Below are 72,089 nucleotides of genomic sequence, written 5' to 3'. Positions count from 1 at the left end.
GCTAATCTATCTCTGTGAAAAGTGCCACCTATCGTGTCATCAAATATAAGTGAAAAGAGTCATGCAAAGTGTATCTGGAACCCTAAAAATATGTCAATGGCGGTAACTTCAGATCCAAGCTTGTTTAACATCAAGATCCTAATTTTTACATTGAAAATGCATTAGAATCAACCCACAACATCATTTCAAGCTTCAAACATCAATAACAAGCTAACTTTTGCATTATCATTGCCTCTTTTTTCAGTGAAACCCTAGCCTGAGTTTGAAACCTTCAAAGTTTCGATTATAAAAACGCTTTACCTCACCGCAAAAGCTTGGAGATGGTGAAATGTTGATCTTGTGCTTGTTCTCTTCAAACTCGTGATAGAAAACAATGCTAAACACCCTGGTTTACACTATCTCCCATTTTCTCTAAGCTTAGAGATGGAACTTGTTGAAAATTAGAGAAGGAAGGGCTCATCTAGTCTTGTACCATGTTAGGGTTTCCTATACGATTTACCATCATGCCCTTCTTGGGCCTTTAATCCACGTTTCTTAAGGTCCTTGTTACATTTATTAGTAAAAACTTAGGGTGTTACAATCATCAAGCAATATACATTTTTTTAAAGGTATACTTCATTCCACCAAAAAGCAATAACAGAACAAAGCAGCCCTCCAAATAGGTGGTCTACCAAAAAAACAAAGCAGAAAACTTACATATCAAATTTACACCATTCTACCCTCTCTACCTTTCTATACTTTGATCTATTTTTAAAACACAAGAATCCTAAACTCTTCACATCTTATATAATCTCTTCTATCCTAACTAATTTACCTGAAAAAAATGCTTCTCATTTCTTGCTTTCCAGGTCCTCTAAGCAAGCTACCATCACTGTCCTTTGAAATGCTAGTCTCTTTTTATCTCCCATTTTCCCAACTTCTGCAGCTCCAGCAGGTTTCTTAAAGATAATTGGAAATCTGAGGAAACTTACACCAACTACTATCGCTGCTACCATACATCACGTAAACAAATGACCAACCATTTTCTCCACTTCGTCGCACAACACATGTATGATATAATTAAATATACAATTATAATTATTTTAGACTCGACTTTATTCGAGCTTTTTTAACGACAAATTTGGATCACTGATGGACCACTAGAGTATTATCGTGCCACCAGCGGAACCACCCGATCATATCCATCTCCACTAGGCAATAGTGTTTATACACAAATTCAGGAGAACACCCAATAAATTTAGGAAAACCCCCTTTATGGGAGTCGAACCTAGGACCTAATGGTGCCTAAGTGTAACACCTCAGAATTTTATATCTAATTATATGGCAACATGTGTCCAATCAACTCTCAAATATGCCAAGTTATTTGGACGAGAGGGACTATACGTGTAAAATTGTGGAAGATTGGATGTGGAGGGATCAAATGTGTCAACATGCCAAATTTTGTTACGGACCGCAAGGCTTATGCCTTACGGACCGTAAGGCATTGATTATATTTTATTCTGATAGTCCTTACGGACCGCAAGGATTATGCCTTACGGACCATAAGGAATTAAAACTATGGGCGGCTAGGTCTTTACGGACCATAAGCCACCACCCCTTACGGTTCTTAAGGGGTGCAGCTGGCAGTTTTGGCAGGCTGCCATGGGAGCCTGCATCTTTTGCCACCTAATTCGCGACTTTCCACCCTTCTCCTGGTCCAAACACCTCATTTGGCACTTGGAATCATCTGAGAATCAATGCCAACACTTGGCATGATCCTATGATCAATTTGCAACTATAAATAGCACCTCATTTCACCCATTTTTCCTTGCTTATTCACACTTTCTTCTCTCTAATCACTCTTACTAGAGTTTGCTTTTGCTTAAAGGCCTCCTACTGAGTTCAATCTTCTCCTAGAACACTTGTAAGTATTCTTTCAAAGTTCTTTTCATTTCTAGGCTAAGTTACTAGCCGAAAGTCAAGCAAATTGACTTTTTCTTTGACTTTCGGTTATGACCATTACGGTCAAGCCAATGTTCGAATCGAACATGGCTACGTGATCGTAATAAGATAGGTGATTATCCCCTATGGGGGCTCCTCCTGAAGATCACGTTAAGTTGGTCAAATGACGAGTCAAAGTTATATCAAAATAAAAGTCAAAATGCATATTTTTCAGAAAATGTAGAAAACGAACTTCTAAACATCTAAAAACCAATTTTCGACATTATATCAGTTGGTAAAACGTATTAGGACATGTTAGATCATGTCCAACCCGTCATTTCCTGCTTATAGCTCGGTTTGCAACCGAAAGTCAAGCAGTTTGGCTTCTGCTATGACTTTCGATTTTGACCCATTTAAGCTAAGTTAGTTACTGAATTGAAGTTGTATTATGATCATATTTATGTATGGAATAACCCTCTGAGGTTATACCATTTGATCATAATCAGTTGTCGGGTTTTATGCAAGTTCATGTATTATGCCTAAATATTGACCAAAATGCCCTTTTGAGCATAAAATGTTTTTTAAACCATAATGAACTTATAATTCGGAATACCTACGAATATGGTAACATATTAAACTTGTTTTGGCATAATGAACTTGACATTGACTCATCCGATCACCTGATGCCGCCTATGCGCGTACGGTTGACCTATATAGCTTAGTTTATATAAGTTAAACGAATTCGATCAAATTCCTTCAAATTGATTTATAATCAGAATGTATTATTGTTTGATCCATATTATACAAGTCATAGTACTTGTGAGGGTACAAATCACATTTTATCCAGTCTCTGTTTAATCTAGCGAACCGTATCGATTTATTTATTAGTTAACCGGTCCAAGTCATATGACTTGAATAAAGACCCGTTAACATTCTAATGGATCATTATTCCATTCATTCCAGATTAAGGACGTTCAGTAAATTGCAACCTTGTTAGTTGTTTTGTTTAAACGGTTATGCTTATAAATATCTTTGGTTTGTGAAGATTTAAGCTCAGGTAAATACTCTTAACCTATTTTCTCCATACGGGCTTGTGATACGATAAACTATTACCGCTTGGTCGGGTATGGGATCAATGACCTATGTGTCCAAAATCCAAATAACCCGTTTTAATTCGTATTGCTTGATAACTTAAACATTAGGGGTTAATGCGACCGTGTCCTGGATATCCTCGGCTCATTTAATTGCAAATGGCCACGACCTAAGCACGGGGTGTATGCATACACCTTTTAGATGCTAATCCTATGATAAAATATTTTCTTACCCAATATGGGGATTAAAGTGGTGTGTCGGTTAATCATGTCTCGGAGTTTAGTTTCGGGCCCCATATGTATTGACAAGCATGTAATACCGATAATAAGAGATATAGTTTGTCCCAAGTTATTTATGAAAATTGATATACCAAATGGTATATAAAATAATTTTTAAATATTTTCAAAATGTGTCAGTTATTTGTATTTACCAGTGGAAACTGACGTATTTTCAAAAGACTAAGCGCAGGTTTGCAAAGTACGTAATAGGCTGGAAACTACCCGGTAATTGCTTAGTGGAATTTGCAACTACATGCAAGAAGCCTAGTAGTCTCTTATGTAATCATTTGTTATTCGATCCGCCTATGGATCTTTTAGTACACTTTGTCTGTATATTATTTTTGAACTTTCGGACATTGTACTTTGTAATAATTATTTTACGCATAAACTCTAAGTCAATTTGTCACGCATATTATAGTTTGTCCCAAGACTTCCGCTGTGTTAATTGTGAATATCTATATCAATTTGTCACGCATAAACTCTAAGTCCGGGCTCACTGGAAAATCAGGGTGTGACACTAACACTCTGTTCTCGAGTCTCATTTAACAGGGGGAGGGGAGGGAAAAGAGATGAAAATATGAAAAACCATGTTCCCGAGTTTCATTTAACAGGGGGAGGGGAGGAAAAAGGAGGGAAAAGAGAAGAAAATATGACCATATATTCATCCTCCCAAATTGGAGAGATTAGGAGAGAAAAGTTTCCTTCCCCTCTCTCTGTTAAATGAGACTCGGGAACATAGTGTAAGCCTTATCCCACCCTCACTATGCTACTCGACAATAATGCCATGGACCTTTGTTCAAGCTTTTAACAAGCTGATTTTGAGTAGTTTATGCACAACTTGAAAATGACTTGGAAATCAAACCTTAAATCGGGTCATCTACATCTAAGTTTTACTTTTTTTTTTTGTTCCAGATTGTGATGGATTGATTAATGACCATGGGATCGATTTTGGTGTTTGATGTTTAATTTAATATAAAAATAGATTGTAATAATCTTTTTATACTAATAAATAAAAATCTTTTTTGAATACGTGCCACTTCATCATACTTTCTCAACTTATTTTCCTATTTATCTCTCATATTAAATAATAATAATAATTTTAAACAAAAATATTAGATAACAACAAAAATTTAGATAAGAATAAACATTTGTTTTTATTATTATCATATTAAATAATAATAATAATTTTAAACAAAAAATTAGATAAGAATATAAACACTTATTTTTATTATGATCATATTATTTAATAATAATAATTTTAAGCAAAAAATTAGTTAAGAATCCGAAAACATGTTATAATAAATAAATAGTACATTAAAGTTCATTTTTAAAACATAAATACAAACAAAGTAAAATGTTATAATAAGTAAATAGTACATCAATGTTTATTTTTAAAAGATAAATCTTGATAACTGTTTGTATTAACATATGACATTATGTTTTATTCAATAAATGCAATATACGAGTTTTTTTTAAATATATCTTTTATTATATATTATATAAAATTATATTTATACAACCCGTGTAATACACGAGGTTTTAATCTACTTTTTTACATATGAAATCAAAAATAATTTATTGTTAAAAAGTAGATTAAATTTTAAGCTATGAAAATTTATGTAAATTAGCTGTTTGTCACGATATTTATTGAACCAAAATTATGTGAATTTGATTTGTTGAAGCAAATGTGTTTTGAACGCCAATGACCCTTTGGTGGAGTGGTGGAAAGGACTTGTGCCATGTGTGTGGTCTCAGGTTCGATCTCTACCTCTATCAAAAGTGAGGCATTGGGGTTATTCCCAACCCAAGGATGGCTAGAACTTCGGTTCAAGCCTGAGGGAACCCGAGTTTTCTATTACGACGCATTGTTTTCTATTACGACGCATTTACTCTAGCGGGTCGCTCTTTCACAACAGGCGGTCGATTCGTGTGGAGGGTGCAACTTCTGTCAAGTGGCAGGGGGTCGGAAATTTTCTCAGGGAAAGCTGTGTCCCATTTCTACCGAGACGTGGGCCCCGTTAAGACAACATAGTCCTTGGGACAGAAATGGGGCGGGCCTGCGTCTTGCAGGTGTGTATTAACCGTATGTTGTGAAGTGCACCTTTCAAAAAAAAAGGAACATTTATTGATCTCTTGCCTTGTAAGTAAATGTATCTAAAATAATTTTTTTTGTTGAAAATATATCTAAAATAATTAAATGTTATATGTTTGTTTGGTATTACATTAAATGTATGCCATATGACCTATAACAGATTTTATTGTTTTAACTTGTGAAAATGATTTAAAAAAATGTTAATCCATATAGACTATGTTAACTGTCTCTCATTTTTAATTTTTCACTTAGTAAGTTCTATTATTAATTATTAATTATTAATTACAAACAAAGCTCATGAATAGTAACCTGTCTAATTACATTTTATTAATAATTTCATTTGTTATTTTATTTGATTCGAAACGAAATTGTATTCACAATAAAGTATTTTTTAGCATCTAAATGCACTGATATGTTGAATTTTATTCAAAACTTCTATTCATAATATAGTACTTTTTTGACATTGTAAACTATATCGAGTGGTAGCATACCGAAACCATAATAGGTTAGATTGCAGGTTGCATTTTGTGATCAATCAAATTATAGGTTGCATTTTTTTTGTTAAAGGATGAGATTGCAGCTTACATTTTTGTTGCTAACGGATCACATTATTTACAGTAAGTTAACGGGTCATATTTTCTCCCTCCTTCCATCACAAACATTTTCAAAAATATTAAAAATATTATAAGGGTGAACAATGTTTTCCATATTTCTACATATTAACATTAACATTTTTTCTTTCTATAGCTCACAAGTCACAACCACTTACAACTATTCCTTATGATATATGTAACTCACTCATAAATATACATGAGATCTATTGTGAATTTTCTAAGAACAGTCACCTAAAAAACTTATAATAAATTCTTTGAGGGGCCCACATGAATTTATTCATGGGCCTCCATGCCAACGAACGAAGCTCTCATAAACAATTGCATACATGATTGTGCAACGCATCGTCCAACGTCCTATGGCTATGTGGCGTTAGTGAACATTCGTCACTCTCAAAAGTGCATGGTTAGCTGCTACATCAACAATATTTCCATCTTTTAGAAAACACCAATTTCCTCTTAGTTATATTTGGAAATCATCACCACCTTTTACTTTTATTTATTATAACCAAGCTATATATTATAATAAACCAAATTATTTAATAATTATAGTTAACTTATTATAACAAACAAACACTTTTTTAGTAAGATAATTTACATATAGTTAAAGTATTATATAAGAAGAATCAAAATAGTGTAAAAAGTTATATATGTTGGTCTTTAAAAAGTTAAAACCTTGTATATTTTTACAAGGCCCATTCTATACACACCCCCCTCCTTCCTGATTACACCCCCCCTTGTGAGAGGAAAACTGTCGGTCCCACGCAGGCCCCACCTGTAAGTATGTGAGAGGAGGGGGGTGAAAAAAGTAACTAGAGGGGGTGTAGTTATAAATGCACATTGTACCTAGTTATAAATGCACGTTGTACAAATCATGTACCCAACGTGCATTCATTGTACCTAGTTATGAATGCACGTTGTACAAATCATGTACCCAATCAAAAGTGTCTACATAAAATTGAACTAAAACAAGAAAAAAAAAAATCCCAACACTATCCGCCCAGTCCATCTGAGCTCGTCCATGAGCATGAACATCAGCCCAAGGATGTCTCAAGGATGCTTCACCCCAATCACAATGGTGTCTTTCATGGTGATATTAGGTAGCGTTCGTTTCACATAATAAAATAGAATTTTGAGAGAATTAGAATGTTGATTTCATTCCTTATTTTGTTGGTTTCAATAAGAAAATGAATTGGAATTGAACAACAACAAAGAGAAGGGAATCTACATTCTAATTCAATCCAAATTTCATTCAATTTTGCAAAACAAACACACCTAAATTACAAATCAAATTTCAATTTCTGCACGAATTCCTATTCTAATTCTATTATAATCCATAAAACGAACACTACCTTAATGTTTCACCTTTCTCCAATATTAGTTTCATTGACTTATAGTGGAACCCATTTGAATTCTCTTTAAAATACTAATTTTTATATGACTTTTTCATATCTTAATATTTGTTTAACTTGGTTAATACATGGTCATATCCGGGTTAGGTTACAAGTAAACGAGTTCAAAAGTAGAACTAAAAGAATTATACCTTATAAATTTAATCCATTTCAATTTTATCGCAATCCATATTCAATCCGTCAATCATATTAACCTATCTATAACCGAGGTTATCCAGATCATATACATTGAGGAAATGTTTAAATACATAGTCTCCTAATAATAGAAAGTCGTAAAAAGGGTATTAAACGGACTCGGATTGAACTATTCTAGCGGTATTGGAACCGTCTCGTTGAACTCTACGATCTTAGATTTTCGTTTTAGATTTTTAGCTTGTAGATTCTAGAATTTTTGTTTAGATCATTGTGTCTTTTTATTTGGTATTGTGCTTTTTCGTCATTGTGTCTTTTTTGTAATTCATTGTTTTTTTTCCCTAGGCATTGTATTATATTTCTTGGCATTGTGTTATTTTTACGATTCATTGTGTTATATTCTACGATCCATTGTATCTTTATACAATTTCTGGATTTATAAGACTTTGTATGATAGCTTTATCCTTGTTGATGCAACAAATACAAGACCAAGGACGGTAGCTGAGTTGGTTAGGCAAAAGGGCTGAAGGGTTCAGTTTTGCCTAACGCAGGTCGCGGGGTCCCTCCACGTTTGCAAAACGTGGAAGGAGGTTCACTAGTATGTATTTGTTATTTGCTTTGAAGTTCCTTCTTCGAGGCAAGCTCGAATCCAGAAAAGAAAGCAAATAGAATGAGTGTGTGTTGAATGTGATGAAGAGTAACTTGGAAGTGATCAAGTACTCTTTGAATGACTCGAGATTAAGGAATCTCTGTGTTTCGGAATGTCCCAGAAGTGAACATGAGCTGTCTTCTTATAGGGGAAGACATCTCCTGAAATGGCATATACAAGACTAGCGAAACCTGTTTGCAATGGAGGGTTTCCCCTTTTGGGGTTGAAGGCTTTGGACCCCTGGTTAATAGAGTGTACTTGTGCAGACCTGCTCTGAGTTTGTGGGCGTGAGTTGGTGAGATGAGTCCTCAGATGTGACTGATTACTGTTCCTCACTTTTCTCACTTTACAGCTTTTCATCCGATGAACCTTTCAACCTTTTAAGCTCTTGCATATTAGTCATTTTATTTGACCTTGGGCTACCCCCGTCGTCAGCCCCCCAAGTCAGAGGTTTTTGGGGTAGTATGCTCAAAGACTTCTGACTTTTATGCATATGTTTTAAAGGTTTCAAGGGTTCGTTGCTTGGAGGCTTGAAAGGCCTGAGGCAGTTACTTTTTGAATTTTGAATTTTAAACGATTTGACAGTTAATTTGATTGACATGTGTCAGGCGGCGGTTTTGCAGGAACCATTTATTTACCTTTATTACCCCTGCTTTAATATCATATTTATTTTATACTTGTAGAACTTCTTCATTTTACTCACAATCATTCGCAGTTTCCTCCCTCAGGTTAGTTTTTCTTCTCCATTTTCGTTTTTACTTTCTTCAAAAATGGGTGCTCTTAAAGATTTAGCAAAGTCATTCTCTCGAATGACACAAGAGGAAGTAGACTTGTTTTGTTTGGAGTATGGTATTGATAAAAAATTTAACCCAACTGCCCCTGCTTGCGATGTTCCTGTTGACAAACCAAACCCTGGTTCGATTGCCTTGTATTGTCGTCATTTTCAGTGGTCTAATCTTCGTTACCCTTTTTCATTTTTCGTTTTGAACTTGCTTGAGTATTATCGTGTTTCTTTTGGGCAAGTTCATCCGAAGGGGATGGCTAGGGTTTTGCACTTTGAAATGTTGTGTCGTGCTCTTGGGTATGATCCCTCTTTGTTGCTTTTTCGGAGATTTTTTCGTTTAGCCAAAAATGGTGACTGGTTCACCTTTGAGACATCAAAGGTTGATACTTGTCTTATTTCATCCATGGTTACAACGCTTGGGTCCTGGAAGGATCGGTTTTTCTGGGTTTCTGAATCTATCGTTCCTTTCAAAATGGTGTGGAGGCATCCGGATGCTGTTCTTAATGATCCGGAGCCTTCTGAATCAGAGTTGAACGATGCTTTTCTTTCAGCCATTCGAGGGTGCCCTTCGAGGGTTCGTCCCTTTCCCGAACATTTGTTAGTGCTTTTAGGGGTTAGTAATATTTGGGGAAAAGCCGATCGGGATCCGGTGTTAATGAGAAATGGCATTGGTATGCATTTTCCCCCTTATGCCTCTTTTTATTTTACTTTGCTTATGACTTATTTTCTTTTGTTTGTTTTTGCCAGTTATGTCTGCTTTGGACTTTATCAAGAGTGACGACACGTCCGATGTTGTGTTTGGGGATGCCCCGTCTGTTCCGGGTGAGAATGTTGTGGTTAGGACTTCCGAGCAAAGGTTTGAGGGTACGGGTTATGCTAGTGTTGCCAACGTTAAGGGTTTTACCAGGTCTAATGCTCCCAAGTCTTCAACTCGCCGATCTTCTCGTCGTTTGTTGAAAGCTGGTCCTCAATCCACTTCTACTGAGCCAGTGGATTTGACTGATGATATTGAAGTTTCGGAGGATCAAGTTGAAGCAGGTGTTGAGAAGGACAAGGAGTTGGTTGTTCATAGTAAGAAGGTTCGAGGCAAGAAGGCTGTCCCTGTTCATGAATCTTCAAGCAGGGACGTTGAAGGGTTGAACCCTGAAGGTACTTATGTGCCTGCTTGGCTAGTGAAGAATGATGACACCTTCAAGGATGCTGCTGTTTGTGAGGATGCTCTTAGTCATCTTGCTCCTCCTTCTGTGCGTGAAACCATTGCTGAGATGGATGATGACTTTATGTTGTCTCGCATGGTTTTAACCACCTGTAACCTTGCTGCTATGCTTACTCAAGGGATTACTCGTTTTCGCCAAAGGATGCAGGAATATGAGGACTTCTCCAAGAAGAAGGATAAGATGAAATCCTCCCTAACATCAATGAAGAAGGAAATAGCTGGGTTTGCAGAGAAGGAAGCAGCGTGGAAGAAGGAGGTTAATGATTTGAAAAAGATGCATGACATTGAGATGGGTGATCTGAGGAAGAGCTTCGAGGCTAACTTGCTGAAGCTAAAGGCTGACCGAGAGGCCTTGGCTGTCCAGCAGCAGGCTTTTCGTGAAGAAAAGGAAGGGTTGAAAGCTTCGGTTGGCCAAGTGACTGCGGACAATCAGTGGTTGATTGAGCATGGTTTCCAGCAGGTTGTCACTTATCTTTTACATTCCAAGGAGTTTAACTCTGCCCTTGGTGATGTTTACACTAAGCTTTTGAACCTGGGGAAACATCAAGGCCTTACTGCTGGCTACAAGCTTCATGAGTCCGGACAACCCTTGGAGAAGTCACCCATGTTTCGCCCCGAGGCTTCTGATATCTTCAAGGCTTCTGTTGAGCAGATGGAGAGGCTAACCTACCCTTACATTCATGAAGTATCATCTTGCTTTGGTAAGCCTTTATCTGTTTTACAGGAATTGAAGCCTGAGGGGTTGAATGAGAAAGTTTGTGCTGAGGTTTTGGGTTCCCTGTCAAGGAAGAGGTCTTATTCTGGGGATAGCGATGATACCCTCTCAAGTTTGCCTGATGCTTCAAAAGATGCTGGTTTAGAGACTTCTGCGGTTGGTGTTGATGAAGGTGCTAAGGCGAAGAAGGCTAAGAAAGCCAAGAAGTCTAAGGTTGAAGGTTCCAAGCCTTCTGATAACTGATATTTATTCGTAGCTTTCTTAGCAAACACTTAATGTCTGTAATGTTTTAAACAATGTTAGGTTTTTAGGAACCCTTAAGGTTCCTGTGGTTGGTTAGGCCTGTATGGCCATTGAACACTAGTTTTATTTGCAAGTCACTAGGACTTGCTTTGACTTCCTTCTGAAGGTCTTTTATGGCCTTCCTAACTATGGTATGATGGTTGCTATGTTGTTGGTGTTATGTTTGTTTACTCATTTTGCTTGGTTTGCCTTGTGGGGTTTCAACCCTTCAAGCCTTTTTGTGTAGTTGTTAATGGGTTGAAGCCTTTAACCTTTCAAGCTTATTTTCTGTAAGCTTGAAACCTTGGTAGCTTCTGGTTTGGTTTGTATGTTTAGTTGATAAGTTTGTTTATTTTTGTCAGTTATTTTTATTTTCTTGCCTTGTCTTTGTTTACTTTGTCTTTATGTTTTTTACACTTTAAAGGGTTCCGTGCTGCAGACACTTTACCTTAGTGTTTATTAACATCAAGACGTAGTATCTATCCTTTTCCTTATTTCTTTGTAGTTTAGTTGATTTCGTAAGTCTATTTGTTGATTGTGTTTCTAAGACTTAAGGAACGATTGGTGTAGGCTGTTCAAACCTGTCTATGAGACATTATTGTTTTTTCTTAACAAATCTCATGGAGTTTTATTGATCTAGGAACTCACCCCTTATATAGGTCCATTCAACCCTTGAACCTATTGAGCGATATGGCCTGGGAGCTCATCCCCTTACATGGCCCTTGCCATGGAGTTTTTTGCTAGGTTCTCAACCTGATATTAGGATAGAAAGACAAGTTTGATAAAATGACTTCATTTATTCAAGCAATATCTGCTTTTACAAAAGGTTTTTGTTTTGATACAAACCAAACTTTCTAAACATAGAACTTTCTCAGGGTTTTTCCGTTCCAGTGCCTTGGGAGCCTTTTGCCTTCTAGATCTCCCAGCTTGTAGGACCCTCCCTTGTGTGCTTCGAGGATGGTGTATGGACCTTCCCATTTTGGGCCTAGTTTCCCTTGATTTTCTTTTTTGCTAACTTCGTTGTTTCTGAGGACTAGATCCCCTGGCCTGAATCGTTCGTACTTGACCTTCTTGTTGTAATAGGCTTCCATCTTTTGCTTGTATTTGGCTTCTTGTATTGCTGCTTGATCCCGGGCCTCCTCTAGGAGTTGTAAGTTCAACATGGTCTCTTGCTTGTTTACTTCGGGATTCATGTTGACAATTCGTTGGGTTACAACTCCTATTTCAGCGGGGATTACGGCCTCGGATCCAAATACCAAGCTGTAAGGTGTCTTCTTGTGACTTGCTTTTTCTGTTGTTCTAATTGCCCATAAAACGCTAGGCAATTCTTCCAGCCAATTACTTTCATATCTCCCCAATCTTGTTTTGATGCCTTCCACTATGCTTCTGTTGGTCCTTTCAACCTGGCCGTTTGACTGCGGGTAAGCCACTGAGCTGAAGCTTTGGTTGATCCTGTATTCCTTGCACCAAAGGCTGAAGGGTTTCTCAGCGAATTGTTTCCCATTATCGGTGACAATTACCCCTGGCAGCCCATAGCGGCAGATGATATTTTCCCAAACAAAGTCTATGACTTGCTTTCCTGTGATCTTGGCAAGGGGTTTAACCTCTGGCCATTTGCTGAAGTAGTCGATTGCTACCAATAGGAATTTTACTCCCCCTTTGCTTGGAGGGAATGGCCCAACAATGTCCATTCCCCATTTATGGAATGGCCATGCCGAGGTTATGGGAACCAGGTCATGTTTGGGACTTTTTGGTATTGGGGAATGGATTTGACAGGCATCACATTTCTTCAATTGCTCAATGGTGTCACGATGCATTGATGGCCAGAAGTATCCAAGGTTCATGAGCTTTGCAACCACCGACCTAGCTCCAAAATGAGCTCCGCATATTCCTTCATGCACTTCCTTAACCAAATACTTGCTTTGTTCAGGGCCCACACATCTTAGCAATGGTGCAAGGTAACCTTTTTTATAGAGAGTTTCTCCTTGCAACACATATTGTCTTGCTTTGATCTTTACCCTTTCGGCTTCCGTTTGATCATTAGGCAGTTCATTGTCTTGAAGGAATTTTTTGATAGGAGTCATCCAATTTGGATCTTCCTCGGTGACCACATCTTGCACTTCCAATTCATCAATCGACCGGGCCTTTAACACTTCAACCAACACCTTTTTCGTGAGGTGGGCGAACGTGAGAGATGCCAATTTGCTCAAGGCATCAGCATTTTTGTTTTGGGATCTTGGAATCTGTTTGATGTTGCATGCCTGGAAGGTGTTCATTAACTCCTTAGATTTTTCTTTGTACCTTCTCATGTTGGGCTCCTTGGCGACATAGCTGTCGTTAACTTGGCTTGATACTAGTAGTGAATCAGTGAACACTTCAAGCTTTTTGACTTTCATTTCTTTGGCCAGCCGTAGACCAGCGATCAGTGCTTCATATTCAGCCTCGTTATTGGTGGTCTGAAAATTAAAACGGAGAGCATACGTGAATTCTAGCCCCTCAGGGTTGATTAGGACTAAACCAGCTCCTGACCCTTCAACGCTTGAAGCCTCGTCAGTGAATAATTTCCAGGCTTCAGGGTTGGAGGGTTCAGCGGTTGTGGTGTTTACTTCTTCAATTGTTTGGCTTGGGACTTCGACTAGGAAGTCAGCTAGGACTTGAGCTTTAATGGCTTTTCGTGGGACGTAGGTGATGTTATGTTCACCTAGTTCCACTGCCCATTTTGCCAACCTTCCTGAGTTCTCAGGTTTTTCAAGCACATTCTTGACAGGTTGGTCAGTGACCACTTGTATAGGATGTGCTTGGAAGTATCTTCTAAGCCTTCTGGCTGTTTGAACCAGGGCTAGAGCGAGTTTTTCGAGGGGAGGGTATTTGGTTTCAGCTAGTTTTAGAGTTTTGCTGAAAAAATAAACAGGTACCTGAGCCTTGTCTCTTTCAATAGTGAGAACTGCACTGATGGCTTCGTCGGCAACTGAAAGGTACACCGATATGAGCTCCCCAGTTTCTGGTGCTGCGATATCAGGTAGGGAAGCTAAGTGCTGCTTCATTTGATTGAAAGCTTCTTCAGCTTCATCGGTCCATCTGAAATCTTTTTTATCTGAGCAGTTCTTGAGCGTTTTGTAGAATGGTAGAGACCTTTCGGCCAGTTTTGAGGTAAAACGCTTCAAGGCTGCGAGCTTCCCGTTTAAGCTTTCAACCTCTTTCTTGGTTCTCGGTGGTTTAGCTTCAAGGACAGCTTTTACCTTGTTAGGGTTGGCTTTGATACTTTGCTTTCCAACGATGTGCCCCAGGAATTTTCCTTCATCGAATCCAAACGAGCATTTTTCCGGGTTGAGCTTCATGTTGATCTTTCTAAGGTTTTTGAAAGTCTCTTGGATATCATTAAGCATTTGGTACTCCGTTTTGCTCTTAATCACCAAGTCATCGACATATGCCTCCATGTTTCTACCAATTTGGTCTTCAAAGGCTTTATCAACGAGTCGCTGATAGGTGGCACCTGCATTTTTGAGGCCAAAAGGCATCTTTTGGTAACAAAAAATGCCCTTGTCTGTGTGGAAAGCTGTCTTTTCTTCATCCTCCTTCTTCATGAGGATTTGGTGATAACCTTTGTATGCATCGAGAAAACATTTAAACGGATACCCTGTGAGAGAATCAACCTTGAGATCAATTTCCGGGAGCGGGTAGCAATCTTTGGGACAAGCCTTGTTAAGATCTTTAAAATCTATACACATCCTCCAAGAGTTGTCGGGCTTTCTGACCATAACAGGATTTGCAATCCATGATTGGTACTTGACCTCTCGGAGAATGCCAGCTGATACAAGCTTTTCAACCTCTTGGCAAGCTGCCAGGCTTCTCTCGGGTGCCAGGCTTCTTTTCTTTTGAACCACCGGCTTGACATTGGGTGGTATCCTTAACTCGTGTTCAGCAATGTTTCGAGGGATCCCAGTCATATCTTCAGGAGACCAGGCGAACACATCACTGTGATGCTTCAGCAGCTTTTCAAGGTATGAAAGAGTCTCTTGGGAAAGGTTGGGGTTGACCCTTATTCGTTGCTCAGGGTATTTAGGGTTGATGACTAACCCTTGCTTGTCTTTCTCACCATTTGAACTTTCACCCTCGATCAGGTAAGCTTCCTGAGAGGGTTGAAGGGTTGCAATCCCTCTTTCAGTAGGAAATTTGACTGTGCCATGGCCGATAGACACCGCCATGTAGAATGCACATTGTCCGGGCCTCCCTATGATTACGTCATAGTTGGAAGGGATGTTGATAACCACAAAAGTCAGTGATCGGGTTCTTTCTTTTGATCCCTCCTTAAAACAGACATCAAGGGTTATCTGCCCCAAAGGCTTCAAGGTTATATCGGCGATACCTTTTATGGAGGTTCCAGAGGGTTGAAGCCTTGAATGTTCCTCATCGCTTAATTGGTTGAAAAACTTCTCAAACATGATTTCAGTGGCTGCTCCCGTGTCTATGTATGCTTTACACGTTTGTAATGTGCCCACGGTGGCTTCAACCACAAGGGGACCAGGAAGTGGGTCCTTCCTCGTTGGGGGGAAGCAGACACACTGAAGCTCCCAATCTTCCAACCGTCACTTCTTGTAAGGAACCTTTTCATCAGAATACACCATGTTTACTTCCTTCCCTTTGCCTTCAGTCATTTTGTCTCGAACCGCTTTTACCAAATGAGCGAGCTCCCCTGACTTAACAGCCTCTTCAATCCTCTTTTTCAGTTGGAAGCAATCATTGGTGTGATGTCCCTTTTCTTCATGGAATTCACAGAACTGAGTGGAGTTCTCATTTTTTCGACTCTTGGGGAGAGGCCTGGGAGGTCTAAAGTTTTGCTTGACTTCTTCCGTTGCCAGGATTTCTTGAGGGGTTTTGGTGAGGGGAGTGAAACTCATGCCTTTATCTCTGCCTGAAGGGTTTCGCCCTTCAACCCTTCGAGGGTCTGAACCCTTTGGGCGTCTGTCGTAAGAGTTAAAGTTTCCTCTCTTTCTGGCTGGGCTACTGCTTCGCCAACCAGAACCCCTTTTCCTTTGTTCTTTGATATCCACAGCTTCCTCTCCCCGAATGTGAGCTTCGGCTCTTTCAAGGGCTTCTTCCAAGGTTTTGGGTAGAGATTTGTTGAAATCTCGTGTGAGATATTTGGAGGTTATGGCGTTCATAAAACCGGCCACTCTCATTTTCTCATCAGCCCCTACATAGGTTAGCCCTTCTTTCTTGTACCGTTCAATGAATGCCCGGAGGCTTTCATCATCGCGTTGTTTTATCTGGAAGATTACTGTTGCGTCTTTAACGTATCGCCTTTGTTAGGAGAAGTTTGCCAGAAAACCTCTGCTGAGATCATCAAAGCTTCGAATGCTTTGAGCAGGTAGGTCGTTGAACCAGATTCTAGCGGATCCAACAAGAGTCTGCATGAACATTAGGCAACATTCAGCATTTGACCATTTTTCTATTCGGGCGGCACCAGTGAAGATCTGGAGATGATCTTCGGGATCTTCGGTCCCATCATACGTTCTGATGTGGGCTGGCATTTTGATCTTTGACTGAAAATCATAATCAGCTATCTGCCTTGAAAAGCATGAAAGGTTACTTGGCTTGTAAGGTTTAGCCAAGTCTTCTTCAGGTCTTGTACCTACATTGTTGCTATTGCCATGGTTCCCCTGGGTGGCAAGCACCTGATTGATGAAGTGTTGCCATGGGAAGTTGGCCATCAACTGCGACATCATGTTAGGTATAAGATTGAAACCCTGAAGGCTTCCTGGACCCACTGAGCAGTTTACCCCGAGAGGGGTGCTAGTAACAGCACTTCGTGCTAAAGGGAGCACGGACAGAGCTTGTTCCCACGTGGTAGTTAAAGAAGCAGGACAGCTAGTCACCGGGGACTGTAGGAGTTGATCAAGTGTTAACTCGTGTCCCAGAGGAGTGCCACTAGCAATTGGTTGGGAAGAGAGAATAGGATGAACAGTTGGGTTTGTCATGGTGGATAGATAAGGATGAGGGTTTGAAGGGTTGCTGGGACCAGCCTCACCTCTTGTAACAAAGGGTGGTAGGGGTGGCCCAGGAGACAATGTTGGCTCAGGTTCGTCGTAATCTAGACGAATCCTTACCCCCTTTTCCCTTTCTCTATTCACATGTTGGTTAAGAAGTGACCTTAACTCGAGGAAGTTATTAGCGACCCCCTCGGGGGTAAGTTCAACACGTGCCGGAGTGTCCGACACACCAACGTTGGGAGACGGAGCCCCAGATCGGGATGGGGTTGGTGTGTTGAAGGTAAGGAACTCGGGTGTACTCCCCGGAGTTGAAAACGGTGTTGTTATAGTTGTGTGAGCTAGGCCACTACCCGGGGTGGAGGTGTTAGGGATCTGGTTCACCTCTCCCGGGGATCCACTTTCTGACATGGTAGTTTTGAGCGAAAGGAGCTACACTACTAGGTCTTTTTTGAGAAGAAACAGCGGCGTAGCCCCACGGTGGGCGCCAACTTGTTGATGCAACAAATACAAGACCAAGGACGGTAGCTGAGTTGGTTAGGCAAAAGGGCTGAAGGGTTCAGTTTTGCCTAACGCAGGTCGCGGGGTCCCTCCACGTTTGCAAAACGTGGAAGGAGGTTCACTAGTATGTATTTGTTATTTGCTTTGAAGTTCCTTCTTCGAGGCAAGCTCGAATCCAGAAAAGAAAGCAAATAGAATGAGTGTGTGTTGAATGTGATGAAGAGTAACTTGGAAGTGATCAAGTACTCTTTGAATGACCCGAGATTAAGGAATCTCTGTGTTTCGGAATGTCCCAGAAGTGAACATGAGCTGTCTTCTTATAGGGGAAGACATCTCCTGAAATGGCATATACAAGACTAGCGAAACCTGTTTGCAATGGAGGGTTTCCCCTTTTGGGGTTGAAGGCTTTGGACCCCTGGTTAATAGAGTGTACTTGTGCAGACCTGCTCTGAGTTTATGGGCGTGAGTTGGTGAGATGAGTCCTCAGATGTGACTGATTACTGTTCCTCACTTTTCTCACTTTACAGCTTTTCATCCGATGAACCTTTCAACCTTTTAAGCTCTTGCATATTAGTCATTTTATTTGACCTTGGGCTACCCCCGTCGTCAATCCTATACATTGGTTACATGGTTTCCCAAGTGTGCTTATGTTATATCAGTGTAAACAAATATCGTATGATATTCTACTTTAATAAATTCAAACCACCAATCCATCTTGTAATCTTAAAAAGTAAACAATCAAAATTTATATGTGAAAACTTTCGGTTGAATATCTTTATATATTATATAGTGATGCTTTATATAAATGGACCCAACAAATTGCACACCAAGGAATATTAGAGTTGAAATAAAGTGTTATTCGAAGAGTCAATGAGGTGCACATGGAGGCAACAAGGTTGAAGCGTAAAAAAGGATTTATATTGATTGAGTGCAAGGTTAGATGTATTAGAGCTAAAGTGATATTTTCTATATAATACATTGTACTATGAGATGTATTAGAGCCAGGGGCGGATCTACCCTTTGATCAGGGTGGGCGACTGCACCCTTTAAAAAAATTTAGTGTATATTTTTGGCAAAGAAAACCTGACCACACCCTTTGAAAATATGGTTGAACAGATCTAGAAAATCCTTATAGGGGTAACGTTTCAAAAAAATGGGTTAACGAAATCGAAAAAACATCAAAACAACGTCAATTTTTTTCTAAAATTTACACTACTGCCGGAGCGTCAAGGGGTACCGGGGACTTCCCCGTATTATAAGATAGGTCCGCCCCTAGTTGAACACCTCATCCGCACCCCAACAAATAATTTCTGAGTAATATTTTCCATATAATACATAGTATTATGAGATAAATAAATAAATAATGCTTAGTAACATTTTATTTCAAAAACTATTATTCCGTAACGAATATTTTTACTAAAAAATTATGCTAAATATAATATAATAATGAACCTAAACAACAAATTAAGCATTGACGTAAGGTGAGTGCGTTGAATTAAAAGGTTGCCAGATGTGTGAGGAGTGTTGTTAAACTTGGTTATAACAATTAGGAAATGTTAAATGTTAGTATTTAATTAAAAGAATGTCAAATGTTTAGTATATTATCAAAAGAATGTCAAATGATGGTTTGGTTTCGGTGTTTCACATGAGTCGAACTAACACTGGTTATATTTGTTGACATGAATGGCGGTTAAACTGGTTATCCGGTTAAGTGGTTGGACCAGCCAATCAGGTAGTGGTGGAATAGTTGGGGAAAGACTTGGTGTTCCTTGTGACTCAGGTTCGACTCTCATTTTCCGCATTATTTTATACGGCATCCAGATGAAGGCCGAATACGGGTGGCGTCGGTTTGTCTTGGATGGGAGGCGAGGTTTTACCGATTATTCTACTGTCGTGCATTCGGGCGGGGGGAGGTCGGGTTTCCGCGCGTCTGGGAGAGCCCAAAGGGATGGCGACGGTCGAGCAGTCGACCTTGACCACAACGCCCGGTGTCACAATGGTTGACACATCGTTCCCTGCCGTTCAAAAAACGGTTGTACCAATTTCGAATAAGTTTCTTTTAAAACTTTTTTCGAAGCTTATTAGTATACTATAAATATGCTATGTCGGTGGTGGGGTCTTTTTTTTTTAATTTTTTTTTTGTCTTTTCCTAGGAACATTCGCCATTTCTTTTTGTTTTTCTTTTTTCTTTAATTTACGTTTTCTGCCCTTATGCTTTGTGTGTTGTTTCTTAAATACCAACTTCTTTTGCAAGTTACAGTTTTCATCAACTTTTTAACTTTACATTTTTACCCCTTGTATTGATTTTTTTTTTTCTGTTTTTTTACCCATCTCTTGTAATGTACGTTTTAAGCTCTTATGCTTTGTTTGTTGTTTCTTAAATACCAAGTTCTTTTGTAATTTACAGTTTTCATCAACGTTTAAAGTTTACGCTTTTACCCCTTGCATAATTTTTTTTCTTTCTTTTTTGTGGTTTTGTTTTTTTTACTTATAACCTTTAATTTTCAGTATTGACTCTTACAAACTCCTAACTTTCTAAATGCTTTTTAATCAACTTTTACGTCATTATTTTTTTTGCATGTGGCTATAAACTTAAGTTGATTAGCATTCACACTGACAACATTTTTACTTTGTAAATACTTTTCTAATCGAGTTTCCCACTTGATGTAAGATATGTGTCGACATACTTTTGTATCGGATCAAAAATTGGGTCGCCCCGCCGCGAAGCGCGGGTGTAACACCCTAGTTTGTTTAAAAAGTGTTTGCCAACTAAGCAAAGACGTCACGTGTATTGTCTTGGAATCTCCAAGTTGATTATGGAAGGTTTTAGTTGAATTTTCATGTGTAACATTTAATAAAGATTAAAAATATATCTTTTTGTAGCATGCAAGCATAGCTAAAAGAGTTTTGTCAATGTCGGAATCAACCATTCCTTATGGCTATAGTTTACCCCACAATTTATTAAACATCGAATTGGGTGTATGTTTTTTTTACGTATACGATGTTTTCATGAGATGTAAAATATTATTGTTTCCAATACTATCTCAATCATCACACAAATTGGTTATTAAAGGTTTTATAAACTTAGGGGATCACACAAACGGTTATAGGTTTTATAAACTTACTTGTTTAAGGGGCGAAGGTAATTTCTATTTAGGGTTACCTATCACGTGATGGGTGTATTTCAAGAATGGATGATGACGTGCAAAAACTGTTGAATATACCGAAACAGAAACAATACGGGTTTGGTACTGGTAATGCAAAATACCGAAAGCAACTTGTATTGAAACCAAAAACAATAAAAATGAATATAAGTAATGGTAATGATGTTCGGTCGGTATTTGGTCGGTATGACACCAGTACTCGGTAAAAGATGCTAATCCTTATATATAATACTAAAAAATACTTTATGTTGAATACAACTACATTTTCAATAAATATTATATCAAAATGTTGAAAAAACATTCAACATAATTGTGTATTTAGAGTTTTTTAAAGTGTACTATTAAATGCACCCCTTTTCTTACAAACACATTGTGGTGAGACCGACCACTAAAAAAATAATTTTCGTGTCTCATAATATGTTTAGTAAGAAAGAGGGTGCATTTAACACATTTTTTAATTGCCACATGAAAAGTATATTATTGGAATTACTATTAGACCATGTGTAGTGGTTAAACAAAATAATGCCCCCCACTATGGGGCATTATTCGACACGTGGCAGTCCAGTCAGCATAGGGTGTTATTGCAAAACTGGCGTAGTGGGAATAATGCCTGATAATGCCCCTTACAATCATTAAACAAAAAAAAAAAAAAACAAACTATTTTCTCATTGGTGGGTCAAACTCAGTCAACCATTTCACAAACCATGTTAGGCGTTTTATATATAATGCCCCACCAATTTTTTTTTTTCAAAAATAATGCCCTATAATGCCCTATGTAATGGGGAAGGGGGCGTTTTTTTTTGCCCTATAATGCCCTATAATGTCCCACTACACATGATCTTAGTCCTACTTGATCTTTAAGACAACTCGTTGTGGCCATGGGATTGGGCCTTTTTTTGCCCTAATCCACCCCCAAACACGCTTGACCATAAAAAAGCTCCAGGCATTTAATTTAAAACGCCAAAATTTTGAAAGTTTTCGTGTTTTGACCGTTGTGAACGGTCGTTTAACGGTAATAAAAAATAATTCTTTTATTTTTAATTCATTTTTTACCTATAATAAAAACCACACTTTCAACTCCATTTTTATAAACTTTCCCCTCTTCTCTTCACTACTTCTTCACATTTTATAAAAAAAATTATTGTGAACCATTTTCTTTAAACCATAAACTACAATAACAATTCCAAACTACACACCATTTTCTATAAAAAAAGATGGATTCCCCCACGTCCTCGTCGTCCGTTACCAATTTTTATTACAAAGAGTTTTTAGCCGATGAGGGTGAGTCGACCGACGAGGAGGTCGAGCAAGAGGGAGTTACGAGTGCGTGCGAACTCGCGGCGCGGTATATGAAACATGTTAGTCGACCTCAACGTGAAATTTTGCCAAGAGAATATATGGAACGAGACCGACGTTCGGCAAACAATCGATTGATGAAACATTACTTTGATGAAGTGCCTACTTACCCAAACCCAAACGTTTTTAGGCGTCGTTTCCAGATGAGTAAACGTTTATTTCTACGCATTGTTGGAAACATGGAAAACAAGTCTGATTATTTTAAACAAAAAGCGTATGCGAGAGGGACGCTTGGATTTACTGCTATTCAAAAGTGTACTTCAGCGCTACGAGTCCTTTTGTACGGAAACACGACCGACATCAACGACGAGTATTTAAAGATGGCTGAGAAAACAACGCGCGATACCTTGGAGCATTTTTGTCACGATACACTACAATACTATAAATATTACATGCATTAATATTTTTTAGTTAGCTTAAAATTATATATGTTTGTTTTTTAAAGGTATAATAAATTTGTACCGTGCCCGTTATCTGATAAGGCTTACATGGTACGATCTTCAACAAATTTAAGAGGTCCATTCTAATCAACATGGTTTACCGGGCATGATCGGGAGCTTAGATTGTCGCCATTGGCGGTGGTATAATTGTCCGACCACATGGGCAGGTCAACACACACGAGGTGACTAAGACGGACCATCTGTTATTCTTCAGGCGGTTGCTTCACACGACCTTTGGGTTTGGTCGGCTTACTTTTGTGTCGCGGGGTCATGCAATGATATAAACGTTTTCGAACAATCTCCATTGTAGTGGATTTCATTTTTGATGGAACTGCAAAAACATCTTTTTATGCAAACAGAAACTACTACCTGCACGTATACTAGTTGTGTGATGGAATATATCATAAGTATTCGATTGTCGTGAAGACGTTAGGGACGCATACGATGAAAAAAGAGCTCATTTTAAAAAAAGTTCAAGAGTCTTCGCGGAAAGACATTGAGAGATGCTTTGGGGTTCTTCAACAACGATGGCATTATTTGAGAAATCCTTATTGTGCATGGACCAAAGAAAAAATAAGAGATGTTATGTACGCTTGTATAATCATGCATAATATGATACTGGAAGATGAAGGAAAAGCAATATGCCAAAGCTATATACTAGAAGCTGTTCAGGAATATCCGCAAGCAACAATGGAAGAAAGAGTGAACAATGCATATGAAATCGGTCTGAAGCCGCACATTATGCGGTAGCGGTTGACTTGGTCCAACACGCATGGTCGGTTCGGTATATTCCAAACGAGGGTGAAGAAGAAGACGATGGCGAGAAAGACGAAGATGATGAGTACGGCGAAAGCGAAGATGAAAATTAAAACTAGTATTATTTGTGTGTGTTTTATTATTTATGTAATTATTATCTATTTAGTGAAATATTATTAGTTTTAATTTTAAAAGAATAACAAAAAATAATAATTGGGTAATTATTGGACATTATACCACTACACCATTTTAAACTAACGTCCCAATGCTGACTGAACTGCCACATGTCACTTCGTATCCAAAGAAGGAGCATTAGTTTCAAGCCTCACTACACATGGTGTAATACTAAAACAAAATTGAAACTACACTTGGTTATGTAGAGTACTCTTGTGTAAAAGTCTGATTTTTATGCCAAAAGTTGATTCTTTCTAATATAAATTTTTTGTTGAACTTTTAGATATTAATAAATATGGTCATAATTAGTTTAAAATTTATTATTTAGAACTAATTAACTTCTTATGAACATATAAATACTCTATATTTTAATCAAAACTTTAGAAACCATCTATAAAGCTAGTGGGTGTGGAGGACGTTCTTGGCTCGTCGAGACTCGTCGGAACGTCCACACCGTCCCAGGCCTGACTCGTCCCTTTATTGCCGCATCTGATGAGCCCATTTCAAAATTATAGCCATTATTTAATGGCTACTTTTATAAAAAATTAAATTAAATATTTACACTATAAATACCACAAACAATCTCAACCATTTTTTACACAATATCAATCAAACTCTCTCTTACTTTTATACAATCTCAACCATGTTGAATTTTATGTTATGTAATGTCTTTTTTAAATATGTTAAAAAATATGTTGAAACTTAATTAACAAAAAGGATAAAAAAATGGGGGAGGCTCATCATCTCCACCCCAAGCCCATCACTTGGGTAAGATGACCCCCACCCCCACCCCCCGGCCGCGGATGACGTGGCCGCCTACGTGGAGTTCCATCACCAAGTGATGGTCCTCCTCCACACCATTAGCCTAATATGATTTTCATCACAAATATAGTAGGGTTTACGGGTGTTCAAGATCGGATTATCCGGTTTTCGGATATCCGAAACTTTCTAATAGTGAATATTGATATCTGAATTTATAAAAAGATCAAAAAAATACGTTTCGTGCATAGCTTAAAACTAAACCTATATTCGTTTTTTCCAAATTTTCAACATTCAAAACTAAAAATATTCATAAATTCACATGCGAATCAGATTATTTACTATTTTTACTATCTTTCAAACTAAATACAATGCTCATATACTATATATATTTATAAAAAAAATAAGTTTCGGATATCGGATAATCAGGTTATCCGAAATTTTTGAAATTCATATCCGAATCCAAAAATTCGGATTATCTGGTTTTTGGATATCCGAAATTTCGGATATTTCGAATACGGATTTTCGGATATTTCGGTTTCGGATCCGGATTTTTTTGAATACCCCTAGCAGGGTTAGGGGCTGTTTGGCAACATCTGAATGGTTAAGTGCTGAACCAGTAAGAGGTCTGGACCATTAAGTGCTGAAACCGTAAGATGTCTGAACCATTAAGAGCCTATATAATGGTTAATCATTCAGAGGAAATTGTCTAACCAATACGTTTTCGCCCCCCCCCCCCGTATCTATAGAAATTTTTGGGTATATACGTTTTCGCCCCCCGACCGAAAAATTCAAGCTTCGCCACTGCCATTAAGAGCCTCATTAAGAGGTAAACAAACAACCTCTTAGTTCAATTATGGTATATCGTATATGTATATGATTTTCACCAAAATTACAAGCTAGTTAAGAAACTTATGGTTTGATTGTAATGTTTTGATAGCCAGTTGTAATTCAATTGTGGTATTATGTTTGTAAATGTAAAATTATCTGAACTGTATTAAAACAAACTTTTGCCTTGTTTTTAAATAATTTTTTTTAAATTATAGAAGTTTTGTTACAGGTTTTATAAATAACATATTAGTTGTCTCTTATTCATCACTTCACCCAACTCTATATCAAGCTCTTTCTTCCCGATTTCAGGATCACACAAAACAACAGGTTTCTTCACTCGTTGATTCCCAGATCTAAAATGCAAACCAGTTGTCTCGCGCATTTCTAGCCAAAGACCGACATTCAAGAGTTGAAACCTTCACTTCAACGATCGTGTGCCCGAAAGTGCCTTTCTTCCCTTCTTGCCTGGGTTAAGCTCACTTGAGTTGAGCAGTTTCGCGTTTCCTTCTCTTATGATTTTTGCTACTTTGTTTACTTTAGTGATTGACATCTTAGAGAAACCGGTAAAGTAAAGATATGGTATTTCGAAAGCAATTATGGCTAGGAATGGCTTCAATTGGGTCATCAATTCACCTTATGGTCATTGGTTGACTTGCTTGAATTAAAGAAGAGCCCACATTTAGATTGAATTCAGACTTTAATCGAAGGCCCGAACAATTCACCCTAAGTGAGAGCTTAGCCAACCTAAAATGTAAACGAATTTATTAATTACAACGTGCTTGAAGGGGTATGGTCCAAAATCTCACGCCAGCTGACCGCGAGTGACCATTACCCTTATCAAAAAACCCCCACCAGCAAAGAACTGTGTCCACGCGGACGCATCCTTCGAATCCAATCGGTCAAAGGATAAGAAGAAGCCTTACCTTGTGTATGAAAGCGGACGTGCATAGCGATGCGGCTGGCACCGCATCATATGGACATTTTCGTCACGACAAGGGATCTGGGCAACAGCAACAGTCACCACAGACGGCGATGCGGCTTGGCACCGCATCCCGCATATGCCTTTGTCAAAACATAGAGCGCGGGAACATCAAAGGTTACCGCAGGCAGCGATGCGGCCCGCACCGCATCCTGCCCACTAGGCAAGTGGGACTGACACCACAGAGCAAGTGGCACCACTGGCAGTCGCCTGTCAGGCCATACGTAAGCAACGGACTGACACGACAGTAGGACGTGGCTTCACCTCCACAACCGACAAGCGTGACACACCTGCAAAAGGGCAGTACGTCGTCAGTTCGTCCCTTCAGCTCCTCCTTCACTCCTCGGCTATAAATACCAACCCCAAACCAGGTTTGAGGTATCTCTTCACAACTCTCTCACTACTACTACTATCACACTTTGCTTCCCAAGCAAATTACTGATTCTCACGCCGAAGAGTGGTAACAAGGAGCACCCCCACCCCATCCTCCTTGTTACGAGTCACGGCTTGTTTCCTTGTGCAGGAGATCAACCGGTGGACTATCCAGCCAGCGATCCTCGAGAGGAAGGGATTAACCCTTCTTGACGAGACCAGTGGGTTAACCCTGCCCGGTTAACCATTGTTTCATCATTGGCGCCCACCGCTACTCTTAGCACTTTCTTAACCATCCCTGTCCCTCTCAAAAGATCATGTCTGGTCGTCTAAACAATACTACCGGGGATAGTCTAAACCCCGCAAACCCAGCCAGGGCCTGTGGGGACAGCACCTCCAGTCCCAAATCCTGGCCACATTGGCACATCAACGCAAGGGGGCGCATCCCTTACGTTTGGACACGACTTGTCACAGTACGCATCTGTGATACCTCCAGACATGAACCTTCATGTCTGGTACGACTAGAAAACAGCTCTGCTGTCCGCAGCATACAACAGAGCTTGCACAGATGCGCAGGTACCGGTCGGTCCTACCCCGGCACCACATACCCCTGCGGGTCGTATTTTACAATACGATGGCAGGGCCCCCACGCATCCAGCCTCCCGGAGTAGGCGTGAAGACCGCAGATCCTCCTACTATGAGGTCCGCACAATTGATGAGGATGATTCCTCATATGGGTCTTGACGGGTGGTCCATGGGACAACCCTTAAGTGTGTTAAAAGACGAGTGAATCCCTCATTTGATCATGTAATTGTCTTGAATTAGATAACTACGGTTGCTTGTGTTTCAGGTACATTTAGAGCTTAAAAGTATGGAAATAAAGCTTCGAATAGACACGACTGGATTGTAGATTGAAAGACGGAGAATAAATGAAAAAAATAAAATTTTGGAATTGAAGAATTAAGAAGATAACATGATAGAGGATGAAATTACGAGAACGTAGGCGAAAACGGTGAAGAAAACGGAGTTGAAACGAGAAAGTTATGAAGAAAACAAAAATTGATTGCTGAAGCCTACCATAACTTACGGTGGTACCGTAATTTACGGTAGACTCTGACAAAAATTGATGCCGTAACTCAGTTTAACTCCACTGTAAACCATTTTAAGCCACCGTAACTTACGGTGGTACCGTAATTTACGGTGGAGGCCAGGGTGAAACTTGTAACTCCCTCATTTAAGGTTGTTTATGGTGCCTTTTCATCATCTAATCATTCCCATTCGTTTTGTAACTCCTAAGGGGCGAATTTGGGGTGTTCTAAGGTGTTCTTGAGTGATCTAAACATGAAGACTATGTTTTTGATTCCAATGGACAAAGGTTCGATTGTGATGATGGTTCATAACACTATGAGCGGCTAGGTTTGCTTGGTGATCGTCTCGGATGTAAGGTTTTATTTGTGACAATTATGTTTGTTCTTTAATTTCTGGAATATTAGACTGTGCATGTGTTGTTAGTTTATTATGGTGTTTGATTGGTTGTTTGTAAATTGTTGATGTATGTTTGATCATAGTTCTAAACCATACGTTCTTGGTGCCGTTGGCAATCAAGATATCATGAGAGGGATTAGGTTTGGATATGTGTTGATTGGTCATCGGGTAACAACCTCGCGTTCTAGGAATCCGAGTACTTAGTTCCCTTTCATCACAAACAATTGATCTTACATGAGCCATGTCTATGTGGTTCTTTCCAGTTGAACATGAACGTTAGTTGTCCCTTAAAACCTGAAACTCAGGATGATCACTATCCTCTTATCTTGTTACAAAACTTAACCTTGATTTGTAATCTAATTTAGTTTAATTTAGTTAATTAAAACCAATCAACCCAAACATTGAAATTTATTTTTCTTTCAATTTAGTTTACTTTAGTGAAGTTAGACATACATCGAGATAGCACATATTCCACAAACTCCCTGTGTTCGATACCCACTTACCGCTAGCTAATTAGTTGTAATTGGATTAAATTTGATTGTGACCGCGACATCACGTCAAATTTTGGCGCCGTTGCCGGGGAGTAGTGCGCAACGTGTGTTATCTTGTGTGTTAGTTTGAAAAAAAAATAAAAAAAAAACCAAAAAGATTTCTTTTATGTTCATGATTTACACTTGGTAGTTGAGTTGTGTTGTGCAGGATGACAGGGCATTACACAAATTTCAGCTTATTTACGTGTAGATTGTGCGGGGGTCCACGACATCCATGTATTGGTTGCCACGAGGCTCACTACAGGAGGGCACATGGAAAACCGGTGTCTTATGTTTCACAGCTTCTACCTCCATCATACGTTGACGATTATGAATCAGAAATGGAGGATGACTATTATTCATATGGATACGAGCGGGACGAGGAAGTTTATTATGAGGCAAGGATGGATGGTCTATGTTTTTGTTGCGGTCGCGATCACACTTATGATTATGATGTGTGCCCGGTGTATTCGGAAAACCCGAAGTATTGGAATAAAAAGATGATGGAAGCGCGCATCTATAGACCGTATCAGGGATATCGACAATATCATCCTGAAGAATATTCTGAGCCCGAGGGTGTTTATGTTTATGAGACCAAGGAGGAAAAAGAGCTTGCTGTATTGGAAGTAACTTTGTCCAAACTCGAGCAATATTTAGCAACACCCAACCTGTCCGATGTAGACCGAATCAGCTGCTTGGTTTCTAAGTGTCATACTTTAAAATTGAAGATAGAGATAGAAGAACGCCTCTCACCATTACCTGACGATATTAGAGATTATTCTCACATGAAGGAGGAAGTTGTGGAGGATAATACCACACCAATGAGTCCTTTATCTGATGAAGAGTCACTTGTAGATCAGATGATGTGTGCAGATTATGAGGTAGAGCAGGCTGATGGGATGGATATGTGCACCGAACCTCTTCCCATATCAATGATTCAAATTAACAAGTGTGGGGAAGAGGGTTCGAGGAACAAGATGAGAAGGGTGAAACTACCAGACATTAAGGTATATGTCATGAAGTGGACTAGCAAAGCCCGTAGGAGCAGCTTTAACATGCCAAATATACTGACAAATCTATGGAGATGGGATGTAAATTTCCGGGCATTTGTTGGAAATGCTGCGGGTAAGTGTGCATTAAGACCACCATAACGCATATCAGGTATGGTCTGGCTGAAGACCTTTAAACTTAGCGCTCTCGGGAGGCAGCCCGAGGTTGTAGAGTATTGTATTTGGGTTTTGTTTAGTTTTGTTTTGCTTTGTTTGGTTTTGTTGTGGTGTTGTGTTTGTGTTTTGGCAGGTTATTCCGTTTCAATCCTCATGGATGCAATGATTCAAGTGTGGGGATGTTTGGCAACATCCCCATTGAGATATCGGCGAATCCAAGAGATGTTTATGAACCGGTCCGATTACCGCAGCTGCATCACTACCAACACTGCTGATTTACTAATCAGGTTGTGTCTTGTTCTCATTTTGTGCACCTTTGTATATATTCATGTTTAAGTTTACGGTTGGGCAGATGGGTGGTGTTTAATGTGTTTGATGTGTTTATGGATTGTGAAAGTTGGTGGTGTTTTTAGTTATATATATAAAAAAAAACCAAAAAGAAATTTGTGGTTTGAGTTGAACAGCTTTTGGGTGATGTTAAAGAGTTAAGCGATCAAATCTTCCCAAAACCGTACATTGGGGTCAATGTATCCCAAGTGTGGGGATGGGGAGACATTTTGAGGTTTCTGAAAATTTTTAAATCAAGCTAAACAATGTGAGAATTTGAACACCGTGGATTAACCCCAAATGATGCACCGGCAACCCTTAATACCCTTTGTTCTTGGTGAGAGTTGAAGCCACACATGTAAATAAATAATACTTTTCTTGATGAGAGTGGCAATGGGTAGGGGTGCATAAGAACTTTTGCCTTAATACGGTTTGAGTCCTTAGTTGAATGTGAATGTAAAAAGGATAAGGGCAACTAGGTAGCCTCGTCTTGGTGAGTGCGAGTGTGGGATTTGGGGGGTTGGACCTCATTAATTATATATATGAGCATGGTTGCGAGAGGGGTGGGGGTTTGGACATTTAGTTGCCCATTTTGTGCCTAAAAGCCGATCATTTGTTACCCCTTAGCTAGTTTCCCAAAAATTTACCCGACTTAACCCGGTCTTATAGTGTTAGTAGTTGTTTTAATAGTGTGTAGATATGTTATAGTGTTATGTTGAATATTTGATTGAAAAAAAAAAGAAAAAAAAGGAAAAAAAGCAATGAAAAAAAAAAGAAAAAAAAAGTGAAAAAGCAATGAAAAAGAAAAAAAAAAAGAGAAAAAAAAAAGCAATGAAAAAAAAAGAAAAAAAAGTGAAAAAGCAATGAAAAAGAAAAAAAAAGTGATGTTGAGTTGTCTTGTATATAGAAGTTATGTCATGTTTATTGTTTGTTTCATTGTGTAATAAAAGACCGGGTTAAGTCCTTCGCTACTACATATATATTCCATTTCCTACCCGTACACCTAGCCACGTTACAACCTTAAAGCCCTTTGATTTGCATTCATGTTTGGCACTTGTTAGGAGAAGGACCGATTTAGGTACAAGCCTATAGTTGTGAACCACCCGTTTGCCTTTTGTGTGTCTAACTCATAGTTGCTAGTACTTGTTGCCGAGATGAGAGACATAGCGAGGGGTGCATTGGTTGGGTGTTAAAAAGGGATTAGTAAAAGGATTGTTTGTTTTTGCTTGGTTTACATTGATCGCTTGTTTTGAAAATGATTTGTAATGGGTTGCTTGGGGCAAGCAATGGTTAAGTGTGGGGATGTGACGGGTGGTCCATGGGACAACCTTAAGTGTGTTAAAAGACGAGTGAATCCCTCATTTGATCATGTAATTGTCTTGAATTAGATAACTACGGTTGCTTGTGTTTCAGGTACATTTAGAGCTTAAAAGTATGGAAATAAAGCTTCGAATAGACACTACTGGATTGTAGATTGAAAGACGGAGAATAAATGAAAAAAAAAATTTTGGAATTGAAGAATTAAGAAGATAAAATGATAGAGGATGAAATTACGAGAACGTAGGCGAAAACGTTGAAGAAAACGGAGTTAAAACGAGAAAGTTATGAAGAAAACAAAAATTGATTGCTGAAGCCTACCGTAACTTACGGTGGTACCGTAATTTACGGTAGACTCTGACAAAAATTGATGTCGTAACTCAGTTTAACTCCAGCGTAAACCATTTTAAGCCACCGTAACTTACGGTGGTACCGTAATTTACGGTGGAGGCCAGCGTGAAACTTGTAACTCCCTCATTTAAGGTTGTTTATGGTGCCTTTTCATCATCTAATCATTCCCATTCGTTTTGTAACTCCTAAGGGGCGAATTTGGGGTGTTCTAAGGTGTTCTTGAGTGATCTAAACATGAAGACTTTGTTTTTGATTCCAATGGACAAAGGTTCGATTGTGATGATGGTTCATAACACTATGATCGGCTAGGTTTGCTTGGTGATCGTCTCGGATGTAAGGTTTTATTTGTGATAATTATGTTTGTTCTTTAATTTCTGGAATATTAGACTGTAAATGTGTTGTTAGTTTATTATGGTGTTTGATTGGTTGTTTGTAAATTGTTGATGTATGTTTGATCATAGTTCTAAACCATACGTTCTTGGTGCCGTTGGCAATCGAGATATCATGGGAGGGATTAGGGTTGGATATGTGTTGATTGGTCATCGGGTAACAACCTCGCGTTCTAGGAATCCGAGTACTTAGTTCCCTTTCATCACAAACAATTGATCTTACATGAGCCATGTCTATGTGGTTCTTTCCAGTTGAACATGAACGTTAGTTGTCCCTTAAAACCTGAAACTCGGGATGATCACTATCCTCTTATCTTGTTACAAAACTTAACCTTGATTTGTAATCTAATTTAGTTTAATTTAGTTAATTAAAACCAATCAACCCAAACATTGAAATTTATTTTTCTTTCAATTTAGTTTACTTTAGTGAAGTTAGACATACATCGAGATAGCACATATTCCACAAACTCCCTGTGTTCGATACCCACTTACCGCTAGCTAATTAGTTGTAATTGGATTAAATTTGATTGTGACCGCGACATCACGTCAGGTCTCGTGCCAGAGGCCCAGTACACAACCGCCTAGGCCCTCAAGGTGAAACCAAGCGGCAATCCACAGCCACCGCAGCTCCGGCATTCAGCCGACTGGGACCGCAGTCCCATCATGAAGGATATGGCCGTACCGACCCAGACGACCATACATATTGCGGGGAATCTCATGCTACCAGCAGCAGACCGAGAGGACGCCACTATGTTCCTCCCATTCACCCCCGTAACACATACCTCCGCGCCGCAAAGCGCCCCGAGAGCCAACCCTACAGGCCAAAATCTGCGGCAGAAAACTCCAAGTTCGTCCCAAGAATCGCTCACGCTGATGTCAACACCACAAAATTCCCATTGAAAATTGGGAAATACAATGGTTCGACCGACCCGGACGACCACATAAATATCTTCACCGGGCGCGGGGTGCAACGGCAAGTGGGAAAAGCCCACCTGTTGTCATTTTTTCCCTCAGACCCTTACGGGTCTGGCAAGGGCTTGGTTCGATTCTTTGCCAGTGGGATCACTGGCCTCATTTGAGGACTTGGAAGCCAAGTTCCTCGCGCATTTTAGCCAGCAGCGACACCATGAACGTGATTCCAAGGACGTCATGAACATCTGGCGCAGGGACGACGAATCGCTTGAAGCGTTCGTCGTCCGATACAACAAAGAATGCCTGGAGATAGGTGACGTGGCAGACCAAATGGCACGTAACCACTTCATCGTAGCCGTCAGAGACGAACAGATGGTTATGACTATCTCCGGAAAGGACGGCTTGCCAAAAAAATGGGAAGATGTCATGGCTGCGGTCAAGACAAACGCCCAGACTCAGCGGTCCCTCAAACCGCATGTTGGTAAGGAACCGCCCCGAGTGGAAGGCCAGTCCTCCCACCAAGAGCCTAAGCGCAATAACAAGCGCAACCGGGACACTTGGAATCGCGGTAGCGAGCCCAAGCCGTACGTCCCGCGGAACAGTCAGCCCGACGCAAGGGCAACCATCAACGCCCATCTTGGGAACCGGGCGTCGAAAAAACAATCTCGGGACCGTAACTGGACCGAGATTACTCAATCGCCAAGCGACGTCCTCCTTATGGACGCGCATTTTCTGCGACCGGCCCAGCCGATGAAGTCCAAGAAAAACCAGGATCTCACACTTTATTGTAACTATTACAAGGACTCGGGCCACGCAACAAACAACTGCATCAGTCTCCGACTGGAGATTGAGCGAGCCCTAAAGAAAGGGAAGCTGCAACATCTGTTGCCAGGTGGGCAAAAACCCACCAAGCGTATCACCCCCCACGACGAGGACACCTTCGCAGGGAAGAGGACCATGTATGTGGCCTCAACCCATATGATCAACGGAGGCAAAGGAAGGTCGCGCAAGGCGGCGAGAAGACCGGACAATGACTGGAAAGACGAGCAAGTCGTCTTTCCAAAAGTCCGAGTCGGCCCGCGCGACAGGCGCGCCGTCGTTATTACAGGCCACCTGGCTCATTACTGCACCGAGCGATTATTCATCGACCCGGGCAATACTTCTGATATCATATACGAGCAGTGCTTCAACCAGTTCGATCAGAAGGACAAAGATCGGTTGCAAGCGGTGGACTACCCGTTGGCCGGGTTCGCAGGGGAAACTGTTTTCCCCTGGGCCAAATTACTTTTCCTGTGCGCCTCACTAATGGAAGGCACACACGAACAGAAGAGGTGAACTTAATGGTTTTACCTCACACTTCCAAATATGACGTGCTCCTCGGGAGAGAATCCCAAGGCGACTTCAACATGATTACGTCCGTACCCCATTCTGCAGTCGGTTTCCCAACCGAAACAGGGGTCGTGATAATCTATGCATGCAGGGAAGTCATGGCGTCGGACGAGCTGCGTCCGACCAAAATAGCAAGGCCTACCCCCAACAACCAACCAGAAAAATGGGTTTTCAATGCAAAACACCCAGAGCAAACGGTCACGTTGGGCCACGCCTTGTCCCCCAACATCAGAGCGCACCTGAAACAACTCCTCTTCAGGAACCAAGATATTTTGCGTGGACACACGCAGACATGTCGGGGGTTCCACACGAAATTGCGTAACACTTCTTGAATTCCTTGCCAGGTATCAAGCCAGTGATCCAAGGCCAACGCCACATTGGATCTGCAAAAAACGAAGCGATGCATGAGCAGGTCAAAGAACTACTCTCCGCAGGCATCCTGCGGGAAGTCAAGTACCAGACTTGGTTATCCAACCCAGTCATGGTAGAAAAACCATCCGGGGGCTGGCGCATATGCGTCGAGTATAAAGATCTCAACAAAGCCTGCCCCAATGATTGTTACGCGCTTCTAGAGATCGATGAAAAAGTCGATAACCTCGCACCATTTCGAACGAAGTGTTTCCTCGATTGCCACAAAGGCTACCATCAGGTACAAATGGCAATCGAGGACGAAGATAAAACGACATTTCGTACGCCAACCGGAAATTACTGCTACACAAATATGCCGTTCGGGTTGCGCAATGCAGGCACAACCTATCAAAAGTTGATGAACGACACTTTTCGCGGCCAAATCAGCAAAAGTGTCGAAATCTATATGGATGACCTGGTCGTCATGAGCATGGAGGAAGATACCATGCTCACCAATATCGAAAGAACATTCCAAACTCTGCGAAGCGTCAATATGAAGCTCAACCCAGGGAAATGCTCGTTTGGAATGGAGGAAGGCAAGTTCCTTGGATTCATCGTAAGAAAAGATGGATTCACGGTAAACCCGGAGAAAGTTCAGGTGATAGAGCGCATGCCATCGCCCTCCACGATGAAAGAAATGCAACGACTAGCCGGCAGGCTAGCCGCACTGAACAGATTCTTAGCCAATCATGCGGCTAAGTCCTATCCTTTCATCAAAACACTGCGGAACTGTTTAAAGAAGGAACAATTCCAATGGACCGCAGAGGCCGAAAACGCCTTCCGGGAGATGAAAGAGTGTTTGATTCAACTCCCAACTCTGACCGCGCCATGCAAAGATGAGCCACTTATCTTGTACCTATTTGCCGCAGACAACGCGGTAGGTGCGGTACTCATAGTGGAGCGAGAAGGAGTTCAAACACCCATCTACTATATCAGCAAAATGCTCAATGACCCAGAGACGAGATACTCCATCATGGAGAAATTGGTGTTGGCACTGGTACACGCGTCACGACGATTGCGACGTTACTTTGAAAACCACGTCATCACAGTGTTAACCAACTACAGGATCGGCCCGATCCTATCAAAACCTGACATCTCTGGGAGATTAGCGAAATGGGCAATTGAGCTGGGTGCACTTACGCTGAACTACAAGCCGCGCCCCGCAATCAAGGGCCAAGTCCTAGCTGATTTCGGTGCCGAAGTACCGGCAAATCGCGTTCAAGAATGCGAACAAGAACAAAACCCTGCACCACCACTATCCTCCTCAGAAACCTGGGCACTCTATACTGATGGTGCATCTAATGAGGATGGTGCAGGCGCAGGTCTGTGACTCGTCAGCCCCGACGGCCAAAAGCTTACCTATTCAATTCGCCTCGACTTCAAAAGCACAAATAACGAGGCAGAATATGAGGCTCTACTGGCAGGGCTACGTCTGGCAGTCAAGCTCGGCGTGCAACATTTGGAAGCACACGTTGACTCGTTGCTCGTGGCAAGGCAAGTACGCGGGGATTATGCCGCAAAAGAGGATATCATGATCCTCTACCTCGAACAAGCCCTGCAACTGAAATCAAAATTCACTTCCTTCAACATCCGCCATATGAACAGAAGTGAAAACAAGCCTGCGGATGCACTGTCAAAACTCACATCCACCAGCTTCCAACACTTGGCAAAAGAGATACACATTGAGATTCTGCAAAATCCCTCCGTACCCCTACGCCAAGTCAATGTCATCCAGTACGGTACAACATCCTGGATGACACCCATCATTGCATACTTACAATCAGGTGTGACTCCCGAAAGCAAGTCAGAGGCACGAAAGTTGCAATACAAAGCGTGCCATTATCAAATGGGAGACGGTAGCTTATACCGTAAATCATACCTAGGCCCACTCCTACGCTGCGTCGATGCCCAAGATGCTACATACCTTATCAGAGAGATACATGAGGGAATATGTGGCATATACGCAGGCCCACGCATGGTAGTGGCCAAAATTATGAATGCTGGGTACTACTGGCCCGACATGCACCTGGATGCAGTCAAAGTCTTACGCAAGTGCTTCAACTGCCAGCGACATGCTCCCAAGACCTTGCGCCCCAAGAATAACTTAATCCCTGCCACCACCGCATGGCCTTTCCAAAAATGGGCAATTGACGTGGTGGGACCATTTCCAGATGCACCAGGTGCGGTAAAATTTATCATAGTGGCCGTGGATTACTTCACAAAATGGGTAGAGGCAAAACCGCTCGCCTCGACGACCGCTATGATAACGAGGAAATTCATTTGGGAACATACCATCTGTCGTTTCGGTCTACCGATGTGCAACGTTACCGAAAACGGCACCAACTTTGCTGCCGACGAATTTCAAAAATGGCTAGAGGAACTACACATTGAACACATATTCTCCTCAGTGGCGCATCCGCAAGGAAACGACCAAGTGGAGAGTATCAATAAAAGTCTGGTCGAAGGCATCAAAGCACGGTTGGGAACAACCAGACGCGGCTGGGTCGATGAACTCCCAAGTATCTTAAGGGCCCATAGGACAAGCCCAAAGACGAGCAACGGTGAGACAACCTTCAGCCTAGTCTATGGCTCAGAAGCGATGATCCCCGCGGAAGTAAGTCTCCCCTCACCCAGAATGTTGGCTATTGAAAAAATAGACAACAACGCGGAACGCAGGGTTGACTTGGACCTCTTGGAAGAAAGGTGTGAAAACGCTGCCATCAACGAGGCCAAGTACAAATCCAAGCTTAAAAAGTACTACAATTCACGCGTCCGCGTTTGTACTTTCAACCCAGGAGACTACGTCCTCCGCGATAATGAAGCATCTAACGCTGAACGCCCAGGGAAACTTGCCCCCAAGTGGGAAGGACCTTACCTCATCCAAGAGGTCCTGGGCAAACGCGCATACAAGTTGTAAACGTTAGAAGGCGAGCCTATCGCACGCACATGGAATGCACAACAGCTTCGACGCTGTTACATATAAGCCATGTTTTTACATTTTTCATGTAACCTATCGGGCCGCAGGCCATTTGCAAATAAATGAATGAGCAATTCAATTCAATATTGTTTATTACTACTATTAAAAATGCGTGTTCCACTCTGTGGTATCGGCAAAAACAGATTGACAAAATCTTCATTCGCGATACCCACACAAAGTGGTAACCACATACAAATATTGTAATAGGCCAGCAAAGGCAAAACACTAAGTGTCTATCCGACCGTATACACACATACGGTTTTTACAAAACCTACACAATTCCTAAACCCTAACGGGACAAACACAGGAATTGACTAATACTCATACGACAAAGGTATAGAGTATACTCAATCGCGTTTACAACAGGTAGAGTTCTGCATACACACGTTCAAACACGCACGAAGTAAAAACACTTGTACAAATTGAGTAAAAACAGTTGAACTTTATATTCAAAAAATTCTTACACCTATGCGGTATACAAAGGATTTACATAAAGTTCTAACATTTACATTGAGAAAACAAAAAAGGGCACGCAGGCCAACCTAGTCCTACTTTGTACCGTTGGTACCCGCGCCACCTTTGCCGTCACCAGCGGCCTCTTCCTCTTCCAACTCTTCAGCATCAACGTACAACATCCGTAAACGGTCTACATAGTCTTCCGCATCCAAGCATTCGTCAAGCTTCTCTAGGGCAGAAATAGACATGTCATAGAACGATGCAAGAGCCGTGTCAAGAAGCACTTCGGTATCCACACCATGGAACCCATACCGTTCATCGGTGTATTTGCCTTGAGCCAGAATGTTCATATGACTGATGCATCGGTTGTTACTAGCTTTAAAGCCAGCATCCCGGGCACGCTGCTTAATCAGGTCTATACCAGCTGCAGTCTCAGGCGCATCCAGGATAGCCTTAACAATCTGCAACGCACAAGCAATAAGGTTATCACATGCGAATCCAAACAAAAACAAAGGCATCAGATACTTACATGCCTAATACCGTGACACCGCATCAACTCATGGTCGGTTTCAAGCTGATTGAATGAAGAAGTAAGGCTATATCTAGCCTCAACAGCCTCGCTAGCCCGCCTTTCAGCTTCAGTCGCGCGGGCAGTAACCTCCGCAAGCATGGCCTCGCGATTTTGCACTTCAGCCTTTCGAAAACAAAGAACACCGGCATATGAAGATAAACATACTTGTAAAACAAATCCACGAATTCAACAAACAAAGGCAACTCATACCTGGAGACTTCCAACAGCTTTGTTTAAATGAGAGCGATCAGCATTCGCTTCTTTAAGGGCCTTGGCAACACGTGCCCCTAACTCCTTGGCCTCTTCAAAAGCCTTGGCAATACGGGACTCCGCCTTCTTAGCCCCATTGGCAACTGCCTCAGCTGCGGCCTTCTCTTTAACCAAAGCAGCATTCGCTGCCTTGACATTGGCCAACTCCTGACGAACACGAAACAGGTTTTCATTCTGTTTGGCCCAAGATTCTTTCCATGTCTTGCGCTCATTAGAAAGGGTTTCTTTCCAACTCTTGCGCTCATCAGAAAGCAACTTGGCAAGAGTACGAACCTGTTTAAGCTCAGCAGTGGCAGCCCTCTCTTCAGTTTGCTTATGCTTTTCAAAGGCAGCCTTCTCCCTCTCTAGCCGCTCTGCATCCTCACAAGCAGCCTTCACCAACTCTTCTGCCTCAACCCGCAAGTGAGCAGTTTCCTCCTCCTTGCGTCCCAGCACCTTGTAGTCTTCCATAATGGCATTCGCCACTATGGAACTCCCCACAAGCATGGAAGAGAGTTGTTTGATACGGAGCTCACGGGGCACGGCACGGGCACGGCCAACTTCAAACGCAGTGCTCAGGCCACCCAAAATCTCCTTGCAAGCAGAAGGATCACTTGAAATGTCATCCCCCTGCATAACACTCCAGGGGGGTCGGTGGTAACTCGTACTCCGATCCTGCGTATAGGTGCGGTAGTAGTACTCCAGTTCAGACTCTCCAGGCTGAATCGGAGGCCCTTCAAAACCCGCACGCCCAGAAGCGGACCCAGAAGCCTTCTCGGCAGCAGGAGTCTTGTGCTTTTCAGCATCAGACTTTTGCTTATCAACATCCGAAAACTTTAGGTTCAGGTCATCGGTATCGTTCGGGGAGATAAGGTTGTCAGAGGAATCAACCGTGTCAAAGATATGAGCCACACCTTTCCTCCCAGTATCCTTTACCCGCACAGAGGGCTCACTCACCACCTTGACAAAAGGACCGGCAAATTCTTTATTAACCCCCGCATCCGTAGCTATGTCATGCGGGGGAGAAGAAGGAATATCAAACAAAGAGGAGAAATTTTCTCCTTGCGTTTCTGCAAACAAAGAAGCAATAACCATCAAATACAAGTTGCAAATGCAAACACACGTAAAGCTATAAATCACTTACCAGAAGTAGCCGCATGTTTCTTTTGGGTCGCACCAGTTGACCTTTTGGTCTGTATCCTCCGACGTTTTTTCTCACCAGAAGCAGCATCCTTCTCTTCTGGTTTCCTCTTTTTCTCACCAGCAGGTTTGGAACCCGCAGAGGTCCCACCTGCAGCCGCACCACCACCTGGAACACCCAAACCCTCAAGGGTGTCAGATACTACCACATAATCGGGATATCTGTGGTAACAAGAACGAGAGATACCTGCCACCGGCGACACCAAAGGAGGGGCAACAGAACCCTCAGGTTTTTCCTTACCGCGACCCCGCGTGGGTTTCTCCACATGCTTCTTCTCCGCATGCTTCTTGGGGACAGTCTTCGTTTCAAACTTTCCCAGAGCCCCAAGATTACCTGCGTTTAAACAATCAAGCATCAAATCACAAGGGGAATTTCTTTACAAGCAGTTACGAAGGTTATGGAGTATACCTTTGCCTTGCGGCAGGGGTGCATTCAGCACATCACGTGTAGGAACGCGAAAGTTGCCAACAATATCCAGATTAAAACCTTCACCTTCCGCGCACGGAAGTAACTCAACCTTACCCTTGAAATCCGGATCAAACATCCTCCATAGGGCAGCATCCTCTGACGACAGATTTGCATTTCAGTAACACACAAGGGAATAAGAAAAACCGCACAAAACAGAAGGTACTTATCACCACTCTTTTCCCGCACAACGAGCCTTGCCCTCCTATCAGGCCTGGTCAGCATCATCAGCAGCACCCACAGCTCATTGTTGTCCAGTTTTCCGAGTTCAATAGGTCTCAGCCTGGGAAACCAATCCACCGTCTTTGCGGTAGGAAGAGCAATATCCTCCGCAGGAATGCCCTCATTCACATTCCGCAAGGTCATGTTAGCATGGACCGCAACAGCTTTAACGTAGAAGAACTTCGTCTTCCACTTCATGATATCCTTGGGAGGGGTCATCAGCTTAGTACTCCGATACCGTTGATTGAAGGAAAAGAATCCGGTATTCACTGTCAGCTGGTAGAACCGCCGGAAATTTTCAACAGAAACCTCTAAACCAAGAGCACGAAACGTGTACTCAAAATTCCTGATCCGAAACATCCTGAACGAACTCAGTTGGGAGATATGCATATTGTCACACCCCGATTTCCACGTGTCTCACCAGTGGGCCCGGTGGGGGATTACCGTGACGTAGTTGGCAACATTATAGTCAAACCACACAATATATATGAATGCACAGCGGAAGCATAAAGATAATATATATTTCAACGTTAAGTGTAATATCAAAGTATCACCATTGTTGAAATAAAATCTACAGGGGATCAAAAATAATAACAAAAGTATTGTTCAACAGACTTCAGGCATCTTAAGCTTGCGAGACTTCTAATGATGCTAAGGAGAAATCCCAGCCAATTACGCATAGTACCGGCATTTAGTCTTTTTGGGGAAAATACGTCAGTTTACACGGGTAAATACATTCAACTGACACTTTTGTAAAATGTTTAATAAAATTGGTTTAAATGCTCAAGGCACAAACTCTTTATAACTTGGGATAATTTATAATCAAATCTTGTAAAGAATTACATGTTACTATGCGTTCGGTCGCCCGGGTCGTGCCGGGTTAAAGTTTAATAGACACGCCACATAGCATAAAACCGTGGCGGGTAACCAACGGCTACACTTTTATAGTCATGGACATAATGCCGGGTGTACGCCTACATCGGGATGTCAAGGTCGTGGCCATTTCGTAAAATGCTGCCAAGGATATCCGGGACACTATCCTTAAGTGTTTAATCTCAGTTGCACAATTGCACATACTTGAGTCTAGACAAGAACATAGGACAAATTCGAATTGTTATTCCAGTTTGTCTTTTTAGTGTTTATTGTTATTTAAAGTTTTGAAAGCAGGAATATGCCACCTGCAATCAGACGAGGAAGAGGAGGAAGAGGCAGAGGAACGATCATTACTCACAATGATCACGAAGCTGGACCTTCGAACATGCAAGCTCCTTCCAGTACAAGGAGTGAGGAACCATAGAGACGAAGAAGAAACCTCTTTGAACCTGCGAGGCATTCTACCTCGCATAGCTCAACACCCTCATACCGTCATTCATTTGGACCAGATTCGGAAAATAATCCCAATAACCCTCAACCATCCTTCATACCTCTCCAACGATCTGCTTCGCACCGTTCTTATGGCGATCCATCACCTTTCTTCATAGGACAGTTTAACCTGACGGATTATGTCCAAGAGCCGATAGGGTATAACCCTTTAGGACCAGAGGATCACTTTTCTGAAGATAATGCAGTGGATAGGGACGAGGATACAGACCCCGTCGAACCTGCAAGGGGTACTCCCAACCATCCAATCGAGATCTCGGATGGGTCATCCTTCCATGGAACGCCCTATCAAGGTCCCGACAGCTACCAGGCGAGGTTTGACTAATGTAATTGGTACTTTACACCTTCACATCATTTCTTGCCTCACGACCAACAGCAACAACAGGATCCTTCTGAGGATTCGCGGGTCGTGGCAGTTACGCTACCGCCACCGCCACCGGTTCAACCAGTAATTCCAGATCCGCCAAGGCGTAGAAGATCAGGCGCACGGATGTCCACCCGAGGAGGGGAATTCCATTTCAGCACCCCTCGCCACTCGAGTGCTAGTCACTTTCCGTCAGTGCCTGAAGAAGAACCACAATTAGGGGAACCTTCTAGTCACCCAGCAGAGGTGAATTCTGCACCAGTTGCACCACCTCCGCCACCATTCGGATATGACAATCTGATACCGGCGTACGACGCTTCCACGGCGTACAATCCGTTTGAGCAGCCGACTCACACGCACTACAACTATAACTATGATGCCGATCCGTATGTGGTAGCGGCTAATTATAATGCCCTCCATGGAACCTCTTAGAGACCAGATTACTCAGCTCATGGGTATCCAATACCTCCTAGACCTCCGGTTCAGCAACCGTCGCAGCAGCCACGTTTTTCTCCACCGGAGCAAGAAGAAATACTCCACCGTTTAAATCGTGTGGAATGAGACTTCGAACAAGAACGTAAGAGTAATCGTGGATTTCTCAAAGGCCTGCAAACCTACTGAAAGGGAGGAAGAAACGAGATCATTAGTCTCTTTATGTATTGTTGTATTACTATTACTATTTAGTCCCTGCGTGGACATCTATCGTATTTCAGTCCCTACGTGGACTTATCTTTTTAGTCCCTGCGCGGACATCTATCTTGTATTGGTCCCTGCGTGGACTTGTTTTTCTATAAACCTCTGTGTAGGTAATTATTTAATTATAAAGTCCCGTTTAGGGCCGCGTGTAATCATATTTGAAGTTTATGGAATGTTATGTTATGAATTTCATTTTTGTTATTATTATATATGAAATAAATCAAAAATCATTCCTTTTAAATTAAATCTGCCTAAGTAAATAATCTTAAGAGTGAAACCTAGCCAGGTGTCTTTATAAGATCCGGCCAAGAGGTAAGACCTGATTAAAAGATTCAGATTCCCAGTTAACCTCTGTAATCATGTTAACGTCCATGGCAGATGTGATTCGTTAAAAATCGCGCGCGTCATTCTTATATAAGAATCCTTCCAAGGATTCCAAAAGCCCAAATTAATGATTTGTAAATCATGGGTTAAATCGTCAATAAAGATGATCATTTATTAAACATCCATTAGTGATGTAGTGCCTATGGGCCAAATTTATTAAACATCCATCAGTGATGTTGTGCCTACGGGCCAAACTTATTAAACATCAATTAGAGATGTAGTGCCTACGGGCCAAATTTATTAAACATCCATTAGTGATGTTGTGACTACGGGCCAAACTTATTAAACCTCCATTAGCGATGTAGTGCCTACGGGCCAAATTATAAAACATCCATTAGTGATGTCGTGCCTACGGGCCATAATTATTGTCATATAAGACAAAAGACAGTGGTGGTCTATGACTCCCTGTCAGAAAAAGGTAAAAGGACTACGGTTCAAACCTTCGTACCTTGATTCTCTGTAATCTCGGCTAATATTATAAAAAAACGTCCGCGTGACTAGGCTTTTATGCCAATAACAATATTGTTTGTAATTAGGATAAGTATGTTCAAATCCTAAATAAAAGTGAGTAACAAATTAACCAGATATGGTCTCTGTTTACCATGGTTAATGAATTGCCATAAAAGACAATTCCATAATAAACTCCTAAATAAAATTTTTCGTTATCTTCTGTAACAGATTCAAGTTACCATGGCTGATCCTAGTGGGGAGAATAGTCATACGAAAGAAGACGAATATGATAACGCCCAAGTTCATTTGACGGGCGCAGAACTGAAAGCTCTTGTCGACAATGCTGTTAAGGCAGCCCTGGATCGACAATACGAGGAGTATACTGAATCTCGGAGCAGAACCATATCTAAACCACCCTCAAAGCCAAAAACCCACTCAAAATCTCACAGCAAACCGCTGTCTAAGCTGAAAATGGAAGATGACAATCACTCGTCCAATGAAAATAGTGTCCGTCCAGAAAAGGTATATACTGATGCATCTCGCGCCAGAGGCTGCACCTACAAATACTTTGTATCATGCAAACCCCGAGACTTCACTGGGGAGAAAGGCGCAGTTGATTGCATGATGTGGCTAGACGAGATGGACACCGTCGTAGACATCAGCGGCTATGCAGAAAGAGATGTGGTAAAGTATGTGTCACAATCATTCAAGGGCGAGGCCCTGGCTTGGTGGAGGTCGTTGGTTCAGGCCTCGGGAAAGGCTGTTCTATACAGCATGACATGGGAGAAATTCATTTCTCTCATCAAGGAGAATTACTGCCCTCAACATGAGGTTGAAAAGATAGAGACCGACTTCCTGTCATTGGTGATGACAAACCTTGACTGTCAAGCTTACCTCACGAGCTTCAACACGATGTCCCGGTTGGTTCCGTATCTGGTAACCCCAGAGCCAAAGAGAATAGCTCGTTTTATCGGTGGTTTAGCCCCCGAGATAAAGGCAAGCGTAAAGGCCTCTCGGCCAGCGACCTTTAGATCTGTAGCTGACATTTCTTTGTCCCTCACTCTAGATGCGGTCCGACAAAGATCGCTGAGGAACAAAGAAGCTGAGAAAAGAAAGCGTGAAGATGATACTTCACGGAGTTCGGGCAAGAAACACCGTGGAAACGGTGATAACAAGAGAGGGTCGGAGTCAAGGAAGGATGGGCAACAGTCTGGTGAGAAGCCCAAGTGCAAGAATTGCAAGAGACATCACTTTGGAAAGTGTAGACTCGAATCAAACTTGCAGACTCAGTCGAAGTCGTATGCTTGCGAGTTATGCAAATCCAAGGACCACAAGACCGTGGACTGCAAGAAGATAAAAGATGCAACTTGCTATAACTGCAACGAGAAGGGGCACATTAAAAGCAACTGCCCTAAATATGCCAAGAAGCCTGAAGAGGACCAATGCAAGAGTCTTCAGAATGGAGGCGAAAGAAGCAGTGCTGGATGATAACGTGATCACAGGTACTTTTCTCGTAAATGATATCTTTGCAAGAGTCTTTTTGATTCGGGCGCTGATAAGTCTTTCGTAGATCATAAATTTTGCAAATTGCTGAATATGCCTGTCAAAACCTTAAATGTGAACTACGAGGTAGAGCTACCAGATGGCACCATAGAAACCGTCTCCACTGTGTTAGATGGATGTGTGATATCCATTAAGAACCACTCTTTTCCTCTATCTCTACTTCCCTTTAAATTGGCCGGTTTTGACCTAGTATTGGGTATGGACTGGTTATCTCACAACCAGGCCCAAATCGTCTGCAACAGAAAGCAAGTGGTGATAAAGACTCCGTCTGGTGAATCGCTTACTATTCGGGGAGATACCCAGTATGGATTGCCTGAGCAAGTGACTATGCTCAAGGCTTCAAAATGTCTAAAGAAAGGTTGTGTCATCTACATGGCACAGGTGATTATTGAAGAACCTAAACCGAAGATAAAAGACATTCCCGTCATTTCGGAATATCCAGAAGTTTTCCCTGAGGATCTACCTGGGTTGCCACCAGATAGGCAAGTGGAATTCAGGATCAATATCATCCCTGGAGCAGCACCTATTGCTAGAGCACCTTACAGGCTAGCACCAACCGAAATGAAGGAGTTGAGGACCCAGCTGGATGAACTGCTAGCTAAAGGTTTCATCAAACCTAGTTCGTCTCCCTGGGGAGAACCTGTCCTGTTTGTGAAGAAGAAGGACGGATCGATGCGTCTGTGCATCGATTATCATGAGCTTAATAAAGTCACGATAAAGAATAGATATCCCTTACCGAGGATCGAAGATTTGTTCGATCAGTTACAAGGGGCAACTTATTTCTCGAAGATCGATTTGAGGTCAGGCTACCATCAACTGAAAGTCAGAGATGAAGACGTACATAAAACCGCATTTAGGACTCGTTACGGTCACTACGAGTTCCTAGTGATGCCTTTTGGGCTCACAAATGCACCGGCTGCGTTCATGGATCTCATGAATCGCGTCTGCAAGCCGTACTTAGACAAGTTCGTCATCGTCTTCATCGACGATATTCTAATATACTCGAAGAACCGAGCTGACCATGAAGAAACACCTTCGCTGTATTCTCAAGCTCCTGCATCATGAGAAACTCTATGCCAAATTCTCCAAGTGCGAATTCTGGCTACGAGAAGTCCAATTTCTAGGACACGTTGTCAGCGAACGTGGTATCCAGGTGGATCCCGCTAAAGTTGAAGCTGTCATGAATTGGCAAGAGCCAAAGACGCCTACAGAGATTCGTAGTTTCCTGGGGTTAGCAGGATATTACAGGCGTTTCATTGAAATTTTTTCAAGGATTGCTGCGCCCTTAACTTCCTTGACCAAGAAGAAAGTAAAGTTCGTATGGGGCCCTAAGCAGCAAGAGTTCTTTGATATTCTGAAGCAAAAGTTGAGCAACGCTCCTGTGCTGACGTTACCTGAAGGTACCGAAGAGTTCGTAGTTTACTGCGACGCATCACACACTGGCATGGGGTGTGTGCTCATGCAGAAAGGCAAGGTTATAGCCTATGCTTCGAGACAGTTAAAGGTGCACGAGAAGAATTACACCACCCATGACTTGGAGCTGGGTGCCGTTGTGTTCGCACTAAAACTGTGGAGGCATTATCTGTATGGTATCAAGTTTGTGATCTATTCAGATCATAAGAGCCTTCAACATCTGTTTAATCAGAAGGAATTAAATATGAGGCAACGCCGTTGGATGGAGACTTTAAATGATTATGATTGTGAAATCAGATATCATCCCGGCAAGGCGAATGTAGTCGCTGATGCCTTAAGTCGAAAGGAAAGGGTGAAACCTATCCGAATCAATGCCAAGAGCATTGAAGTAAAGAATAATTTGATTGAAAGGTTGTTAGCTGCACAGCGAGAAGCTGTGTTGGAAGCTAACTATCCTAAGGAAAACTTAGGAGTAACTGAGGAGCAGTTAACTCTTAGCAAGGACGGAATTTTACGATTAAATGGACGAATATGGGTTCCAATTTATGGAGGACTACGAGATGTTATCCTCCAGGAAGCCCATAGTTCCAAATATTCTGTTCACCCGGGAGCTGATAAGATGTATCAGGATCTAAAGGCAAATTATTAGTGGATAGGCTTGAAAAAGTCTGTAGCCGCTTATGTAGCCAAATGCTTGACTTGTGCGCAAGTCAAAGCTGAGTATCAAAAGCCGTCAGGCTTGCTACAATAGCCTGAACTTCCAGAATGGAAGTGGGAATGTGTAACTATGGATTTTATTACCAAGTTACCCAAGACGAGGAAAGGAAATGACACAATATGGGTTATAGTCGATAGACTGACTAAGTCAGCTCATTTCTTACCCATCAAGGAGACTTATAGCTCCGACATGTTAGCCCTGTTATACGTTGATAAGATTGCAGCCTTACATGGCATACCTGTGCCTATTATCTCTGACAGAGATACTAGATACACGTCTCATTTCTGGAAAAGTTTCCAGCAATCTTTGGGCACACGTTTGAATTTTAGTACGGCTTACCATCCTCAGACAGACGGTCAGAGTGAGCGTACTATTCAAACGTTGGAAGACATGCTACGTGCATGTGCTATCGATTTGGGTGGTAGTTGGGATAAGAACCTACCACTAATTGAATTCTCCTACAACAATAGCTACCATACCAGCATAAAGGCTGCGCCTTTCGAGGCATTATATGGTAGAAAGTGTAGATCGCCTGTTTGTTGGGCGGAAGTTGGAGATGTCCAATTATCAGGACCAGAGATAGTCTTCGAGACGACGGACAAGATTGTCCAGATTCGACACCGTCTCAAAGCTGCCCGAGATAGGCAGAAGAGTTACGCGGATCCAAAGCGTAAAGATTTTCACTTCGAAGTAGGTGAGAAAGTGTTACTTAAAGTATCACCCTGGAAGGGGGTGATGCGTTTCGGTAAGAAAGGCAAACTAAGCCCGAGATACATAGGACCTTTCGAGGTTATCGAACGTGTCGGGTCACTTGCCTACAAGTTAAACTTACCGGAGGAGCTCAATGGAATTCACAATGTGTTCCACATCTGCAATCTGAAAAAGTGCTTCGATGACGAATCACTGGTGATACCCCATACAGATGTGCATATAGATGGGAGCTTAAAATTTGTGGAAAAACCTTTGCCGATTGAAGATCGACAGGTAAAGAAGCTTCGAAGGAAGCATGTACCGATTGTAAAAGTCAAATGGGATGCCCGTAGAGGTCCCGAATTCACGTGGGAGGTTGAAGCCACGATGAAAGAAAAATACCCTTATTTATTTCAGTAAATCTCGGGTCGAGATTTATTTTAAGGGGGTGAGGATGTAACACCTAGAAATTTCGTTTCCAATAATGTGTTAACACGTGTCATGAGTTTACACGTGGCGTTAAATATTAAATAAAGGACTAAAGTTGACAAACCTTGAAAGTTTGTAAATTCGAGGGTTATAAATGTCAACAAAGGGTAAATATACTGTATAGTAACCCTAAATGATGCTCGTACCTTCAAACGAATAAATCATGGATCGTACGGAGCGAAACGCGGGAGAAAGTGAGAGATTACAAGCTACAGGGGTTAATTGTGTCAACATGTTTAATTTATACCTCTGAGTGACCCTTTGACGAACCCGAGGCTTTGTAACAGTAAAATACGCTCACTAGAATATACTACGTAAATCTCGCGAAACTCCGTTTTAAAACGAGAAAGTTATGATCAAATTCGTATGAGAGGGGTTAAAAGCGTCAACAATAAAAGTTAAGGCTTTTCGGATAGTAATTAAACTAACCGGGGACTTAACAGTGCGGGTAAAAGGTACGAGGCCCTTAGTTGTAAATAATCGGGGGCCAAATCGCAAAGTTACCCCTTCGAAACCGAAAGGTCAGGCTAATCATTACAAAAGATTTGAAAATCTTGATAATTAACCCTCAGGCGGGCCGCGTTGAAGATATGCATGAGCCAATGTGGGCCGCGCGCCAGAGGAAGATACATTTTCTGACATTAGGATCCATGCGGCCCGCGTGTGAGTTGCTGAATCCTAATGCGGGCCGCGTACAAGTCCCAGATGCAGAATTCTTGGACAGACTTGTTGTTTGAAGTTGTGAACGATCAATTGAGCAATAAATGAAGCATGGGCGCCCTCTACATGCCCCCTAGCACCCAGGGCCACCTGCTGAACATCCATGATGCCTTGTAGGTTGATGTGTAATGATCCTAAGCCCCATTTTTCACTATAAAAGGCAAGGCATTGTGCATAAGTGAAACACACCTCAAACCTGCATTCTAAACCATCTCTGGAGCTCTCAAGCACTCTTCTAACATTCTAAGTCGTGCACCAAGCTTCTGTAAGTATGCCAACCCTTTTATGGCTTAGTTTTTGCTTAGTTTAGCTTAAAAGTCAATCCGTCGTAATTAACGATTGACTTTGCGATAAATCACAAATGGTCCAGTGGTTTGTCGAATCAAAGATAGTTATATTGGAACCGCTAAACACCCAAATTTTTTTTTTCAAAAATCCTTTCATTTTTACTTGTCTAAAGTTTAAGTTAGGAATCACAAGATCAATAAGGTTATATTTTTATAAAATTTACAACCGAAAGCGTCGTGATACAAGAACCAACATAAGAAAATTACGAAATGGCATAACAAGTCTAGTTAAAATTTAATTATATATACTTGATCACATTAAAAACCCATTCCCACAACAGTGAGTTTTGAGCCTTTATTGAGCATACAAATTTACATCTTTAGACTAAATGCTCATTTTTCGTTTCTTGTGTGAATAGCCGCTTGGTTCTTACAACTCTAGAACTTGCCACGACGATTCATTCCCGGTCCTTACCAACTTAAACCCAAGTAAGTAAATGATGGAGGCATTTGGACTAACCATTTTTCTTTCTACACCATTATTTTTCAATTTTTTTTTACCACCTACCCAAAATCCCCCTAGTTAACCCCTTTGAGCCTAAACCTTTCATTTCATTACCCTAAAACCCTTTTTACCCACCAAAAACCTTTTTATTTTCACCCCTTATTTTAGTAACAAAGCTCGGTTTTTTCGCAAGCTCGTTCTTTTATGTGACTAAAATATATATATATATATATATATATATATATATATATATATATATATATATATATATATATATATATATGAAGTTAAAAACAAACAAAGCTATACAAACAAAAGCTTGTTTGGAGGAATACTTCAAAATAAAAAGTCACTAAATTTTTTTTCAAAAACCGACGCTTTTTACGCTTTTCGCCCTTTTACTAACCACTAACCCAACCACCCACCTTTAGCCCAAGCCTAACCCTTCACCCAAAAAGTCCTCTTGATATTTACAAAGGTAAAAAGTTAAAAAGGAGGAGGATTGATTGCTTGGCAAGCCTATGGAAGGTGTGAGTTCCATGCCGCTCTCGAGTGATTCACTAAAAATACACCTACGGCCGAGTGTTGAGTGATTTATCCCGTGAGGTATGTGAACTTGTATATAAATAGAATTTTAAAAAAAGGCATGTTGTGCCCAAATAAGTAATTTATCCTATGAGACGTTCTCAATAAATCATAACGAATAGAATTGTGAATAAATAAAATAAAACCTAAAAAGATCTTGGATTCCCGACACTCTATGACAAGCCAAAAACTTTCTCTTCTACCTATTCCATTTGGGAGTGTAAGCCACATTTTAAAGAGTTTTGCTTGAGGACAAGCAAAAATTCAAGTGTGGGGGTATTTGATGTGTGTAAAATGCAACATATAAATCACATCAAGTAAGGCATAAAACTAACCCTTTTTAAGTACTAATGTTGGAAAAAGAGTGTTTTTGTCTTCCTTTTGTATTTTCAGGATGAAATGAGCTCAAATTCACAAAAGAAGCAAAAAGACAACTAATTCTAGCATAAATACAAGGAAAGGAATAAAAGTAGACTGCCCGGACCCACAACGGCATCCTCCAAAGCAAAGAAGAGAAAACAGAAGCCTGAACACGCCCCGTGCTCAGCCAGCACGGGGCCGTGCCCAAGAAGCAGCATAAAAGACAAACTGGTAGAAGCTTCCATTGCCCACCACGGGGCCGTGTCCAGTGAGCACGGGGGCGTGGTGAAAGTACAGCAGGCGCATTAATTGTAATTGTGAATTACAATTAATGAGGAGAGAGAGTGTCAGACGGGCACGGGGGCGTGTCCAGCGGACACGGGGCCGTGCCCAGCCTTCTGTTCAGCCTATAAATAGGGGTGCTTGGTTTCATTCCATCTCATCCCTTGGCACACCACCTCTCTCACACTTCATCCACCACCCACCACCACCATAACACCATCATCCACCACCATCATCCATTGTCCATCGTAGAGTGTGTGAGTCGTCTCGGGATCCAAGATTGATCGTAAGAGTTCTTGACAATCAAGGCCATGTTTGCCTAAGTCTCTTACATCACTTGGTGAAGACAAGTGTTTAGTATAATACTTTTTATTTTTAATCTTTTGCACTTTTTATTTGGTTTTGTATTAATGACTTTAATAACTAGTTGCTTATGTTGAAGATGATCTTTCCTTATCGTTTGTCCGTGGTGTCTTGGCATTATTTACTGTGTATATAAAATAAAAGATTTTCACCATTCATATCTCCATGGTCTATATGGAGGTATGTTGGCTACCTGGTCGGGGGTTAAGGGAACGGTTTGGTAAGGGTCTTGCCCTTGTTCAGCGTTTAGAGGTCCTGCAAGGGACCTGGGTCAAATTTATTAGGATCTCCTTCAATGCCCATAGGTATTGGATGGCGGGGATCCAAACTCTTTGACCCCCTCATAAGTTAACTACTATTAATACTATAACCCGGCTATTTAGGACTGTATCCCTGCTGACTCAGACTACTTAGTCGAGGGTAACGTCACCGCCAAAAGCGGGGCCTACCATAATTTGCATTAATAACTTAATTCATTATCTTCCAATAATCCGACCCTTTAGGATTGTATCCTTGCTGACTCAAACTATTGGGTTGAGGGTAACGTCGCCTTCAAAAGAGGGGCCTACTACAATAACTAAGATAATCTCTTAAACAAGTGCAAAAGTGCGAAAATAATCAAAGGTTATACTAATACACGAGTCGGATCCAAGTGATTCATCTTGTCTATCTGTTTTTATTTTATTTTTCAGCATTTAGTTAGTTTTTATTTTCTTAGTTTAAAAACATTTTTCTCACTTTTTGATTTGATTAGACGTTGAGGATAAACCGGTATTAAAAGCTCTTGTGTCCTTGGACGACCTCGGTATCTTACCAACACTATACTACGTCCACGATGGGTGCACTTGCCCATATGTGTGTTTAGTGTTAGTGAATATCGTGTTTTTATAAATTTAAAACTTGGCTAAAGGTGTAAAAAGGGCTTAATTATACATATAAATTATATATACACCAACACACATCAAGTTTTTGGCGCCGCTGCCGGGGACACAAGGATTTTAAGAAAGTTAGGAATCAACGGCCTAATCATATTTTTATTTTTCTTTTTAATTTTTAGGATTTTTCTTAGTTTTTCAGCTTCTGCAGAGCTCAGCACGGGCCGTGCCTGGTCGGACACGGGCCGTGCCCAGCGTCGTTACTGGCAGTTTTTAGTTTTCCAAGTTACAGAAGGCTGACCACGGGGCCGTGTCGGTGCAACACGGGGCCGTGTCCAACTTCCAGTAACTGGGGTCTGGAAAATATTAACTGAAACTCCGACCACGGGCCGTGTTCGCTGAACACGGGGCCGTGGTGAACCTTCTGACCAGCATTCTTTTCTGTTTTTATTGCAGGACTTGGAACCCGACGTCAACCTTACGTAGTGTATGAGCTCCAGTTCCAATAAGGACATAAAAGAACCACTAGAAGAACCCGAACGCTTTCTCAGAAAGCGGTGTTGACAACGGTTCGGTAAATACCGAATATACCCTTTTCGGCCATAACTTGAGTTCTACAAGGTCTTTTGACCCGATTCCAGTTGCCACTGATTTTAAATAATAAATAAAGTATTTTAGACTTTATAAACTGTTCGGGAAACTCAGATTTCCTGTAGAACTCTGAAACCTCTTTTATAATCTTTAAAAAGACCGAAATATCCCTACGGGGCATAATATGAACTTAAACTCGTTACGGGCATTATTGAAGGTATCCTACTGATACCACAACCTCTTTAAAGCATATTGACTTAGGAAAACAGTGTAGGACTCTTACGGTTACCCGTTGCGCCTTTTGCGCGCACGGTTCGGCTTATGTAACTAGTTTACATAAATTAGCCGAAACGGGTCAAACCATATTGTTTTGACCCCAAAATCCAGAGTATGATTGTTATACCCATATGAAACAAGTCTTCAAACTTGTTGGGTCAAAATCACACTCCATTCACGGTTTTCGCCTTTCACGCGATCAAACCGTAACTATCCTTCGAAACTGACCGGTCTAAGCTACGGCTAAATTAAAGACCCGTTAGGATTCTAATAGGTTAATTTAAACCTTCGTTCCAGATTAGGGGACCAGTAAAAGCTATCTGCAATTTATTTCAATTAAGGAATTATACTTGCAAAGGTAAATACTTTTAACTTATTTTCCGTTATACGGGCTTGGGTTACGGTATTTAAAATACCGCTTGGTCGGGCAATTGACCCCAACTCATTAGTAGTTGGGTATTATCAATGTGACCCGTTTAAAAACTTGTTTTGTTGGCTTGACGCCTTTGGGGGCTTAATGACCATGTCCCGGATATCCTTGGCAGCATTTTACGAAATGGACATGACCTTGACATCCCGGTGTAGGCGTATACCCGGCATTATGTCCATGACTATAAAAGTGTAGCCGTTGGTTACCCGCCACGGTTTTATGCTATGTGGCGTGTCTATTAAACTTTAACCCGGCACGACCCGGGCGACCGAACGCATAGTAACATGTAACTCTTTACAAGATTTGATTATAAATTATCCCAAGTTATAAAGAGTTTGTGCCTTGAGCATTTAAACCAATTTTATTAAACATTTTACAAAAGTGTCAGTTGAATGTATTTACCAGTGTAAACTGACGTATTTTCCCCAAAAAGACTAAATGCAGGTACTATGCGTAATTGGCTGGGATTTCTCCTTAGCATCATTAGAAGTCTCGCAAGCTTAAGATGCCTGAAGTCTGTTGAACAATACTTTTGTTATTATTTTTGATCCCCTGTAGATTTTATTTCAACAATGGTGATACTTTGATATTACACTTAACGTTGAAATATATATTATCTTTATGATTCCGCTGTGCATTCATATATATTGTGTGGTTTGACTATAATGTTGCCAACTACGTCACGGTAATCCCCCACCGGGCCCACTGGTGAGACACGTGGAAATCGGGGTGTGACACATATGATAGTGCTCTAACACCTCGGCAACAAACACCGTCAATGGCAGTCGGAGGTTGCCATCATAGAAGAACTCAGCCCACAGGGTGATGAATCCCGCCGGAGCATCGGCACCGGTGTCACCCTCTTGTGGGTATGTGGCCCCAAACTCTTTGGGCATTTGAATACTGGTCATCAGGGTCTCAAAATGACCTTTTGACCACTTTAATACCGGTAGGCACCGCCGGGTGCACCACCATCATCTTCATCTTCTTCAGCCGCCGCCGGCGACTGATGTTCAGGGTTTTCACCCTCCACGTTATGAGGATTCGATGGTTCAGCCATAACACTGTTGAAAACAGAAAATAGAAAACGAGTTCCCAAAGAACTTGGAAACCTCACCAGAAAATTCAAATAATTGATCGGAGAAGACGAAGGAACTTTCTTTTTCTCACCGGGAAATTTTTGAAATTTTGAACAAGTGAGGGGAAACCACGAACGGTTTCCCCTTATATACTCATCGCAATAAATGCGGAGGGGTAACTGAATCATCACGATAAAAAAGAACGAGTTACGTGGAGACACGTGTCCAGCGACAGTTCCGCTGACGGTTACCACGCGCGCGTGGCCACCCACGCGCCTGACAAAAGAGACGTTTACACTCCTGCTACAGTGCATTAATGACCTTGGGCAGTGCAAACGTCCTTTCTTATCAACACATGCAGAAAATCTCACCAACTTCCACCAACTCACACGTGCGTTCAACCGCGTATGCAGCAAAAAAAGCGACCACGTTATCCAAATATAAGCGGCATGCGGTTTCTCTGGTATACCGCACCATAACCTATACCGCATGTCGTTTTTTACATACCCCTCAAAAAAGGCAAAAAATATATATCTCTACATTATATAAGGGGATATAAATTATATCCGCATATACCCACGAGCACACGTGGAATATGCGGAGATGACACACACGAGCCCGTACAGGTGTGTCAGATGCTCAGAACCAGCGTTGTTCTTTGGACTGAACCGCATCTCAGAAACAGGTAACCCGCATTGCCTTCATTCTCTTCAAGCTTCAAATCCCTCGTCTCCGGTTCACAACCACAGAGGGTGCGCAAACAGCTTCTCATTAGGGAAAAGGATAAGTTTGATGTGCGACCGCACATCAGCAACCCTGACTCCTGATCCTTCAAGAGCCACATCCAAGCAAGACACTCTTTTAAAGCGAGTCTTGGGTTACAAAACCGCAGACACTTATGAGTCGTTGCGGACACACGTATAGCTCCGCAAATGGTTGCTACGGAAGAGCCACGACTAAGTCATCACACAGATGAACGAAGCTACTTCAAGGAAAACTCCCCGGCATTGGAGCGTGAAGGAAAATGGCTACAGAACAAATGCGGACGAGATTTCCAATCATCTAAAGAGATCTCGTTGAACAACAAGCGACCGGACAGTGGTAACAAGTCTGCTTATGACTTTGTTTGCCCACCTATGCGCCGCATAGAATAAACAATGGTGGGCACAACCTTGCCTATAACCATGTTTATTGGCCCATAGTACAGATTCAAATTGTTCGACCAAACATGGCCAAACAATGACGCAACGAGGTAACCGCAAAGGACATGCGGTTACTTGATAGCTAAACTGAAGAACACGAACACCCCACGAAAAAGGGATCATCATTGCATGTCCAATTGCTGAACATAGAGCTTGAGCAAAGCACTTGCAGCATTACATCAGCTACCGCAGAGGTAACAACTAAAGTTGCAGACATGAATATCTTCGATCACCGTCTCAAAGGTTGGTTCAAAGCCTCATCTCTTCTTCATTCACCACCTCAAAGGTTCGTTCGAAGACAGAGACACGATCTCAGAAGTTGGTTCGACACACCAACAGGTGGCAACCAACCTGATGACATCAGAAAAAGGTAGCCCGCTACCCAATCGGCTGAGAATTTCGCATCAGACGAAACTTGCTCACCGGTACGGAAGAGACGTCACATGACTCTACCAGATCCCTAGCTTGATTTACGAAAAGCGAATGCCATCTACATGGCCTAGAATTTTCTCCAGGCTGGAAGCTACCTTCTAGACACCATAGTCCAGTGCTCCACCCACATGTAACTTGCACGAGGCAGCAACACTAGACTGGGGGACTTGAAGGGGTATGGACCTAAATCTCACGCCAGCTGACCGCGAGTGACCATTACCCTTATCAAAAAACCCCCACCAGCAAAGAACTGCGTCCATGCGGACGCATCCTTCAAATCCAATCGGTCAAAGGATAAGAAGAAGCCTTACCTTGTGTATGAAAGCGGACGTGCATAGTGATGCGGCTGGCACCACATCATATGGACATTTTCGTCACGACAAGGGATCTGGGCAACAGCAACAGTCACCACAGACGGCGATGCGGCTTGGCACCGCATCCCGCATATGCCTTTGTCAAAACATAGAGCGCGGGAACATCGAAGGTTACCGCAGGCAGCGATGCGGCCCGCACCGCATCCTGCCCACTAGGCAAGTGGGACTGACACCACAGAGCAAGTGGCACCACTGGCAGTCGCCTGTCAGGCCATACGTAAGCAACGGACTGACACGGCAGTCGGACGTGGCTTCACCTCCACAACCGACAAGCCTGACACACCTGCAAAGGGGCAGCACGTCGTCAGTCCGTCCCTTCAGCTCCTCCTTCACTCCTCGGCTATAAATACCAACCCCAAACCAGGTTTGAGGTATCTCTTCACAACTCTCTCAGTACTACTACTATCACACTTTGCTTCCCAAGCAAATTACTGATTCTCACGCCGGAGAGTGGTAACAAGGAGCACCCCCCACCCCATCCTCCTTGTTACGAGTCACGGCTTGTTTCCTTGTGCAGGAGATCAACCGGCGGACGATCCAGCCAGCGATCCTCCAGAGGAAGGGATTAACCCTTCTTGACGAGACCAGTGTGTTAACCCTGCCCGGTTAACCATTGTTTCATCACTGCTTGAACCGACCCATCTTTCACATCATCTAATTGAACCAACAAAATAAAAACATTTTAACAAAAACCTATTAATTATAAGAAAACAAAAAGTAAAGAGTTAACTGCCATTTACGTTCCTATGGTTTGTTCACTTTTGCCAATTCAGGTCAAATTTCAAAATTGCATCGTTTTTCTCTCTGGCATTTTGGAAACGTGCCATTTCAGTAAAAAAAAAAACCAAAGTTAAAAAATTCAGTTAGCTTAGGGGTAAAATCCGTTTGCTTCTAAGCAGTTGGTCACGGGTTCGATCCCGGCCAGCTGCAATTTTGACTGTGGTTACCCTTAAGCTAACTGAACTTTTTAACTATTATTATTTTATTGGGCTGAAATGACACGTTTCAAAAATATCAGAGAAAAAATGTGCAATTTTAAAATTTTGCCTGAAATAACGAAAGTTAACAAATCAATGAATGTATATGACAGGTAACTCATAAGTAAATAAAACATATACACTTGTATTTGATATTCTTCCCCTTGGAAAACGTTATATACACTTGTAGGGTTGAGTTAGAATACAAAGAGTTTAAAAATAAGAAGGGTTAGAAGCCACCAGAGAGTGACAAGGGTCCTAGGAGGAATTAAAAGAAAAAGGGTAATTTTGTCAACAAGAGAAAAGAGAATATGCACATGCAAGTCACATGTTATTTCCCCCCAATTTTTAAACGTCCGTAACTTTTTTATACATCATTTGTTTTTAAAAAAAAATTATACCATAAAATCGAGCGTTTTTTTATCTTTAATATGAGTACCATATTGTTATATTTTTCAAAAAAAAAAAAATTCAAAAACCCAGTTGCATATTACACAATGGACATGATGTAAAACACAATGTAAAGTAGATCAAAAACACAATCAATGCTAATAGATAAAGACACAATGGACAACATACTAAAACACAATGACCATAACGTATAACACAATGGCGATAACACATAACACAATAAGTATCAGACTAAATAAAAACACATTGATGACAACAGATAAAAGACACAATTAATGACAACAGATAAAAGACACAATGGAGAGCAGATGAAGACACAATGGAAAACAAATTAAAAACACAATACACAACAAACTAAAACACAATGAACAAAGATAATAAAAAAATTTGAACAAATTATTAAAACACAATGGACAACATATTAAAACACAATGAATAACATATTAAACACAATGACCTGAACTAATAACATAATTTATAGAAAACCCAAATATAACACCATCTTCATTGTGTCATATATTGTGTTATAGGTTCTTATAAAAACGCAATGGATAGAACCCAAATTAACATTGTATTATAGGTTTTGATAATAACACAATGGACATGATGTAAAACACAATGTAAAGTAGATCAAATACACAATCAATGACAACAGATAAAGACACAATGGACAACATACTAAAACACAATGACCATAACGTATAACACAATGGTGATAACATATAACACAATAAGTATCAGACTAAATAAAAACACAATTGATGACAACAGATAAAAGACACAATTAATGACAGCAGATAAAAGACACAATAGAGAGCAGATGAAGACACAATGGAAAACAAACTAAAAACACAATACACAATGAACAAAGATAATAAAAAAACTGAACAAATTATTAAAACACAATGGACAACATATTAAAACACAATAAATAACATATTAAACACAATGACCTGAACTAATAACACAATTTATAGAAAACCCAGATATAACACCATCTTCATTGTGTCATATATTGTGTTATAGGTTCTTATAAAAACGCAATGGATAGAACCCAAATTAATATTATGTTATAGGTTTTGATAATAACACAATGTATAGAAACTCTACTGACCAAAACCCAGTTAAAAGACACAATGACCTAAACCTTTAACACAATGCAAAAAAAAACCCAGTAAAAATGAAAAATTTTTATTTTATTTTTATATGTTAATATGGTACTCATATTAAAGATAAAAAAACGCTTGTTATTATGATGAATTTTGTTTTTAAAAAAATGTCGTACGAAAAAGTTATGGACGTTTTAAATCGATGGGGGAATTGGCATGTGCCTTGCATGTGGAGAGAGAAAATCCATAAATATAAGATTTATTTTATGCCCTTCTATTATCTTCTTTTCCCTACAACTAATCTCAACCCTCCAACTCTAAAAACAATGGACTAGAATCCTTCTTACCCTTCTTATTTATTTTATTCTTTGTATTTGATCCTAACCCTATACTTGTATTTGATATTCTTCTCCTTGGAAAACGTTATCATGGCAATAATGTCATAAAAATAAATGATTTAAAAACTCTTATTTTATTAACTTAGAGAATAAAAAAAAGAGATAAACTTAAATGAATGGATAACATGTAAGTTATTGTCTAACAACAAGACGTTAACGGATAGATAAGGTTTATGTGGGCCCACAGGGATCACATGTCGACGGCCCATTGTATACCCGCCTCATCGCTTGTTACATGGACATGTAGCCACATGACTTTTACACGTAGGTGTGGGCCCCACTCTTATCGATTTCATTATTGAGCTAGAATTTTAAAACTTCGAATTCAAAAATCATTAAAAGTTTGTTTGAAGTTTATTGTTCAGGACTTATCGTCATTGGTCGGCTGGCGGTCGTTAGTTGTTACGAGGTGGTTCTAAAGTCGTTAAGGATTAAATGATTCTTTGCTTATAAACAATAACAAAAACAAATAAATATAGAAAGAAGGAATCAATCCATAACAAACAAGTCATTTCATAGCACTATATAAGGCCATCTGTTATTGAAGAAACACGAAATCACTCTTGGAGTGATTTAGATCGTTTTCTCTAAAATATCGAGAATCACACCTTATTCTTCTTATCAAATTTAGAGTTGCAATAAAGGAAGGAGAAGATGGAGAGTACAGAGATTGTCGGTAGGGGAAGAATTCCCCCTTTTCCAGCTACATAAAGTGTCAGTCCCATATCTCTACCCTAATAATGAGGTGGATACCTCGTTATATAGGAGACATGAGCCACCAGACCCAGTTATGGGTTGTCTATACAATCCCCCTGCCCAGTGTAGTGTGAACTACATCGTGCTGGGCCTCGTAGTTGGGTTAGTAAGCAATAATAACAATAACTATCATTATTATTATTATAAAATGCGATAAGTAATGTCCCATCATTTAAGCCGGGCCAAATACCAAACCTCATCAGTTATATACTTATATATGTGGAGAGAGGTGCGAGGAGACTACCTTATTTCTTGGGGTTGCGGTGAACATGGTGTTGTCCCCTCATTCCGAAAAGATTAATGATGTCCGTGACCTTCACCCTCCCCCCCCCCCCCCCCCCCCCTCTCTCTCTCTTTATATATTGTGATAAAATAGGTGATTATTGGGTTACGAGTATAACATAGGACTTAGGATGAGTGATGAAAGTGATGATTTGACACTGAGATAGTAATGGTTGATGACTATAAAAGATGATCTTAAAATTACTTAAATATTTTTTCTAAGTGCAAAAATTATAAAATTTTTAATAATGCTACTTTTTTTTAAATGATAGAAGTGGACTTAATTAATAGAACGTGTATAAACACTTGGTTACAAGTAGTTATTACTGTTTTGAAGTTTAATCTTAATTTTAAAATAAATAATTACTGTTTATTTAGTTTCTTTATTAATAGTATAATAATTTATTTAGTTTTTTTTATTAATAGTATAATAATATATACAATTACTGTTCATTCTGTTTGCCTATTATCATATATGAATTATGAGGTAAATAAAAGAATCATTATATAAGGAATTCATACTAGTTCTAATTATGTCCTTACTGTTATATAAAATTTCACAACAAAAACCTACTGAGAGTTAAGTGGTTTTACAGTTTAAGAAAATATAAGTAACTTCTTACTATTTTATCATTTTATTGCTTATTTAAATCTTGATTTTATAGTTTAAGAAAATATAAGTAACTTCTTACTATTTTTATCATTTTGTTGCTTATTTAAATCTTGATAAATATGTCTCTTTTACAACGAAAGGGTAAGCATTATTTTCGGAAGACAAAGCTAAAATGAGATGCATTGTATGTTTGCATGATTTAAGCAATTAAAGTTATCAAGTGTATTCAACTAATGTTTACGATTTATGCAATTAAAGACTTAAAGTCACCACACTTATGACTTATACCCAACTATTGTTTATAGATATTTGAGGATTCATATATATATAAGAACGCAAGACGACTGTTTTTAGTTTCATAAATTTGTAGTTACATGATGTATGTTGATGTTTTTTGGTTTTTATTTTGTTATTTTTAGGTTAAATATTCATAATCAAAACCCTTTTTAACAATAGCGTACACTTTAATCTTTGCTTATAACAAAATTTATCATTTTTAGGTCAAAAAAACATATATACTATACATGCATGTTTAACTACATATTATACATGCATGTTTAACTATTTATTTATTGTTTTAGATATGAAGGTTGTTATGAGACTAAATTTATGCCAAGTTTAGCAGTAAAGTTTGGTATATCAATGGTGTATTGATATAGACTTTTTAATAACGAACATGTGACATCAAACCATACATTTATAGAAATGTTCATGACCCGGATGAAAGGGGGGGGGGGACGTATATACCAAAAAATTTCTATAGAACCGAGGGGTCGAAAACGTATATACCCAAAAATGGGGGGGGGGGAGGAACGTATATACCAAAAAATTTCTAATGAACCGAGGGGTCGAAAATGTATATACCTAAAAATTTCTATACGAAAACTACATACATATATAACACTACTGAACGAAAAGTTCGAGCGCCCCTCCCTGCCCCTTCTATACTTCGCCACTGCATGTTGTATACATTAGACTTCTTGTTCATGCTTTTGTCACCATAGTATAGCATAAATCTTCTTTGTAACATAAAACACGTTTCATATGATCGAACACTTTAACATGAGAAACATCTCAAAGGTACTTTTATAATCATCCTTTCAGTGTAACCCGTATGTTCTTTGTTAGAAATTATATGCATTCTTGTTAATATGATAATCTATGTTCGAACACTGAAATGGAGTTAGCATGTAAAAGCCTAATAATACAAAGCTTAATCGTTTCTAGCTTAGAAGTAATTTCATTAGACCAAAAGCAACGAACATGTGTTATTCAGGCGTTGTTTGTTTTTTAAGAAGTAAAATTTCTACAGTCTGCGGACCACATCTGCAAACTTATGTAGAAAAAGAGGTAGATCAAATTTTTGCAGTCTTCAAGAAAAATGTTGTTTGTTTTTTAACGTATGTAGACTTCTAAAATAAACTGGCGGTTGTGTATGGACGGTGATGATGGGTGGTGGTGGACGTGGACGGTGGGTGGTGGTGGTGGACGGTGGTGGTGGTGATGGATAGTGGTGGGTGGTGGACGGTGGACGGTGGTGATGGACGGTGGTGGGTGGTGGACGGTGGTGGTGGTGGTGGGTGGGTGGTGTTTAACCCTCTGCAAACCTTAGAAGATCTTAGAAGTGGTTGAGCCTGAGCCAAGTCTGCACCAAAAAGAGTTTGCACAGACGTTTTTTTAATGAAACGTCTTTAAATAAACAAACATCATGCAGATGACAATGTCTGTACGTGGTCTGCGTGGCGCAGACAAAAGGGAATGCGCAGATATTTTTTAGGAAAACAAACACCTCCTTATTCTGTAAATTTTTTGGGCTTTCAATTTTTATATCTAACGTTGAGATCTAGATTTGTTAAAATAAAAGTTAAGGTATCACACAAAACATTTTGTAGTTAAATTTTTATATCTTTGTAATGTAATCTTTACATGTCATATCTAGCTATGAGATCCAACCTTGACAGACTGAAGGCTAAACTATGACACTGAATATTCAAGAGCTAGTGACTCAATATGCACTTGGTTAAATCTAGAAGAGAAGAACTCGAGTGAGATGCGGATGCATGTTAAATGATTCACGCATTGTTTATACATTAACTTAGGAAGATAATGCTCATGTTTGTATACATTTCAATTTTTTTTGACGATTTCATATAATATAAATGGATACGTGTAATTAGTTCACGAATGTCATGATTATAAATTTAAAAAATTGCCTGACATTGACACTCTTGTATAACTATATTTAAATGCTCAAACTATTCGCACACCCCATGTGTCTATTTGCATACTTTTATATCTGGATATGAATTTTTGGTTGAAGAACTGAGTGTTTTGGTGGGGTAATTTGGTGTTTTTTTAAAGAAAAGTTTTGTATTTTTGTATAAATTGCGCATCGGTGAGTTTCGAAAATTTTACTTCTCGAATATTATGTCGTTTAAATATTATACCGTTTTCAACACTATACCGTTTTCAACATTATACCGTTCAAATATTATTTCATTTCAGTGTTTACCGTACCGGCCTTTATACTATTTTCACGCATATACCGTTTTAATATTGTCGTTTCGTTTCAAGTTTTCTATCGTGTGAATGTTTACCGTTTGAACATTATACTGTTTCTCGTATTATTGTTTCAATGTTAAGGTTTTAACAGTTTATTATGGAATATCGATGTAATACAAACAAACATCACGTAACCTAATAATATCTCCTTTACCCACTTTTCCCATGATTAACGAGTTTAAGTTCAGATTAGTATGAGCTAGACGATTACCCAGCTTGCTATAGCACTCCAAGTATCTTTCTTAATGGCTAAACTTTATAAAAAGAATAACTAGCAAGCAACTAGTCGGGACGAAACAGGACAATTACAAGAACATGAACAAAATCATAAACAACCCGGAACCATACCAGCTAATGACACACTGAAAAGAAACTAGATAAACGAAATCCTATGAAAACAATCCAAAAAGATAATTTGCACATAACATCTATCAGACTATCACCCACTCCTAAATCCACAAGACCAAAAGCTCGAGATATCGCACCTGATAGGAACCTACTTCCTGTTTCCACCAACTACCACAAATTTTTTTTATAAATTAATTCCAAACTCGTCACGCAGTTTTTCAATAACAGCGTTGGTTTATTCTATTTCGTAACACGACGCACCTGTTACTTCGATACAACATGTCATACCTTTTATCAAAGAAATACTTGTAGCAACCCTATTTGATACCACCATCCTTAGTATCCTCGTCTAAATTACTTACCTCAAGCTTATATGATTCTCTGACTGAAATCATAGTGCTCCTTTTAAACTTTTACCTAATGGCGTGTTGAGTGTGTATGTGAATCTGCTTCTCACTCACGCAGTGTGTATGTGTGTGTATATTTGGGTGTGTATGTAGGGAGCGAGGTAGCCTTAGGGTAGGGTTAGCCCACGCTACGCCGCAACATTTCCGACGAAGTGCAATTTTTTTGTTTTTATTTTTAACGTTTTATGTATTACGCTACCTCTGAAATTATATTATTACTAGGTAAACACCCGTCCGATGGACGCGTGTATATCGTAAACATTGAATGTAAGCCTACGCTTATATGTAAAATTTGATGTGAAATTATTTAATTAAATTCAGGTTCGCATTATACTTAAGAATACATTAAACTTGTCGACTGATTAACTTTAGACACAAGAGAAGCATAACGAACCCACAAAACATCTTTAATTTCATTAACACAGAAAACGCAGTAATTAAAAATATATTATCTAATACATCATTTAGTTCCAAACCAATATATATTCCAAACCAACACTGTTCCAAACCAATACGCAGTAAAAATGCATACAAGCTATTAAATTTGGGCTTGAATTTTAGAGTCACCCTGCTTTTAGCAGAATACGAACGTCTCACGAAGTAGCGAGAAGGAGTGGTCTCTTCAGGCGTCACATAAGGTATATGGTTCAAGCTGGGGACTAAGTTCCAAGCATCTCCTTTATGTTATACACTGCAACATAATGTAAAAACAATATGTCACCAATGCACAGACTTTCATTAAAACCTGTCTTATTTTTTGTTAAATTCATGATGAAAAACCATATAAATGAAAAATACGAACACAAAACAATGTTTAAAATTTGGGTTTTCAAAACAAACACATATGCCTTTAGATCTCATCTTTAAGGACACAAGATTAGGAATTTCGATCTAGAAACATTTTAAGCCACCATGTGGTTATTACCTTGTCCTTAACCAAGCAACCGAATGTAAAAACCCCAACATTTTCCAAAGCCGTTAGAACCTTCTCCTGCAAAAACATGATAAAAAAGGAGAAATAAAAGTATTTTAAAAAATTATTAGAACAATTATTATAAAAGATTCTAAAAATGGAAGTATGAGATCATACATACCTTTCTTCTAGCAGTGATTAGTTATAACAGTCCTTAGCATGATCAGCTGTTATAACAACTCCATAACCCTTTGAGAGGAAGCAAGTGTCCGTCTATTCAATTGAGAGGAATCATTGCATTACATCCCTGCATGAAAAACAAAATCGATAAATTTAGGGAAAATGGGTTTGAAAGATGATAACCCAATAATGGAGGATCTCATTCTACAGCTCCGATAAATGCAGTGATGTTCTCAAATAATGGTTCCTAGATGTTTGAAGACCTATAATGAACGGCAAATGTCCACAGTGCTGCTTCTTTGGACATTTGTCGGTCTTCAAACATCTTGGAAGCATTATTTAAAAACACCCCTGAATTTATCGAAGCTATAGTATGAGATCCTCAACTATTGCATTATCATCTTTCAACCACATTTTCCCTAAATTTGTTAATTCTGTTTTTCATACCTTCCAAAGCCACCTATCCGCCTCCAAAGAGATCGAGACAGCTTGAAGCATAACCTGTACTTGCTGTAATTCCACCAGTTCAGTATTTAATCCCAATATACCAACTCAACACAAAAATTAAAACCTGAATCAATGAAAAGGTTTTGTCAGAGTTATGATCATGAAAACAACGATCATGAAAAGGTTTTAACTCATAATTATAATCAAATGCAAACATTTATCTAACAATTCTATAAATATATACACTATGAAAAAACACTTGTTTAACTACCATCGAAATAGCTACACATACACTTGGCTATAACTTCAACATATAAGAAGGTTTATAAAGTTTCTAAACAAATGAAGCCAATTAGACTAAGCTGAGGTCAGCAAATGGCCGTTGGGTTCAAGTTCCACAGACAACAGGAGGTTAAAGAAATTAGCCGTTAAAAAAAGAGAAATGAAGCTAATTAGACTAAGCTGGCCCAATAGAAATGAAGCCCAAGTTTGGATGACAACAGGGGATTAAAAAGAAAAAAAACTGGAAAACAAAAACGTTTTGTCCGATATGCTTGCCTTTTATATTCAGTCAATATTTAAACTTCATAAAAACAAATGGTTTATAAAGTTTCTAAAAAAAAGTTTAATCACTGCAGATAAGTTAAAGAGCAATATTACAGAATTTAAAATGCTGATGATTGAATTTGTATATAGATTTTTTTTTTGTTTTGAATAGCCAAAATTATATTAAAATACTGGTATAGTAAGAAATAGACAGAGCCAACTCCATTACAAAGTGATCCAGGAATACGACCCTCAAACAAACACACGAAAAGAAAAAACCAAAAAGGAGAAATACGACATAGATTAATATAAATTCTAATTTTTAACATAGTAGTGTTGACCTAAAAAGTCAAACTGTAATTTTGATAATCCTTCAAAAGATAATTTTTCCTAAAAATCTATCATTAAATTTAAATCAAAATAACTTCCGCATCAAATCAGAGGATAATAATTCATTAATTGAAACGGAATCTTAATTATAACTAACTCAGTTCAAGCTAAAACAGAATATATACAAAATGAGATCGGTAAAACAAAAAATTGGAAGATATGAAGCTGGAATTAGATGTTTACTGGATGAATTCACATTGGTTCGATGTTGTTCGTGATCCTAATCCCCCTAAACCTCTGATTGGATTCGGATTTTAACATTATTTTTTAGATCGTTTTGAACTTTAACATTAATATGGATCAGCCTAGAAGTACCTTAGTGTAACACTTGAGGTTTGTTGCAATTTTTCCAATTATCACATTTAATGCCTGAAGATGATGCTGCAGTCCAAGCAGCTAAGATAGTCGCACAAAAAGTTGCTGCAATACAAATACAAGGTTTTTTTTAATAAAATGCTGACTATAATTATAATAATAAAAATATGATTTTACCTTAGAAGAATGCATGGCTTGATCACCAACATAAGACTTTCTAAAGTTTTAGAAGAATGTCAAAATGGCCTGATCAAGTCTCTGCTTGCTTAGTTCACCATATCTCTGCCATAAGTTATATTTTACATATAAACGTAGGCTTACATTCAATATTTACAACTGGAAAATTATTATTCAGTTACAGTTAAAATAACTTAAGGAAACTGCAGAAATGTAACCCTAAAACGAAATTAACTTAAGGAAACTGCAAAATTTAGCAAAGATACATGTAAATTACTAACAAAACAACTATCAATTACTGTCATTACCTCATAGCATCAATTATCGGATCAAGAATGAGACATACCATCCAGGAAACACGTATGCGAAATTACATCAACTCTACTTCTCCTTTTATGAAATTCGGTCACCACAAAATGAGTTGAAATGCTTGAGTCTAAAATTCTATACTTGAGTAGTTTGCTGAAACATGAGATAAAAAGAATAATTACATAAATAACTCCTAATAGCATTACTAATCAATACAAGACATGAAAAAATAAATAAAATAAAGTACCTCGGTAGCAACATCACGTGCAGTGTGTCTAATTCACCAACACCATTGTCAGAATGCTAGGCTCAGATTGTGCATAAAGATGACAACACCATGGCTGCAAGAGATGTTGCATGAACAACTGCCATCCTACAACCTTGCCATGCCATGATGCTATCTTCATTCAATTTTTACTCAGATCTACAAAATCATCATAGCCTCATCTTGAATGGACAAAAAAAAATGCACTTTGCATTCATTTTAATTTCACCATCACAGTCATCCCTAAATGATTCAGGGTGTAATCAATACATAAACAGAAACCCAACTTAAGAAAAAACCCCAAATAAAATTAGTAAAGATAAATGTAAATTACTAACAAAGCAACTATCAATTACTGTCATTACTTCTTGGCATCAAAATTTATTATAAATAATTTCAAAATTATAAATAATTTACAAATTGCAAATTTAGGAAGTATTCTACAACAGTAAATGATTCATCTACATAATTCCTCATGTAATCAAATTGCAAATTCAAACATTAAACAACCATAAATTATGGTTTACTAAACTAATACTTATCATCAATTTGCAGTTCTCAGATACACATATATACAATCACATTCCAATTAAATCACAGTCTAATCAAACCTTAAAACAATTATCGGACAAAGAATGAGACATACCATCCAGATATTTGCATTAATGTCTCTGAAGACCATCATCATACTTCCTCTTAAATGTCATATATCTCACATTAACCCTAATTCTCTCACCACAAAATGACATATCTAGTTGGTTGACACGTATGCAAAATTAAATCAGCTCTACTTCTCCTTTTATGAAATTCGGTCACCACAAAATGAGTTGAAATGCTCGAGTCTAAAATTCTATACTTGAGTAGTTTGCTGAAACCTGAGATAAAAAGAATAATTACATAAATAACTCCTAATAGCATTACTAATCAATACAAGACATGAAAAAATAAATAAAATAACAGTACCTCAGTAGCAACATCACGTGCAGTGTGTCCAATTCACCAACACCATTGTCAGAACGCCAGGCTCAAGATTGTGCATTAAGATGACAACACCATGGCTGCAAGAGAGGTTACATGAACAACTGCCATCCTACAACCTTGCCATGCCATGATGCTATCTTCATTCAGTTTTTACTCAGATCTACAAAATCATCATAGCCTCATCTTGAAAGGACAAGAAAAATGCACTTTGCATTCATTTTTATTCACCATCACAATCAACCCTAAATGATTCAGGGTGTAGTCAATACATAAACAGAAACCCAACTTAAAAAAAAACCAAATCAAATTAGCAAAGATACATGTAAATTACTAACAAAACAACTATCAATTACTGTCATTACCTCATAGCATCAAAATTTATTATAAATAATTTCCAAATTATAAATAATCTACAAATTGCAAAATTAGGAAGTATTCTACAACAGTAAATGATTCATCTACATAATTCCTCATGTAATCAAATTGCAAATTCAAACATGAAACAACCATAAATTATGGTTTACTAAACTAATACTTAGATCCGATTTGCAGTTCTCAGATACACATATATACAATCACATTCCAATTAAATCATAGCCCAATCAAACCTTAAAACAATTATCGGATCAAGAATGAGACATACCATCCAGATATTCAAAAGAAATAGATAAAATTTGACAAATGATTGCAAAATGCCAGACCTCGCGTATATTCGGGCCGACGTTTGCTTCATCGGAAACGCATCTAAGTTACCGGAAAGTGCCCGGAACCCTAGCTTCCTACTAAAACACTCTGGAAGCACCGTCAACCCTAGAATTGTAGGAAAACACCATAGTTTTAGTCTCAGGTGAGAAGCATCTCATCAACATCATTGACTGAATATCCCTTACAATCTAAAAAACGTGGACTTAGGTGAGAGCGATCTCATCATCATCCCGTCCGAACATGGATTACAGCCAACACTACCTAGGACAACCGCGAACGGCAGCCGACAACGATGGTTTAGATTGTAAGGGACATGTTGCAACAACAGGACAGATCTCCCCATCGTAGCCTCAAATGACCAAATCATCTTCATCGGTCTGATCATCCAGCAAGATCAGATCCATCCGAAACATAACCAATTTCAACATCGCCATGTAGATTGAATTTGAAGATCTGAAGAGAAAAAAAAAGAGATTAAAGAAGAAGAAGAGACGGCTTTGGTGTGTGTGAGAGAATTAGGTTTAATGTGAGATATATGACATTTGAGAGGAAGTATGATGATGGTCTTCAGAGACATTAATGCAAATAACACTTCCCAATGTAGTTCAAATTTCCCCCCATCTCTAAAACACACTAATATATATTTTAATATTATTTGATTAGAAAAAAAAGTTAATACAATATATTAAGATTTTAATTGTTATTTATGACATTAGCATATCCTACATGACATGCCTAGATGGTTGACAAGTATGCCTAGATGGAGAAAGGTCAATCACTTTGTCTGAAAGAACCTGCAACAGGTTTCAAATTCTTAATCACTAACATTTCTGGAAAAAAAAAATTATATAAGCAAATGCAGATTTACCTGTTTATCCCTCTCAAATAATCCACAAGCTGCATATGCATTAATAAGTGCCATAAAAATGTGTTTCATAGGTTGAACTCCTGCTTCATGCAATTCTCTTCGATACTATAGAAAACACCACCGAATATTCTAAATTAGCATTTAACATTTATTAAATAGGAACTTTAACTTCAGAGAATTTGCTTACCTTTATGATATCATCTGCACAGTCCCTATAAATAGCTAATTTTTACTCTGACGCTATCCGGTTACAAGTTCGATAGTATGTTCAAGCCTAAGCTGTAAATGGAACAAACAAACATAAGTAAATAGACTGGAAATGTGTTATTCAGAAAATAATGTTTTTATAGTTTGGAAATATTACCTTCAATTCACATACATCAACAACAGAATTACTCTCATTGCCCTCGAAAAACCCTGAATTGAAATTATTCTCTTGACATAGCTTTACAGCTTCATTACTCCTCTTCTTTCACAAATTCAATTTATTTACGCTGTGTGCTTACAGATTATAATTTTTTTTAAAAAGCCAACAAAAATACACTTAAAAAGATGCATGAACATAGTGTGTCGCTTAATGGTAAATTTACCATACCATATAAAGAATAATCTAACTTCATTTAAATAAAATGCTTTGGAAGAATCAGTTTAAGTTGTTTCAAGTTGACCCATTAGAGGTAAAACATAATACGGATGGTTGTTGTG

The 72,089-nt window shown here is 39.8% G+C and overlaps 1 protein-coding gene across 1 annotated transcript; it reads right to left on the bottom strand.

Moving 5' to 3' along the window:
* Positions 1-38,189: 38,189 nt before the first annotated feature.
* On the bottom strand, positions 38,190-61,388 carry LOC118491510. Its single transcript, XM_035989347.1, has 7 exons — positions 61,321-61,388; positions 40,639-40,794; positions 40,417-40,563; positions 40,174-40,338; positions 38,991-40,099; positions 38,739-38,903; positions 38,190-38,670 (listed from the first exon to the last, which is right to left on the bottom strand). The coding sequence occupies exons 2-7, from the start codon at positions 40,772-40,774 to the stop codon at positions 38,302-38,304; spliced, it is 2,091 nt and encodes a 696-aa protein (XP_035845240.1). The 5' UTR covers positions 40,775-40,794; positions 61,321-61,388; the 3' UTR covers positions 38,190-38,301.
* Positions 61,389-72,089: the final 10,701 nt, after the last annotated feature.

The sequence above is a fragment of the Helianthus annuus genome, chromosome 1 (genome assembly GCF_002127325.2).
Source record: "Helianthus annuus cultivar XRQ/B chromosome 1, HanXRQr2.0-SUNRISE, whole genome shotgun sequence".
NCBI classification, from domain to species: Eukaryota; Viridiplantae; Streptophyta; class Magnoliopsida; order Asterales; family Asteraceae; genus Helianthus; species Helianthus annuus.
This window is presented reverse-complemented; position numbering and strand designations above follow the sequence as displayed.

Bases quoted from the DNA above. Each gene is read 5' to 3' on its own strand.
- LOC118491510 (XM_035989347.1), bottom strand. From the start codon at position 40,774: ATGTTTGATCCGGATTTCAAGGGTAAGGTTGAGTTACTTCCGTGCGCG. The intron at 38,904-38,990 runs GTATGAGTTGCC...TGTTTTCGAAAG, and splicing joins AAGCTGTTGGAAGTCTCCAG to GCTGAAGTGCAAAATCGCGA. The intron at 38,671-38,738 runs GTAAGTATCTGA...TGTGCGTTGCAG, and splicing joins GGTGTCACGGTATTAGGCAT to ATTGTTAAGGCTATCCTGGA.